The following is a 72089-nucleotide window of genomic DNA, read 5'->3' as shown; positions in this document are numbered from 1 at the left end:
TATTTTGGTTCAAATATATTTCCATTTTTTTTTAATTGTTTGGCAAGCCTAAAACATGATTTTGGTCACTTGCATGAAAATACAGACATGCTGTGATAAGAGATCTTCCCTAGGTGAGTAACATACCTGTTGAACAAAACATTTTCATGAAATATGTCATGACAAATATGTCCTTTTCAAAATATATTTTTCTGCTACCTACTATTAGCACTGAAAAAAGAAGGTAGCCAGTGGGTTTTATTTGCTGTGATCCATTAAGACAACTGGGTGTGGGGTGGGTGGCACTGTGTTTTTTATCTGTTGGTCCTTGCCATCCTCCGGGTCAGGTTAGGCCATGACAATTCAAGACAATTGAATATTTTACTTCTATCCTATTATGTGCTGCATATCACTGTGTAGATATAAGTTAATAATTAGTAACAATAATATATCTCCTCTAAATTCTTGAATGCTTCCATGATACATATATTCTATTTCACAGGAGTATTCTTTTTTATGAGATATACTGGAAGGAAATGAATCTTCTTCTAGAAGCTGATACTGAAGATCTTTTTCAAAGTCGCCATGGTACAAATATGCATAGAGACTTGCACGCAACTTGCACGCAAGTTGAAGATTTTCAGATTAGAAAGAAGCATGCCAGTAAAACAAGTCTCATCAAATATTACTTTGACTGTTTTTTGCATTTTTGCCCCTCTGCAAGTGACTGGCTTTCAGGAAGAAGACCAACACTTCAAGTGACAGGCTTTCAGAAAAAGACAACTATTTGATATTTAGAAAGAAACATCCATGGAGATTCCTACTATTCAGAGGAAGAATGTTCTAGGAAGTAATTATTATCCAATTGAGTGAGACAGTTCTGGCTCCTTTCATTGGATGGAGGTAACTAAATACTTTTATAAGACTAAACATAGGCATTCTGGTATGGTGTTGCATATGTCAGTCTCTATGAAAGTCACAATATTCTTGTAATTTCTCTATAGTAACACTTCTTCAATCTTATTGGACCTTGAATCTATATACGTAATTTTTGGAAGAATCACTAGATAATCTTTAATAAGAAAACATAAAGGCACCCTAAAAGTCAAAAAGAAATAAAGAACGTCTACCCTTATCAAGAAAGTATATTTGTAAAAAGAGATTATTTTCCCTACTGCTATAGTTTTCTACTGTTTTGATCTATTTCAGCAGCTAAGATGAACTTGAATACCTGGTATCCACAGGACAGACACTTGATCTTACTGTGATTGAGCTTGGAATGATTTTAACCTCCAAGTGCAAGAAATCATCATTTATTAATCTGCTTCTTGTGAGTCTGTTGGGGAGATGAACTTTAGCCAAGAATATTACAGTCATCTAGTACTATTGATATAAAAAGTCCCAGTATATTTGTGTGAATAGTAGCATCACATAGGGAAAATAGAATAATATTATTTAGAGTCTGACTGTCCAAACTTGAAGTCTAGCTGTGCTATCTTCTAATTGTATAACCTTGGGCAAACACTAAACCTCTCTAAATCTTGATTTATTCATCTATGAAATGGAGATAATAATAATGCTTGCTTCAAAAGTGGTGGTGCATCTGTATACCCACAGAATAGTTACGTACTTACTCTACACAAATATATTTAATAAATGGTGACTGTGTACCCCAAATTTAATAAACGTATAACTTTAGTGCTGTGACCCTGAGATTACTCAACCGATGTCATTAAAGATTTCACATTCTTATTCAGTCTTAAATGTCGCCCTCGTTTGGTATAATATTCTGCATGGATTGCAATGGCATGCAATTTGTCTTTTCTTAATTAACAGAGTCAACAGAATAATCACAAGTACAGTTATTTTTATTGTGTACTTACTAAGTGTCCAGCACAGAGTTAAACAGTATATGGAATATGAAAGAAATAGATGCTGCAGTCCCTGAACTTAATGAGTTCAGCATTTAATTAGGGAGGTAGAAAACAAATGATATATGTATAAAAAGTTAAATAGAAATACAAAAATGTCTGAAAAGATCCAGAAGAAAATGTTAACAGTAATTTCTTGAGTGAGAAGGCAGGGTTTACTGTTAGTAGTCGCTTTTCATTTTACACTTTTCTTTGGTAATATTACATTTCTGTACTATTTGTTGTAATTATTTTAATAAAAACTGAGGTAAACATCTAATTCAATATTAAAACATGAAACATAAAATATTCTTTGTGGTTTAAATTCTGTTTTTTATTACAGAATATAAGTGTGTTTCCAAAGAGGGAATTAGCTTCTTTCACTCAGTATGTACACAGAAAACATTTCTGGAGCCCTTCCTCAATGCCATGAATGTGTCTGAGTTTTGAGTTTTGCAGATAAAAAGCAGAAAAAGATTCTGTCTTTAGAAAATCCTTTAGTGGAATAAGAAGATAAACAAACAAATAATAAAATCTGACAGGCTATAATTAGGGTGTGTACATGCTGTGCAAGAAAACACACATGAGCAGAGAGAGAATTCGAGAGTCCTGTTTATTAAATCACTTAGGGTTCTGTGCTGGCTCTGTAATGATAAAAGGGTTGTCTCCAGGAGTCCGTGTAAGAAAAGCAGGGCAGGATGCGGTGATGTAACTTGGAAAGCCTGCATAAGCAAACGTGATGTATTTCATCCTGCCTTAGGTAGTCTACGGTATTATTTGTCTTAAAAAATAATGCTTCAATTTCTAGTGTGCCCAGAATGTTTTGTGTGGATCCGGTTGCTTCTCTCTCTCATTGACCAGCTCCTCTGACGACCAGAGCACCTTTCATCTAAGTCTCGCAGCTGAATCTCCCCAAAGTCCCCACTGTCAGCTCATTTGCCTGTGGGGAAAATGAAATACATAGATTGATACTACAAATTTTACAGCGAGAAGTCAGGCTTGTTGCATGTCCTAGATAATTCTGTTGACAGATGTCACTGTTAAAGGTTAACTCTTATTCCAGGACATCTTTTTCAACAACAACAAAAAATGTCTATATGATTTTAAAAACTTAAGTCTTAGCCAAGGACTCATTTATTTTAATCAATATTCAGTACAACAAAATTCTACTGCAGTCTGTTGAAACAAAATTTAAGTTAGATGAATTTCAAGAATTTTTCCATATATTTTCTCTAAATATCTAGACACAGATACTGAAAAAAGTCTGTTTTATCTTAGCTTTATTATTATATTCATAAACTAGCTTGGGTTAGCCTACTTATTCTAAAAATAAAGAATAACTGAATATTATGGAATAAATACCTGTGAATAAATAATATTCTGAGAATTTCATAACCTAAGCATAATTTCCCTCTGAAAGTATACATTGCACATAATTGCCAGAATATTAAAATTTGAAACAGTAGCAGATATACAAGATAATTCAATTACATGTTTCAATACTGAATATGAACGTTCTAGTGGTTATATGGTTAAAAAAAAACTATCACAGAGGATGAAAGTTAAAACTAGAAAGAAATGGATTCCGTTTAATCATCAGCTACAGTAAGGCTGTTGTTGGTGGTGGTTTTCAGCCCTCATTTCTACTTGAGTAAAACCAGCCTGTAAAGGTTTAGTTTGGTAAATAAAATAAATAAGAATGTATCCAAACTGATTTATGTGTACAATAAATTGCAAATAGAGCATAACATAAATCTGGCAATTTTCTCTGTACACATAAATTACAGGAACAAGATTTGTTATTCTGTACATTTTGTGCCCACATTTATAGTCTGTTAAACCTTCATGAGTGTTACTACCTATGAAAGATACTAAAAGTTCTAGAGGTAAATTCCAACCCTGGAAGCAAAAACTTTGTTGTAATATAGTAGATCCATGGTACCTACTCTTAAGGATGGGAGAATGCCACATATAAACAGATAGAGAAGAGCAAGTTTTATACGAAGTCCATTATAGCATTTTTCCATTTAATCAGATTAATCCTTTCAAACATTTTATTTAAAAATATATGTATTTTCTTTTATATCACAATATATTGGGCATTTCCCCCGTTGATGCATATTGCTAATATTCATTGTTTTAAAACTCTCTAACCAGCTTCTTTTTGACTTAAAAAGGACCTAATAATGGACCGGAAAGTTTATAACTCTTTCTGGCAAGAAAGAAAAAAATACTGTAACCCAACTATTATGTTCAGTTTATCTTAAAATTCTGAAACACAAATATATAGAAAAGAAGAATATGCATACAATAACATCTGTCATCACAGTTTCCAAGAGAGGAACACCTCTACAGCTCATACAACACACTAGTCTAAAATAATGCGGACAAACATACGTAATTGCTCCATATCTTTTTTTTTTTTTTTTTTTTTTTGAGACGGAGTCTTGCTCTGTTGCCCAGGCTGGAGTGCAGTGGCTGGATCTCAGCTCACTGCAAGCTCCGCCTCCCGGGTTTACGCCATTCTCCTGCCTCAGCCTCCCGAGTAGCTGGGACTACAGGTGCCCGCCACCTCGCCCGGCTAGTTTTTTGTATTTTTTAGTAGAGACGGGGTTTCACCGTGTTAGCCAGGATGGTCTTGATCTCCTGACCTCGTGATCCGCCCGTCTCGGCCTCCCAAAGTGCTGGGATTACAGGCTTGAGCCACCGCGCCCGGCCGCTCCATATCTTTTTATGTTGCCAGAATGTAAGTCTGCTGCACACTATATGACATTAATCTGTTAGCTTTCTTTTACATTTCCTATCAATAGGAAACTCTTAGCAATGAAATTTGGATTCGTTTACATATCTATTTTTTAAACATGCTAAATTCGAGTTGGTCAACTGAAAATGCATATATATATTCATACATGCATATATACATACATACATATGCATACATATATATACATACATACATATGCATTTTAGGTTGACCGAGTCGAATTTAACATGTTTAAAAAATAGACGTGTAGGCCAGGCGCGGTGACTCACGCCTGTAATCCCAGCACTTTGGGAGGCCGAGGCAGGCGGATCACGAGGTCAGGAGATCGAGGCCATCCTGGCTAACACTATGAAACCCCATCTCTACTAAAAAGTTCAAAACAAAAATTAGCCGTGCGTGGTGGCGGGCGCCTGTAGTCCCAGCTACTCGGGAGGCTGAGGCGGGAGAATGCCGTGAACCCGGGAGGCAGAGCTTGCAGTGAGCCGAGATCGCGCCACTGCACTCCAGCCTGGGCGACAGAGTGAGACTCTGTCTCAAAAAAAAAAAAAAAGAAAGAAAAAACGAGACTTGCAAATGGATCCAAATTTCATTGCTAAGAGTTTCCTATTAATAAAAATATTTATAATAAGAACTTATGTATTCATACTAGATGTGACATCAAATTTGTGAATTTGGGAAAGAAAAACCAATTTTGCAATTATAATGAAAAGTTGTCCATTGCTTTAAAACTGCCTTTAAAATATATAGAATTGTAATATTACACTGAAAATAATTTGATTATTTAATTTAAATAATATAATTTGAATTATATAATGGATATACTAAACAGCTCGTATGAACCATACATTTAGTTCAAGACGAAAGGTATTTTCTATACATCTAATACGCACTCACCTAACATTTATGGAGCACTTCTTATGTACCAAGCTCTGTGCTAAGTGCTGCTAAGTGCTTCACATACTGTGTTGTTAACTGAGGATAGACTGTGACATCAAGTGCAGGTAGAAGTGTAGAAGGCATGGATGGACTCAGGTGTGCTGGAAATATCACTTCATTTTCTATAATAATGTAATTTCTGCTTCTTAGTCTCCATTTTAGAGGAATGATCGAAATTTAAACTCTCATTTTCGGTGTTCTCTACCCTATAGAATTTATGCTACACTTTTAGGATCTCACACTACACTAATATTTTAGGGGAGAGATTTTGGTCTTCAGATATCTGACCATGCAGTTACCACAGAGATGACCATTATCTCAGCCTGAATGAGTCCGTCAGGTGTAGGGATACACAGTTGATTTTGTGCCAAACCTAGATACAGGAATCTTTGCTGAGACTTAACTTCTTGTGTCAAGTGTCTAATTCACACTCTACAGCTATTCCCCTCCAGGACTTGTTACCTCTTTGACGATGCTTACAGGAAGTAGAGCTCAGAGAATATCAGGTATTTTCCTCTCTCTTCCACCACACCTTGGAAGTTTTTGTTTGTATGTTCTTGTTTCTGCATTTGAATGTGTATGGTCATACTTCAGAGGAACCCAGGAATCTCATTTATTTAGTACAATATAGTGGCCAGGTGCTCAGGCCCTATTATCAGAGAGCTCTCAGTTCAACTTCCCAATTCCACCATTTACTGACCATATGACTTTAGGAACATTATCTCACGTATCTGAGTCTGTATCCCCATCTTTAAATTGTAAATGTTAAAGATGCCTATCATAGTAATATTGTGAGGATAAAATGAAATAGTGCACATATACAAAAAAGCCTATTACAGTTACTGTTAAATAAATGGTAGCTGTTTTAGGAAATATGAAGTAACTCACCTCAAAAGATTGGAAGCCTCAAAAAATACACTAGATATGATTTTACTAATGACTTTGAAGGGCTCTAACAAGTGGAAGCACTATTGAAAGTAAGTTGAAAGCCTGAGTCCCTTTTGCATTACTTTAAAATTAGTCTTATTAAAATGGTACAAATGAGTTGATGCTCTTCCCTAGGTGATATATTCTGCCTTCTGATTGGTCTAGATCTGCCTGGCTGATGAAAAAAATCTTTAATGAGATTGAAACCCCTCTGGTCTTTTAGAAGGGTTCCAATAGATAAATCAGGTTCCTGCAATTTTTTCCCCATAAACATGCTTGACACGCAAGACGTGCTTATTAATGGGATTATTTTGAATAGACTATGGAGACCTGTAACAAAAAAATAGAACAAAAGAAAATGTAAACAAAAGTGGAATGAATGTGAAAAACCTGTTTCTGTTATATTTTTTAAAAGGGGAGAAACAGACTCTGTGCCTTATAGAAAGATGCACTTATGTGATTGTGTGCAAGGGCTAAGGACAGCAGATGGAGCATGGGCAGGACAAGAAGTTGCTTTTCTTACTACTGAACAAAAACCAGACCACGGACTATTTTCTTTTCTGGGAGTTACACATAAAATTGTGTTTCATCCCTCTTTGAACACACATGTTTCTTAATGCATATTCAAAGAAGCTATATGCCTGGAGATGTGTCAATAAGGCTATTAGCCCACCTGTATGTTCTAAATCTAAAAAATTAAATCTCACTAATACAATATTTACATATGAATAGAACACCAGCGTGTTCTATTCTACTAGAATTAGAATAGAATTAGAATACCATACCCAAAGGAGAACAAAATATACAAATATTTTAATATAAATATGTGCAATATATTTACTCATTTTTTCCTATTTTCACTCCAACCCTCTTCTCTTTGCCATTCTCCTCTTCCAAATCATCTATTAGAGAAATGTTGGGATTCCGAAGGGTTAATGAAAGCCTCTGAAAACACATGAACGACAAAGAAACGATAAGACTCCTCATGCTCCAAAGATCCCTTAATTAACAACAGTTTGCCCTATTTTCTCCTCCTTCCCTCACTTTCAGCAGCCAAAACTCAAGACTCTATTAGAATGGGAAGTAAGAAATAAATATGGCTATATTTATGACCATATATTTTAAAATGAGTAAACATATTTTATGTATTTATATTTACATATTTGTATGTTTTGTTCTCCTTTGGGTATGGTATTCTACGCTGGTGTTCTATTCGTATGTAAATAGTGTATTAGCGAGATGTAATTGTTTTAGGTTTAGAATGCACAGGTGGGCTTATAACCTTATTGACATGTCTCCAGGCATATGGCTTCTTTGAATATGCATTAAGAAACATGTGCATTCAATGAAGGGTGAAACATAATTTTATGTGTCATTCTCAGACAAGAAAATAATCCCTGGCCTGGTTTTTTTGTTCAGTACTAGGAAAGGCAACTGACTCTTTTAGAATTATGAGACTTGAACATTGGGTCATACCGATAATGTGCTTTCCAAAGCCTCCTCTATGCTTTTTAATTAACCACCTCTCATTTATAAGCATTTGTAGGTATCTTTCCAATTAAGAATCCAGGAAGGCTGAGATGTGTCTTCCTTATTCACTGTGACATACCCAGGTCCTAGAATAGGGTCTAGGGTATAGTAGGTGGTCATAAATGAAACAGAACTTTGGATAAACTAATTAGGAAAGTTTATGGATTAATCACAAAGTCATCCCTCAGTTATTGTATATTAATTGTCCTGATTTTGGAGTTTATAAATAATCCCAGATCAAGCTAGTTCATAAACATGGCAGCACAGAAGTAGCTTTCCAGGAATTTTAAAAATAAAAATGAATAATTTAATAAAAACAAAAACAATGGTGAAGCACTTCATATGCATTATCTAATTTGATGCTCATAAAATCTCTGGGAGAGATGTACTTTCAACCCAACTTGACAGATGAGAAAACTAAGACTTGGAGAAGGTAAGCTCCTACAGTTGGATAACAGGGCTACAGAGACTGAGCACTGAATAAGCACATCACCCTGATTCACTTTGTTCCTGTGACAGCTCATCTTGTGTTTGAAAACCAATGTCCCGGTTTTCCTAACCCCCAAGTCTATATTTCTCTCTCACACATGTTTTCTAAGTCTGCTTGCATTTTCTCTTTCTAGACCATGAGCCTTACTTAGTAAGATGTTTTGAATACCACTAAAATACTTGCACAATTTTATGGCAGCTTTATTCTTGATAGCCAACATATGAAAACAGCCCAGGTTCAACAATAACACTATGGATAAATAGACTATCACGTGATATAGTCACACAATGAAATACTACTCAACAGTAAAACGGCATGAACTACTGATAGACACAACATGGACAAATCATAGAAATATTATTTTGCATTTAAAAAAATCTTACAGGAAAGTACTTACTGTATGAAGTCATAGAAAAGGCAAAAGTAATCTGTTGTCAAAACAAACCAGGACAATGGTTTCCTCTGTGGGTTGGAGGTGGGGATTTATTGGGAACAGACATGAGGAAACCTTCTAGGGTGATGGTAATGTTTTGTGTCTTTACAGGAGTTTGGGCTGCACAGGTGTGTGCTTTGACTTAGGGAGGAAGTTGTGGAATAGTACATTTAAGTTTTATGCATTTCATTGTATGTAAATTTTAACTGAATAGAAAAAAATCTATAAACAAATATTAAGCTCTAGTTAATGATATACATGCTGAAGTATTTGGGGAGTATGTACTAATATCTGCAACTTACTTTGAAATGCATAAAAATGAGAAGTGGCAGACAAATAGGATGGGTAAGTGGACAGATATGGGGTAAAATAAGTATTATAAAATGTTAATTGCAGAACCTAGGTGGTGGCTATATCGGTGTTCACTGTAAAATTCAACTTTTCAGAAAACGCATTCAAGATAAAACTTAAGAACAAAAGAAAACTCCCCAAAGTAATTTTACAACCTGAAACCCTAAGCAGTGGTTAAAAATAGGAGCTTGAAAGTCAGCCAGACCTACGTGAATTCAATTCATGCTTCAGTCATTTTTCAAGCTGTATAACCTTGAGAAAGTTACTTGATTTCCCCGAACTTAGGTTTCTTTACTTATAGTACAATGATAATGAGGTCAAGGATCCAATTCTCTTAAACAGTGTAAATAAATCACTTAACAGGGTGCCTGGTATAATCTTACTCTTTAAAGCATATATTTGACTATATGAAGTGAAAATATGTACTAATCATTTCTATTGGTAAATGTATAAATATTAAAGGGAGTATACAGGGAACTGGGTAAACCTGCAATAAATATATCTCTACCAATAATAGACATAGATGGTAACATAAATGAGAGTTCAGCTGTTATTTATTTATTTATTTATTTATTTATTTATTTTTGAGACAGAGTCCCACTCTGTCATCCAGGCTGGAGAGCAGTGGTGTGATCTCGGCTCACTGCAACCTCTGCCTCCCAGATTCCAGTGATTCTCCTGCCTCAGCCTCCCAAGTAGTTGAGATTACAGGTGCGTGCCACTACACCTGGTTAATTTTTGTATTTTTAGTAGAGATGGCGTTTTGCCATGTTGACCAGGCTGGTTTCAAACTCCCGACCTCGGGTGATCCATCCTGGCCTCCCAAAATGCTGGGATTACAGACGTGAGCCACCGTACCTGGCCCAGCTGTATGTCTTAATAAGATTTACTTCTCAAAAGTTAAAAAAGAAGAGCTGCCTGAACAGACCTGATCCAATAGGTCTTGGAGACCCTATTATTTCAAGAGATGATTATAAGGAAAAACGAAGTTAATATAAAACTGATGTGGGACCTTGGTGACCAGGACTTAATGAGCACAAGAATGAACGAGAAGATAAGAAGGTTTAAAAAAATAACTCTCTGATGTAGTTAAGCCAGACTCCCTGTTATTCCTCTGAGTGTTGGCAATTTGGCAGTTGGTTTGAATTGGGTTCTCTGAAAGGCAAAAAAGTAAAACATCAAAATAAAAAAGTAACTGGACAAAACAGAAGAGAAAAGCATTTATCCTTTCTTTGACATAACCACTGCTATTGTTTTGATACATTTCTTTATGAAAACTAACATTGGTTGGGTTTCTCCTGTGTATCAGGCCCCGTGTTAGGCATTTTCATATTTTATTTAATTCATCCTTGTAATTCTTGCTGAGCAAATCTCCGTGATGAGCAAACTAGTTCCATTCTAAAAATTAATTGTAAATTTCCAAGGAGAAAGAAGGAAACTTTTATTTGTTTTCTATGAAGGTAGGTTAAATAGCTGCTAAGTAACAAGTTCTTTCTAGAGAAGGCACAGCCACATTAAAAAAACAAAAACAAAAACAAAAAAACTCTCTACTATCCTCATCTTACTTCCCATTAACTCTTCAATTCACAACAGCCTGGCCTCTTCTACAGTCAGTCTATTAAAGCTGCTCTTGAAAATGTCACTGGTGACCCCAGAAGCACCAAATCTCATAGGCAATTTCCTGTATTTATTATAGTTGACTGCTGCTCTGTAGAGATTGATACCCTCAATCCTTCCCTTCTTGAAAGTCTTATTTTCCCTTAGTTTAGATGAAAGGAATCACTCCTATTTCTTTTACCACTCTGACAGCTTATTATCAGAATTTGTGTATGTGTGTGTGTGTGTGTGTGGTGGGCTTTCTCTTCATCTGGGTTCCTAAACATGAATATTCCTCAAGATTGTTATTAGTTCACTTTTCATCTAATTTACTCTCATATACTATCTCATCCACATACCCAACTTAATATGCAGCTTAAATGCTAATGACTCCTATGTCTAGATCCTTCTTCAAAAAGAATATATTTTCATGGATGTTATAAAAATATTTGTACATTGGAGAAAAAGTTGGAAAGCACACAAAAGGAGAAAGGAGAAAATGCTTATACTCCTGTAAGCCAGAGAAATAACTACGGTTACTATTTCTCACAAATGTTAACATAAGAAATCTCTATAATGTGTGAAATCTCAGCTTACTGGTGTAAAATCAAAGTCTGTGAAATTTAAAGCACACATTAACTCATTACATAATAGAAACTGATAACCTACATAGTCAAGTCACAAACATTTAACACAACAAATTTCTGCATTGAAATACATACAAAATAAATCTAATATGTGCTTCCATGTCTGACACATTAAAAAGTGATAAATAAATGAATAAGTGAATAAATCAGAGTGAATAAGTAAGACAGTGGGAAGTTAAATGAATGAAATAACTCATGCATTTGCATAAAAGCTTTACACAGGAGTCTGTTGGTCTAGTTCCAATCCTGTCACACAGTAAATTATTCTATGTCTCTGAACCCCTAATACCTTATTTGTGAAATGGAAATAATATGAATATCTTACATACCTTTCAGAATGGTTTTGAGGATAACTGATCATTTAAGTAGGAGTTCCTCCAAACCAGGGTAGACTTGCATCTGCATCTACCACCAGAGAAGCATGCTTAACCAACAGAAGAGTACACAACCAAATCAAGACTCACTGGAGAGATCTGCAAGTGAAACCCTTATTCCCCAGGCCTCATAGTATCATAGAAAGGAATAACTTTCCACTCTTCTTTTTCTAAATGGAAACACAGAAAGTACACTCTTTACCTTTTCATTTGCTCCTCCCTAGAGGAGGTGGAGTGATTTCCCTGATTGGTGAATTGACAAGAAGAAACAAATACTTGACTTAATGCTTTCTGGGACCCGATTTTCCATAGCGGTATTCTCTGGTGTGTGCATGTGTGGAGGCCTTTAGTTATCTAGCTGCGACTGTGGCTGGATCAGTTGATTTATCTTCCTCAGGAATAAAATATTAGAAAGTCCATTATGACCGCTTATGTAAGTCAAGTCCTGTCCTCCGCATTTATCATGAATAGACATGATTGTGATCTCTTTCTCTCACTTGTTCCTGAACTCAGGTGTCAAAGACAGGACTGTAAGTTATTTATTCCTTCCCTTCTAAAATCCCCAAAAGGTTCATTCTCAGCCATCCCTCACAAAGCAAGTTATTTGGGAAAATGTAGCAGTGTTTCCTTATTCAATAAATGATGCTAGGATAACTGGCTAGCCATATGCAGAAGATTAACACTGGACCTCTTCCTTACGCTATATACAAAAACAAACAAACAAAAAACTCAAGATGGATTAAAGACGTAAAACCTAGAACTATAAAAACCCTGGAAGACAACCTAGGCAATACCATTCTGGACATAGGAATGAGCAAAGATTTATTGATGAAGATACCAAAAATAATTGCAACAATAGCAAACATTGACAAATAGGATCTTGTTAAATGAAGGAGCATCTGTGCACCAAAAGAAACTATCAACAGGGTGAATGAGCAACCTACAGAATGGGAGAAAAAGTTTACAAACTATGCATATGACAAATGTCTAATATCCAGCATTCATAAGAAACTTCAACAAATTCACAAGAAAAAAATATAACAGATAACCCCATAAAAAAACTGGGCAAAGGACATGACCAGACACTTTCCAAAAGAAGATATACATGTGGCCAACATGCATATGAAAAGAAAAACCTCAACATCACTGATCATTAGAGAACTGCAAATCAAAACCACAATGAGATACCATTTCACACCATTTAGAATGGCTAATTATTTAAAAAAAGTCAAAAAATAATAGATGCTGGCAAGGTTGTGGAGACAAAGTAATACTTACATACTGTTGTTCAGAGTGTAAATTAGTTCAGCCACTGTGAAAGACAGTGTGGCAATTCCCAAAAAACCTAAAGACAGATCTACCATTTGACCCAGCAATCCCATTATTGGGCATATACCAAAGGAATATAAATTGTTGTATCATTAAGAGACATGTACCTATATGTCCATTGCAGCACTACTCACTATAGCAAAGACATGGCATCAACCTAAATGTCCATCAATGGTAAACTGAATAAATAAATGTGGTGCATATACACCATGGAATAGTATGCAGCCATAAAAAGGAACACAATTATGGTTTTTGCAGGAACATGGATGGAGCTGGAAATCACTACCCTTAGCAAACTAATTCAGGAACAGAAAACCAAATACCACATGTTCTCACTTATGAGTGGGAGTTAAATGATGAGAACACATGGACACATAAAGGGGAACAACACACACTGCAACCTGCTTGACGGTGGAAGGTGGGATGAGGGACAGGATCAGGAAAAGTAACTAATGGTTACTAAGCTTAAAACCTGGGTAATGAAATAATCTGTACAACAAACCCACGTGAAACAAATTTACCTGTATAACAAACCTGCACATATGCCCCAGATCTTAAATAACAGTTAAATAAAAACAATGAATGCTGCAGTGAACAACCTTGTAAATGTATCTTTGGACACAGTGCAAGCATTTCTTCATAAAATAGAATCTCAAGAGCAGAATTGCTGGGCTTAAGGGTATGCCCACTTTTAACTTTAAAGGATACTGACAAATTGCCCTTCAAAATCATACCCCAACAAGTACTGTGCCAAAATTCCCATTTCTGTACAACCTAGCCAACTGAAATATTGTTACAGTTTTTACAATTAGAAGGAAAAAAACAAACATATGCTATCTGATTGTAGTTTGCATTTCTTTTGATTGCTAGTAAGATTGAACATATTTTCCTATCTTTAATGGCCAAGTGTATTTTTCTTTAGAATGCTTATTTATGTTTTTTGTTCATTTGTTTTTCCTGATGGCTTGTTTTTTCTCATCAATTTGTAGGTACTTAGTTATTTTTGAGGATATTAAGCTTTGATGCTTAGCTGTAATATATATGTTGAAAATAGTTTTATTATTTTTCTTTTCTTTCAACATTTTCAATATTTCATTTCACTCTCTTTTTGCTTGCAGGGTTTTATATTAGAAGCCTATTGTAATTTTTATCTTTGTTCCTCTGTAGTAAAGATATCTTCCTCTTCTCTTTCCTCTGGTTTCTTCTTCTTTTTTTTTTTTTTTTTCTTTTTTAGGTTAAACGCATGCTATTTTTGTTTCTTTTTAAAACTATTATTCATTTTAGTATATTAGCAAATAAAAGAAACCATTCTTTTTCTATTGTGAGCTATATTTCAAATACTTCCATGTTGCACATTTTATGGATTAGTCTTGTCAAGAAAAGAAAATTAAATAGATATCTTAAATCACAGAGATATTTTAAATTATTATTTTAGGTTCACAGGTACATGCACATGATTGTTATATAGGTAAACTTGTATCATTGAGATTTGTTGTAGAGATTATTTCATTACTCAGGTGCTAAACTTAGTACTCAATAGTTATTTTTTCTGATTGTCTTCCTTCCCCCACTCTCCACCCTCAAGTAGGCCCCAGTGTCTGTTGTCCCCCTTTCTGTGTCTATGTGTTCTCATCATTTAACTCCCATATATAAGTGAGAACATGTGGTATTTGATTTTCTGTTCCTGCATTAGTTTGCTGAGGTTAATGGCCTCCAGCTCCATCCATGTTGCTACAAAGAACATGATCTTGTTCTTTTTTATGGTCAGGTAATATTCCATGGTGCGCATGTACATATTTTCTTTATCCAGTCTACCATTGATGGAAATTTATATTGTTTCCATGTCTTTGCTATAGGGAATAGTGCTGCAGTGAACATATGTGTACATGTATCTTTATGGTAGAATGATTTATATGCCTTTGGGTATATACCCAGTAATGGGATTGCTGGGTATAATGGTAGTTCTGTTTTTAGGTTTTGGAGAAATCACCACACTGCTTTCCAGAATGGTTGAACTAAGTTACACTCCCACCAACAGTGTATAATATCATAAATAATCTACCAGTTTTATATATTCAAGTCCTTTATCCCTTTCCTTTACAGTTTCTGGGATCTATTGTCTAGTTTAATAAAATCTTCCCTATCCCAGGATTATCCCAGGATTACAAAAAATTTTATCCTATATTTTCTTGTAATGCTTCCTTATATATGCTTTTTAAAAGTGTGTGTGTGTGTGCATGCTTGTGTGAGCGTGTGTGCATTGGGGTATCGCTGTATGAAATACAACTCTATAAGCTAAAGAATATATTGAAAAATGACTATGTACTTGACACCCAGGTTCAGAAATGGAGTATTACCAGTACTCTGGAAGGCCCTTGTGGGCCTATGTCTGATTATATCCTCCTGCTTTCCCCCAAGAGGTAACCACTGCTGTGAATTTGGTTTTAATTATTACCTTGTTTTTGTTTATAGTATTGCCATTTGTGTATATATCCCAAAATAACATACTGTTTATTTTTCTTATTTTGGGACTTCGTATAAATGGAATCCTACTATATTTTATTTGTCTGGGTTTTGCAGAGAAACAGGACTAATAGGATATGAATTTATATAGAAAGTAATTTATTATAAGGATTTGACTCACACAATTATGGAGGCTGGTAATCCCAAATTCTGCAGGGTGGGCCAGCAACTGGAAATCCCGGAGAGCCAATGCTTCAGTTTCAGTCTAAATAGCAGCAGACTGGAGACTCAGGAGAGCTGATGTTCCAGTTTGAGTCTGAATGCCATCTGCCATAGAACCAGAAAGAACTGATGATGCTGCAGATGAAGTCTGAAGACAGTCTGCTCTGCTGGAGCATTTTCTCTTACTTGGAAGAGGGCAACCTTTTTGTCCTATTTATACATTCAACTGATTGGATGAGGCCCATTCACATTACGGAAAGCAATCTGCTTTACTCAAAATCTACCAATTCAAATGTTGATCATGTCCAAAAGTACCCTCATAGAAACACCTGAATAATGTTTGACCAAATATTTGATCACCCTGTGGCCCAGCTAATTTGACATATAATATTAAATATCACATCTATTTATTCCTCTGTGGCTTACTTTTTTGACTAATATGTTATTTCAATTCATCCATATTAATACACATAGAGGTAATTTATTTTCACTATCATATTCAGCTTTTTGAATATACCACAATTTATGTGTTTCACTGTTGAAGGATATTTAGATTGCCTCAAGTATTTATTATCTGAGCAAAGCTATACACATTTTTCTATATCACTCTTGATGTACAGGTGAAGTACATTTCTTGTAGGCAACAGATCATTGGGTCTTGTTTTTTCATCCATTCAGTCACTCTATGTCCTTTGATTGTGGAGTTTAATCCATTTACATTCAATGTTATTATCGATAATTAGGGATTTACTCTTGCGATTTTATTAATTTGTTTTCTGTGTTTTATTATTTTCAGTCTTCTCTTCTTTCTTATTGTTTTAGTGAAGTGATTTTTTATGTTTTAATTTCTTTCTTTTTATTTTTTGTGTATCCAGTTTATGTTTTCTGATATGGGGTTACACTGAGGCCTGCAAATATTTCATAACCCATTATTTTAAACTGACAACAACTTAACACTGATTGCACAAATAAACAAGCAAACATACAAAAAGAAAACTAATAAAAACTACACTTTTACTTTGTCCATTGCTTTTCATCTTTTTTGTTATTTGTGTCTTATTGTACTATGTCTTGAAAAGTTGATGTAGTTATTATTTTTATTGGTTCTTCATTTAGTGTTTGTACTTAAGAGTAGTTTACACACCACAATTTCAGTGTTATTATATTTCATGTTTTTCTCTGTGCTTACTATCACCAGTGAGTTTTTTATTTTCAGATGATTTCTTCTTTCTCATTAATGTATTTTTCTTTTAGATTACAAAACTCTAACATTTCCTGTAAGACAGTTCTGGTGCTGACAAAATCTCTGTGACTTGTTTGTCTGTGAATGTCTTAATTGTTCCTTCATGCTTAAAGGATATTTTTGTCTGGATATACAATTCTAGAATAAAATTTTTTTCAGTACTTTAAATACGTCATGCCACTCTCTCCTGGCCTGTAGGGTTGCCACTGAAAAGTCTGCTGCCATATGTATTGGAGCTCCATTGTATGCTATTTATTTCTTTTCCCTTGCTGCTTTTAGGGTCTTTTCATTATCATCAGCTTTGCTTTTGGAAGTTTGATTATTAACTGCCCTGAGGTAATCTTCTTTGAGTTAAATCTGCTTGGTGTTGTACAACCTTCTTGCACTTGAATGTTGGTATCTTTCTCTAGGTTTGGAATGTTCTCTGAGATATTCCCATTGAATAAACATTCTGCCTATACCTGTTTCTCTACTTCCTTTTTAAGACCAATAACTTAGATTTGCTCTTTTGAAGCTATTTTCTAGATCTTGCAGGCTTGCTTCATTGTTCTTTATTCTTTTTTCTTATGTCTCCTCTGACTGTATTTTCAAATAGCTTGTCTTCAAACTCATTAATTCTTTCTTATGCTTGATCATTTCTGCTATTAAGAGACTCTGATGCATTCTTCAGTATGTCAGTTCAATTGTTCAGCTCCAGAATTTCTGCTTGATTCTTCTTAATTATTTTCATCTCTTTGTTAAATATATCTGGTAATATTTTGAATTCCTTCCCTGTGTTATCTTAGAGTTGAGTTTCCTCAATACAGCTATCTTGAATTTTCTGTCTGAAAGGTCACATATCTCTGTTTCTTCAAGATTGGCCACTTCTTCCTTGTTTAGTTCATTTGTTGGAGTTAGTTCACCCTGCATGGTGTTGATGCCTGTAGATGTTCCTTGGTGTCTGCGCATTAAAGGGTTAGGTATTTATTGTAGTCTTTATAGGCTGGGCTTGTTTGTGCCTGTCTTTCTAGGGACGACTTTTCCGGTATTCACAGGGACTTGGGCCCCAAGCCCAATTTTTGCAGACTCATAGAGGTACCTCCATCTTGATGGCCTTGGATAAGATCTCAAAGAATTCTCTGACTTACCAGGTCTTATTCTTTTCCCTTCCTTTCTCCACCGAAAAAATAGAGCCTGTCTTTCTGCTGAGCCACTAGACTTAATGGTATGGTGATGCAAGCATTTCTGTGGCCACCACAACTGGGACTGTGTTGGGTCAGACCTGAAGCCAACACAGCACTGGGCCTTAGCCAAGACCTTTCTCTTCAGATTGGTGAGCTCCCCCAGGTGCTGGATCTGTCCAAAACTATTTCTGAGAACCAGGGATTGGAGTCTAAAACCTTAGGAATTTACCAAAATTGAGTAAAACTCAATTTTACTGTGGCTAAACTGGCACTCAGACCACAATGCAAAGTTTTGCCCATTCTTCCCTGTAGTTCCTGCAGGCCTCTCCCTATGGCCACCACCACCACCTGTCCACAGGGTGTTCTACCAGGCCACCACTGACACTTGATTATAGACCAAGAGTTCTTCCATCAGCTTATGTTGAATGCTTGCAGGACTGGGACTCACCCTCTAGGGCAGTGAACTCCCCTCTGGTCCAAGGCAGGTCCAGAAATGCTGTCCAAAAGCCAAGGCCTGGACTCAGGGACTTTAAGAGCCTACTTGTTGTTCTACCCCACTGTGCCCAAGGTGGTGCCTAAGGTGCAAGACAGAGTCTCCTTTACTTTTCTCTTTGCTTTTCTCAAACAAAAGGAGCTTGCACCATAGCCGCCACAGCCTGGAATGTGCCAGGTACCCCCCGAAGCCAACATGTCTCAGAGCCCAAGGCCCATTGCATACTCCCTGTGGCTGCTGGTTGTTCAGGACTCAAGGGCTCTTTACTCAGCAGGTAACCTTTCCTGCCAGGAATGGGTTCTTCCCTTCAAGGCAGTGGGTTCCCTTTCTGCTCAGGGTGTGTCTAAAAATGTTTTTCAAGTATCTTAACCTGCTGAATAAGAATTTTAATTAGATAGATTCAATGTATGGGTTTATGGAGATGATCCCAAAGCAAATTTATATACCTGTTGTCAGTATTATGCTCCCTATTCCCTTTGCCTTTGAACACTACTGATTCTTATGCTACATGTATGTAAGTATTGGCCAATATAAGTTCAAATTTTTGAAAACAATGTGACTAAGAATAAAAAAAATTTAAAATAAAACAACATCCAAAACCATTGCCAAAGCAAGAATTGTTCAAATGTATGATAAACTTTTCAATAATCTGGTTTGTGGACGTGATGAATATGCTTATCTGTTCTCCTCTAACTGCCACATATGCTTACTCCATATTGACATGGGGTCTTCAGCTGTTAGGGAAATATTTTAATGAAATGTTATTTTTAAAATTAACAATAATTAAATGAACCTCCTCAAATACCACTAGTTATGAAATGTTGCTGTTGTATAATATGTGTGAACGTATAAATGTGTATATATGGAATTGCTGCTTTGTTTGGTATGTGAATTTTAAACTTACAAGGTAATATTGATCTTTTTCTACATGTATACTTATTTATACTCTCTTGAGCAATATATAAGAAATGCTTGAAGTTAAAAGACGAAGTCCTTTACTCTTATTTTCTGCTAAAAGTTTTAAAATTTTGCTTTTGACAATGACATATGAAATACATTTGAAATTTATTTTTATTTATAGAATGAGGACAGGATGCAATTTCATTTTTTCCACATGGATAAGTCTTTTTCAGGTCCATTTATTGAATGGTTTCTTCTTCCCCACTGGACTTCTATGCAACTGTTTAAAAAAAATTAATTGGGAGGTGATGAGGCTGAGGTGGCTCCAGTACTCTTGGTTTATATGTAAGGAAATCAGTGCTCATCTCAGTGTAGGTGGTCATAGCCTAAGACAAGAAAACGTAAGCTGAACCAATCATAAACTAACCTCTCACTTGGGATTTTAAGGCTACTGTCTCACTTTAAATAATGAAATATGTATACATATATATTTTTAAAATCTTATTTTGCAGACTACCTTAATAAGTTTTCCCCTTGTACCTCTTTCGCAGAGCCCCAACTGCTTGTGGTCTGGTGCTGCCCAATTCATGAATCTCTGTCTGCTCAAATAAACTCTTTAGCATTTAAACGTGCCCAAATTTATCTTCTCGTTTGTTTGTTTGTTTGTTTGTTTTGTTCTGAGATGGAGTCTCTCTCTGTCACCAGGCTGGAGAACAGTGGTGTGATCTTGACTCACTGCAACCTCTGCCTCCTGGGTTCAAGTGATTCTCCTGCCTCAGCATCCCGAGTCGCTGGGACTACAGGCGCACACCACCATGCCCAGCTAATTTTTGTATTTTTAGTAGAGATGAGGTTTCACCATGTTGGCCAGGATGGTCTTGATCTCTTGACTTTGTGATCTGCCTACCTCGGCCTCCCAAAGTGCTTGGATTACAGGCGTGAGCCACTGCACCTGGTCACCTAAATTTATCTTTAAACACTAACTGTGTCATAAATCACCATTCCATGTATGCATGGGTCTGTTTTTGGATCTCTATTATATTCCTTTGGAAAATTTTCTGTTCCAGTAACACCACAGTGTCCTGATTATTATAGCATCATAATTATACCTAACATCTGGTATGGTATTATCTCTATTCTTACTCTTTCTATGTGTGTTTAAATTTTAGTAAGCTTATTAAGTTCTACAGGAAAACCCTGCTGGGGTTTTGAATGGAGTTGCATTAAAATTCAATTATAGATAAATTTGGAGAGAACAGACATACCTACAAGGATGTCTTCTAATTAATGAACATGTGATATTTCTCTGTTTGTTTGTCTTATGTAATATATTTCAATGCCTTTTAACACTTTTTAAAATTTAGGACATGCACATATTTTGTGAGATTTACTGACAAGTACTTTATAGTTTATGTTGCTATTGTAAGTATTGTCTTTTAAGAAAATTGTACTTTCTAGTTGTTTATGCGTGTGTGCAAATGTAGAATTGACATTTGTAAATTCACCCTTTTTTCAGTCAGGGTTATGGAGGCATAAATGACATTGATTAAAATCCACCCTTATATGATTTTATGAGTTTTCAAAAACACTACCAAAATTAAGATATAAGAGAGTTCAATCACCCTCCAAAATTCCCTTATATGCCCCTTTACAATCAACTCTTGCTTCTGGAAACCAGAAGGCTTATCATTTTGCATTTTTTGAAACATGATTTAAATGAAATCATACAGTAGCCTTTTAAGTCAGGTTTCTTTCACTTAGCAACATGCATCTAAGGTCTGTTTGCATTGCTGTGTGCAACAGTAGTGCCTTCATTTTTCTTGCTGAGTAGTATTCCATTGTTTAGATGTACCACACATCATACTCATTCATTTACCAATTGTTTCTAGTGTTGGGCTAGAATAAAGCCATTAAAGTATTCACATGCAGGTTTTTTAACAAAAATATATTTTATATCTCTTTGGTAAATACTTAGGAGTAGGATTGCAGGGTTGTATGGTAAGTGTATATTTCACTTTTTAAAAGACAGGGTCTTATGCTGTTGCCCAGGTTGGAGTGCAGCAGCACAATCACAGCTCACTGCAGCCTAGATCTCTGAGGCTCAAGCTATCCTTCCACCTGGGCCTCTTGAGTAGCTGGGATTACAAGCATGCACCACCATGCCCAACGAATAGTGCATGTTTCAACTTTATAAAAGAAATTGTCAAACTGCTTTCCAAGGAGACTGTAGTTTTGCATTAACTCAGGGCACATGACTTCATCCAAACCTCTGCACTAAGTGATGACCAGCTTTCTAGCATGTCTTCTAGCAGTGCAAAGTTATGTCCTTAAGATGACCCCAGCCCCACATTAAAATTCCTGCCTGAGAAAGCTCAGAATTTTCTGATTTTTTAGCCAACAGTTGATGATATGCCCTTGACCTCCCTTCTTAGAGCATTTACTAAAAAGGACTTAAAATTGTGAATCCTTTCTCTCTCCCTTTGAGATGTATATGTATCTCTAGAATGTCTTTATCAAGGATCTGAAAGCTAATCATTTGAAATGTAATCATCAGGAAAGATGGAGCTTCTGTCTCTCAGTTTCTATGGGAGGATAGAATCCTGACTTCCATAATTGCCAGTTAGCAGACACAGCTGGCCAAATCACATTTACACAGAACAACCCCTGGTTGTTTTTCACTTCAACCCTGATCTCTCTCCCATCCCTACTGCCTTGTTGTTCCTTTAAAAGGCCAGTCACCTCTGGAAAAATTTAAAGACAGGTCGACTCTTTCTCCCAGTCTCTAGTAGTTGCTGAATAAAACCTAGTTTCAATGTTTTAACTTCATCTTTGACAGAATTTCATATGCTCTGAATACTTACTAGCACTTGCTATTTTATTTCTAAATTTTATTTTAATATGCATGTACTGGTTTCTCATTGAAGTTTTAATTTGCTTTTTCCTAATGACTAACAATATTGAACTTTTTTTTTTTTCATGTCTTTCTTAGTCCTATTTGTGTTATTATAAAGGAATATCTAAGGTTGGGTAATTTAAAAAGAAAAACATTTTACTTGGCTCATAGTTCTTTAGACTGTATAAAATCGTGGTACCAGCATATACATCTGCCGAGAGCCTCAGGCTGCTTTCACTCATGGCAGAAGAGGAAGAGGAGCCCACGTGTGCAGAGATCACATCCAAGAGAAAGCAAGAGAGAGGAAGGGAGATATCAGGCTCTTTCTTATCAACTAGCTCTTGAGGGAACTAGTAGAGTGAAAACTCACTTATTACCTAAAGGACTGAACAAAGCCATTAATGGGAGATTTGCCCCATGACCAAAACAGCTTCCATTAGTCTCCACCTCCAACATCAGAGATCAAATTATAGCATGAGATTTGGAGAGGTAAACCCAACCAAAGTAGAGCCATGTGCTTATCTGATGTTTATTTATCTTCTTTGCTGAAGTATCTGTCCAAATATTTGGCCCACTTTTCATTCCTCTTTATGTTTTATAATTTTTTTAATTTTAAAAATCCTTTATATATTTTAGGTACCAGTCATTTATCAGTTATGTGTTCTTCAAATTTGCTCTCCTAGTCTGTATTATCTTTTCATTCTGTTTCAAAGAGTGGAAGTTTTCAAATCTTTTACTTATTTGTTTTTCTGTTTGTTTGTTTATTTATTTATTTATTTTTACCCCAATACAGGAAAAAAGTTCAAATATTGATGAAATCCAGTGTATCCATTATTTTATACATTTTGCTTTTGGTGTCATATCTAAGAAATCTTTGCCTAACTCGAGATCATGAAGAGTTTCCCTTATATTTTCAGCTAGATGTTTTATAATTTAGGTTTTACATTTAGGTTTGTTATATATTTAGACTTACATTTTATATGTAGTGGGATGTATGAATCAAGGGTCATTGTTTGGGATATGGTTTTCCAATAATTCAAACACTGTTTGCTGCACCTTGGTCAAAAATTAATTGGATATTTACCGGTGAATCTATTTCTGGAATCTTTATTATGCTCCATCAATCTACGTATTTTTCCTTTCATCAACACCATGCTGTCTTGATTACTTTGGTTTATAGTAGTCTTGAAATAAGACAGTTAAAGTTTTCCAACTTTATGAACTTCAAAAATTTTTTGGCTATTCTAATTCCTTTGCTATTTGATATCAATTTTAGAATAAGCTTGTTGATTTCTATAAATATTTTTTCAAATAATTTTATCAGAATCACATTGCAATTACAGATCACTTTTAGGGAACTTACATCTTGAAAATATTGAGTGTTCCAACATATGAACAACTTTAAGGTATTTTTGGTTGTTTCATCAATGTTTTGTGTTTTTTAACATGTAGCTATTGCATGTATTTTGTTAGACTTTTACCTAACGCATATTTTTGTGCTATTGGAAACTACTGTTTATCCTCTAATTATTACATATAATATTATGTATTATCTTGTTTGATCATGGTGTGTTTTCTTTTTCATACATTTTAAGATTTAGCTATCTTTTTGTTTAGGATTATAGCATCTGTAGTCATAATTGAAATCACGTATAATTGTGTTTTATCTTCCTATCCTTCTTTGAATTTATTATCATGATTATTCCAGCCTACATGATAAGTTGTGTAATATTTTTTCTTATTCTATTTTTTTGGAAGAGTTTGCATAATATTGGAAAGTTCCTTGAAAGATTTGCTTGTAAATTTTATATGGGCCTGGTGCTTAATTTGCGTGAAGTTTTTAAGTAACTGCTTTAATTTCTGTCATACTAACTTAAATCTTCACACACTTTTATTTCTTCTTGAGTCAGTTTTGGTAATTTATATATTTCCAGGAAGTTTTTCATTTCATCTAACTTTTCAAGTTTACTGACATAAGGTTTTTAAAAAAACTTTCTAATATCTTCTTTAACTGTGCCCATATTTCGTTTTTTATTTATAATTATACCGCCTATCTTTTTAAGAAAAATCTTGCTATAGGCTTTTTCATTAATGTTTCTGTATCTGCATCCTGTTTTTATTATTCACAGATCTCAGTGACATGCTTGATACATCCAATATCCGCTAAGCTTTAGTAATAGCTAGAGGCTATCAGATTTCATCCAGAAAAAAAATGTGTTCATTTGTACTGGGGTTAGAACATTTAATATAAGTATTGGAGGTCATAATTTTAGGCATTTTCTTGAAATCTTATTGAAATTTCTCCTCCCTTGTCTCTTTGTCTTTTAGCTATCAAGTGTGAAAAATAATAGCGCATTTCACTTCAGCTACAGTAAAATAAAGAGAACTATTAGTAAAATTAAAAGTAGATGATTAAAACTGTGTACTCTAATCTTGTTGAGGCACTTAGATTTCAATGTGCAGTGTATACAGCAGCATTTTCACTTATGATATTAACACAAAATATATAAATCCCTTTTCTTCCTATTTCTTAAGCTTGCTATATGCCAACCAAGATACCTAAAATATACAATTTTGACAAGTCGAGAAGTTGGCAGCTATTAGCTGTTCTTGCAAAACAAACCAAAAACCAACCTGTAACTTGGAAACTCACACATGAGCAGAAACAGTGCATTACTATGAGGGCAAAGCAGGAATGAGATAGGTACTGTTTGTTCTTCAGAAAACTTGCATCTAATATGTTATTATTCTTTATGACACATTACGGAATCTTCTTTGAAATTCCACTGTAGTGGACTTCACAATACCACTTACTGACTCTTAAAAATTGTTTCCTTAGAAACAGGGTCTTGCTATTTTGCCCAGGCTAGCCTGGGACCCTTGGGCTCAAGGGATCCTCCTACCACAGGCTCCTGAGTAGCTGGGACTACAGGTACGCACCACCATGTTCAGTTACCACTTATTGTTTTATATTGCAGATCATACATCATTCATTTGCATACTGTTGTGCAGCTATCTTTTGCACTAAGGCAGAGTTGTTATGCATGTGGGCTCTGAATTCAAGCTATTTTGGTTTAAATTCTGGCTCCACAACTTCCTAGCCATCTGGCTGTTGGCAAGTTATTTAAACTCTGATTCCTCATCTGTTAAATGAGGATACTACTTACCTTACATGACTGTTGAAAAGATTAAATGAATTAATCCATGAAAAACTTTGGCATGGTACTTGCTACATAGTAAAATCTAATTAGCTGTTTTAATACATGACAGATACGTTTTTAATTTTTTTTACTGATATTAAAATTAGTTTAGGGTTCTGTCTATATTTGGGTATTGATTTATAAAACCTTAGCCATAGCCAAAGTGTTACAGTATAAAAGTAAAGGAGATGTGAACTATATAAAATACAGAAAGTAGAAATTACATCAGAAATTTAGGAGGAGAATATTTTGAAACATAGTCTTGAAAATAAGAAGCCGTATGTTCTCTAATTTATTTATTTAAAATTAATTTTTAATTGACAAATAATACTTTTATATATTTATGGTACATGAATACATTGTGGAAAGATCAAATCAGGCTAATTAACATATTCATCACATCACATACTCATTATTTCTTTGTGGTGAGAATATTTAAAATTCATTAAATTTTGAAATACAGGATACATAATTTTTTTTGTTTGTTTGTTTTGAGACAGAGTGTTGATTTGTTGCCCAGGATGGAGTGCAGTGGCACAATCTCGGTTCACTGCAACCTCTGCCTCCTGGATTCCAGCAATTCTCCTGCCTCAGCCTCCCGAGTACCTGTGATTACAGGCATAATCCTGGCTAATTTTTGTATTTTTACTAGAGATGGGGTTTCACCATGTCGGCCAGGCTTGTCTCGATCTCCTGACCTCAGGTGATCCGCCCGTCTTGGCCTCCCAAAGTATTAGGATTACAAGGGCAAGCCACTGCTCCTTGCCGATACATTATTTTTAACTGTAGTCACCATGTTGTGCAATAGATCACCAGAACTTATTCCCCTTGTTTAAAATGGAAACTTTGTTCCGTATGATCAGTGTCTTTCCTTGCCCCAACCACCTCTACATCCCTCAGTCTCTGGTAACAACCACATTCTATTCCCTACTTGTATGAGTTCAGCTTTTTAGTATTCCACATATCTTTTTAAGCAAAGGCTTATAGCTGGGCGTGGAGGCCTATGCTTGTAATCCCAGCTACTCGGGAGGCTGAGGCAGGAGAATCACTTGAACCCGGGAGGCGGAGGTTGCGGTGAGCCGTGATCGCGCCATTGCACTCCAGCCTGGGCAACAAGAGTGAAACTGTGTCTAAAAAAAAAAAAAAAAAAAAAAAAAATACCAGCACTTTGGGAGGCCGAGACAGGCGGATCAAGAGGTCAGGAGATCGAGAACATCCTGGCTAATACGGTGAAACTCCGTCTCTACTAAAAAAAATACAAAAAAAAAAAAAAACAAAAAACTAGCTGGGCGAGGTGGCGGGCGCTGTAGTCCCAAGCTACTCGGGAGGCTGAGGCAGAATGGTGTAAACCCAGGAGGCGGAGCTTGCAGTGAGCTGAGATCTGGTCACTGCACTCCAGCCTGGGCAACAGAGTGAGACTCCATCTCAAAAAAAAAAAAAAAAAAAAAAGTAAAGGGCTAAAGTGCTCATGTAGTTTTGTGAGTGCAGTCATGAAAATATGTCTCAAGTCTATTGTTAATTTGAAAAAAAAGTTAAAATATGTATATTTATGGAATAAGCACATTCGTTTAAACTCTGCAAATGTATTTTTACATGTAAATGTATCTTTAAAAAATATGGAAGGTAAATGACTAAGATGTTAACAGCATTTAACTTTGAGTGCTCTGAGTGGCATATTCTAAGTTATTTACTCTTATTTCTTAAAATTTATGCAATATTTTAAAATTCAGAGTATACAGATAAAACTCTGCATTCTTCTTAAATAAGAAAACCGTTGATACTTTGGGGAAAAAAGAAAGCCTAATTCAAGAATCAGAGAAGAAAGTAAATGTTCACCACTTGTCTAAAGTAAACTACAGTAATCCTTTATGAGAAATTATATCTGCCACTTTTGTTAGTCAAAACATCACATTCTTATGATATACTTCTTCATCCAGAATGTCTTTACCAGGGATCAACTTTATAAATAACATGGCAATGTATGCTGACCTAACAGATAAAGGGGTTTATATTTGGATACATTAAATAACAGGCAAATGGTTTGTAAAATATCCAGTGTGCATTTGGGAGTTTAGGGAGGAGGACTGGGAAGTGTTGGCTGTATTTTGCTTATAGTTGGTGTTGGTTACCCTGAATTGAAAATGGACAGACATAATCTATACAATCGTATTTTGGCTATACTTGGCTTCCGGAGCACAGAAATGTGTTTTGTGTTTGATAATTTGTATTGTTTCTTCAATACAGAGCTTATTTTAAAGATATTTTGTTCCTTGAGAATCAGAGTATAAATATAATCAAAATGTCTAGCATAGCCATATCTTATTTTCACCTATAAGTCACTCTTCTGTAATATACTTTATGAAGTCAGATTGCTATGCCTCTAAAATGGTCAAATTTTAGGAGCTATTTTAAGTTGAAAAAAAGCCACTGGCCTGTGATGCTTAAAGATGATCAAACCAACTGTTTTTAGGTCAGTTACACCAAAGGTGGAGTGTTTAAGGCAGAGGTGAAAGGTAGATTTAATTTAAAAAGAGGAAGGGCCATCTAGAATGTCCTGTTTCAAGGTGCTGTTTTTAAATTCCAACCTATACTAGTAGTTACAGCTTTTAGAGAACATACTAAGTGCCAGGCATTGTGCTAAAAGTTTTACATGTGTTTTCTCTTTTAGTTTTCACAGTAACTCTGAGAGGTAAGGAAACTTATTACCATTAGCCTGTTTAAAAATGGGGAAACTGAGGCATAACATGCCCATGATTAAATATTATTAAGGGTTTCAAAAGAAGTTTGCTCGACTCTAGAGCATCATTACATTATAAAATCCTGTCTTAGTATCTGTAGGGGATTACTTCTAGGACACCCCTTGGTTACCAAAATCCGCACATGCTCAAGTCCCTTATATACAATGGTGGAGTATTTGTATATAACCTATGTGCATCCTCCCATATACTTTAAATCATCTCTAGATTACGTATAATACCTAGTATAATTCCTACACGTCACTTCATTTGCATGAATTCAACACAGTACTTGGTGTGTAGCAAATCAAGTTTTGCTTTTTGGAACTCTGTGATTTTTTTTTTTTTTAACAGTACTTTCGATCCATGGTTTGTTGAATACAAAGATACTGAACCCATGGATAAGGAGGGTTATCCCTCCCTATAAGTACCGCCAAAGAACAACCTTTATTTTATTTTCTGGCTTACCCAACCAAAGTTTATTTCTTGCTCTCATTACATGTCTAGCACAGGTCAGAATAACTTCTAATACTTTAAAAACAGTACTTGAATCTAAAGAGGTGGAGAAGTTCAGTGACCTAAGGATAAAATATGTTTAATTGAACAAGAATATTTGCACTTGGAACTGTGAAGCATTCCTTGAAGACGGTCTGTGCCTAATCTAAATCCAGGAATGTTAAATGATATCCAAGAGAAAACTGCAGCTTAGGAACTGAGGCCAGTAAACAGCTGTGACCTCAGTCAAGCAGGCAGTGTTTTCATTCCGCAAGCTGTGCCTCATGCTTCTCCGGCTAGAGCTATGTATATTTAATTAGTGTCCTCTCACCTTCACAGTACATGTTTTTCCACTTGACAGTTTTTGAAACCAAAAGAATGTCCTTGAGAAAAACGTAGGGCCTATTGACTACTCAGCATATTCTTTTACTTGGTATTCAAGCATTCTAATGAAAGAATTGGGAATAATGAAAGACAGTGGGGCATAGAGCCACTTTAACTGACACCGTGAGGTCGGTCAAAGCTATTGAACAGTTTCTATTAAATTAGTTTGGCTTCATCTAGGCTAGTTAAAGCTGACATGCTGACAGATTAGTTTCTGTCTGTTTAGAAAAAGAGTAAAGAAGAGCATATTTACATTTGGAGGCTTAGTGGCAGTCACTTTACAAGGTCAACAAGAATATATCCATCACAGAATTGTTTGTCTCCTGTCGATACATTGGATGATCAGCTTCAAAGTATTTAGCCCCTCTCTAGGTGAGTGCATTTCTCCTAATGAATGTTATTTCGTTACTTATTTTAAATAATTTAACAGATGATTATAGTTTTGTAGTTTGTTGGAAATCCAAATGTAAATTTTAATACAGCAGTTCTACTTATAGAGATGTGGCATAAGATAGTGCCACCACCCCAGTAAAAAAGTAATAAATTAAGATGCTCATTTTCTTACCAATGTGAGTTTGTTCTTTGGCTTAGAATAAAGTTGAATATATGATTAAAAATGGAGACGAAATTGGTCCTATCTGATTTTTTTCATCCTATGAATCAAATTGCAAGCCATATGGAGTTTAGAATCTTTATGAACATAAGGGAAAATTAACTGTCATAGAGGGAATCTTAGCCCCTTCTAGGAATTCTTTGTATGTAGATCAAGAGCTCTTAACTCAAACTAGTTTCAAAAACTGACTCTTACACAAACCAATGTCTTGAATGCATAAAATAGCTCACTTCTTTATGTTGCTCAAAATCAAAGGAAAACTTATTCTGGAGACATTGGAAAATGGGGTATATCAAAACGACCTTCTCCAGTGCATACATACAGTGAACAAAGTGTCTCTCCCATCACTTGGTGCTCTCTCCCTTCATCCCCCGTCTACCTGATTCCCCTTTCGTTGCCCAAACTTTTCAATGATATCATTCATCCAGGCCAAATCTCTTCGTGCTTCCAAATTCTCTCTTCCTCTCTCCACTCTATCTTCATACTGAGTCACATTTTAGAGCCCATTTTACTATTTAATCAGATCACTCCTTCCAAGAGGTTAAATAGCTGATAGCTCCCCCAGAGGAACTTTATATTTTAAAAGAGAACGAATGCATTAATATCTACTTGTTAGAATTTTAAAACTGTCTCAAAATAAATTATTCTTTAAGAAGATTTCAAAGGCAAAGTCTTCTACCTGGCACTTCTAAATTGCCCTACCTACCTTTTTTTCCCGGACTACTCCACTCCGTTTGTTCTTATTTCCTCAGTCTCCTTCCCACAGATAAAATCAATAGGTCTTATTATCCAACTGAAGTTCCTCTATTCACCATTTCCCACAGATTGTGACAGATGGTCCTCGGGTTTCATATCTGCTCCATTAGTTATAACATTGCATAACAAGTTGCCTCAAAATTTAGTGGCTGAAAACAATAATAAACATTTTTATTTAACAATTTTGGTAAGTCAAGAATTTGGGAGAAGCTTAGCTGAGTGGTTCCGGCACAGAGTCCTTTGCAAGGCTTCAATCAAGGTGTGAACTGGGGCTGCAGTTACCTAAAGGCTTGACTGGGAGATGATCCACTTTCAAGCTCACACATGTGGCTGTTGGCTGAAGATATCAGCTCCATTGGGATGCTCACAAATGGCTCTTTAATTCAGAGAGAGAGAGAGAAAAGAAAAGGAAGAGAGAAGAGAGATTGGAAGAATCCAAGTTAGAATTTTTATTTTATTTTTATATAATCTACTCTTGGAAGTGAAATCCCATTATTTCTTTTCCTTAGAAGCATGTCTGTGTAGGCCCACCCCACAGTCAAGGGGACATAATGACACAAGGCCAGAATACTAGGAAGTGGAGAATATTGGGGTTCATCATAGAGACTTTTTACCACATTTGTGTACACACAAATGAAGGGATGAGAAGGTTAAAATATCATTCTTAGAATGTTTGTTATTTGAAGTTGTGTATACATTATAAACTTGGTTATATCTATAGATGTCCATGTAACCTAAACCAGTTACTCTTAGATGACATGCTTTTTGAGAATGCATGCTTATATGATGACCATGTGTCACACATCATACAATATACTGTTGACGTAAATGTGAGTAAAACAAATCTCTGCCTGCAGGTCCTTCTAGTCTAGTGGAGGCGACTAAAAGGTAAATGAAACCTACTACAAAAAGCACATCCTAGCATAGGAGATTGACTAAATATTGTGGATAATGAAGTGCATAACTTTGCCTGGATATCTGGGAAAGGAATTGTAACTTGACCTAAGTAAGAGTGGTATGTGTGGAGGGGACAGAATAGGAGAGTGAATTACATGCAACAGCAAGGACAGCATGAACAAAGGTGTGGAGTCAAGAAGGCATAGTCACATTAAGGAACCCAATGTGTTCAACAAGAAGAGCTCTGTGTGTGTGATATAGGGAGAGAAATCAGAGGAGGCTTGAAATGTAGGCAGGGAATGGGTAATATCAGGCCTTGGGTGCTATATTAAGGGTTTTGGACTTTACATTGAGGTTAATGATGCACTTCTGGAAACATCTGGATTTTACATTGAGGTTAATGATGCACTTCTGGAAAAATCTAAACAAAAAGTTAAGAAGGCTGGTAGTTTAGAAACATCGCTCCAGCTACAGTGTGGCTTGCAAGGCAAGGCGGAGGGGTAGTTGGGATTATGGGGCTGTAATATAAGGTTAAGGAGCATGTGCTTTGGCTTTAGACAATTGCTCTCCACAATTTACACAGAGTGGCTAAATCTCTTTGAAATCTTCAGATTCCTCACTGGTCAAATGCAGATGGGTATAGCATCATCCTCATAGGGTTGTGATGGAGATTATAGGAGCTGATAAATACAAAGCACTTAGTAGAGTTTCTGACTCATAGTAATTGCTCCATAAATGATAGCTCTCCTTATTCAGCCTATTTCAAAAGAGACCAATTAAGAAGTTTTTACAATAACTCTGGTAAGAGAGGAGGGTGACCTAGATTATAGTGTTGGCATTACTGAAGGACAGAAGTGGATGCCGTAGAGAGATTTCCAGGAGGTAGAATCAATAGGTCTTAATATCCAATTGGAGTTCTTTTATTTACCATTTCCAAGTAATCTATTAGTAACCACATAAGACTGTAGCTTTTGTTTGACTGGAGAAAAGAACTAGTGATAGGCTGAACTATATGACATCAATACAGACCCGTAATTGCTTGATGCTGATATAAAACTTGCACTTTAATCCTGCTTTGAGAATTAAGGTTGACTGAAACTGTTCCTTTCTCTCACTCTCTTCCTTTATATTAATGTTACAAATCATATAAAGAATACTTGCTTAATTAAGGAAGAAAAGTATTTAAAAACCTAGGAAATAAAAATCACTTATATTATTCTTGATAGGTCTTGATAGACGACTGGGCCTTTTGTTTAATTGTTGTCAAAATCGAATGGCTAAATAAACAGTTCTCCAAAACAAACAAATAAAAGCATGTTCTTTCCTTTTGAAGATGGCCTCTAATAATTAAATGGCTTATATATAAAGTGAAAAATTTAATTATTAAGGGTATATTTAGAAGATATGGTAGGCAGAATAGTTTCCACCTTTTTTGGTGGGGTGGGTAGAGGGCGCTATTCTGTGAATCCCAGAAGTCTGTGAATTTGTGATCCTACGTGGTAAAAGGAACTTTGGATATGGAATTAGGTTAATGATGTTGAGATGGGAGATGATCCAGGATTATCTGAAGGTGGGAGGGTGGCTAATGTATTAATTAATTCACAAGATGCCTTTAAAAATGTAAGAGAGAGGCAAGAGTCACAGAAGGATATGTGATTATAGAAATAGAGGTCAAGGTGATGAGATTGCTGGCTTTAAAGATGGAGGAAGGCACCATGAGCCAAGGAATACAGATAGTTTCTGGAAGCTGGAAACGGCAAGGATATTGATTTTCTCCTGAAGAATCCAAAAGGAACAGAACCTTGTCGTTAACTTGATTTTAGCCCAGGGATACACATATCTGACTTCTAACATCCAGAAATGCAGGATAATAAATTTGTGATGTATTATGGCACTAAATTTTTGGTATAATTTTGTGGCAGTAGCAAAAGGAAACTAATACAGATGTCTTCCAATCAGGATTTAGTTTTTTTTTCTTTTAATTTAAATTTAATTTGTAGCAAATTTATTGAGATACAATTTACATACCATGCCATTTACTTACTTAAAGTGTACATTTCAAATTGGGTTTGGAATATCCACAGATATGTACAGCTATTACCAAAGTGAATTTTAGAACATTTTTATCACCTCACAAAGAAACCACATACCCTTTTTCTAACACCCTCCATCTTACTTTTCCTTCACCAGCCCTAAGCAATTACTAATCTTTCCTGTCTCTATTCATTTCCCTTTCACAGATTTTTATGTGTAAGGAATTACTATAGTTTGCATATTTGGCTCTCCAAGCCTTATGTTAAAATTTGATCCCCAGTGTTGGAAAGAGAGCTTAGTGAGAAGTGTTTAGGTCATGGGGGTGGATCCCTCATGAATGGCTTGATGCTATCGTCCTTGTACTTGTGATAATAAGCAAGTTCTCATTCTATTAACTCCCATGAGATCATACTCGCACCCTCCCCTACTCTGCACCCATTCTCCCCCACCCAGAGCGGCTTGAGAAAAAGAGCCTTGCACCTTTCCCTTCTTTTGCTTCTTCTATCACCACGCGATCTCTGTATGTTAGAAGTCAGATATGTACCTCCCTGCCAGGAGTAGAAGCAACCTGAGGTACTCACCAGAAGCCAAGGAAATCAGGCTGATGTGGATAATCCTTGCACATCAGTCTGAAGGATTATCTCTAGTATTTCCTGTAAGTCTGATATGCTAACAACATCTTAATTTCATCTTCATTTTTGAATGAGATTTTATAAAGGAGATTTTCTAGAAGGAAATTTTCTATAATTCTTGACTGATAGTCATTTTCTTTCAATTCTTTGATGATATCACCCCACAATAGTCATATGTTGTTCAAGATTTATAATGAGGAGTCAGCTGCCAATCTTATTGAAAAAACTCATTTCTGTTAAATTATTGTCCTTTGCTGCATTCAAGATTTTTCTCCCTGTTTGACATTTTCAGTTTGACTGTAGTATGTCTTGGTGTGGTTCTCTTTCAGTTTATACTATTTTGAATTTGTTGGGTTATTTGGACCAGTAGATTAGTGTTTTTCATCAAACTTAGCAAAATTTCAGCCATGATTTCTTCAAATACTTAATCTGCCCCTTTTCTTTATTTTCTCCTTCTGTGTGTCCATTATGCATATGTTGGCATTCTTGATGGTGTCCCACTGGTTTCTGATGTGCTGTTTTTTTCTTTACTCTTTTTGTCCATCAGGTAGGTTTGCTGATTCTTTCTTTTGTCACTCAAATATGTTTTTGAGCCCCTCTAGTCCATTTTTAACTTCAATTATTGTATTTTCCAACTCCGGAAACTTTATTTGATTCTATTACAATAATTTATCTCTATTGATATTCTCTGAGGAGACATTTTGTCATACTTTTCTTTAATTCTTTAAACATGATTTCCTGAAGTCTTTGAAGATAGTTATATTAGCTGATCGAAAGCCTTTGTCTACTGAGTCCAAAATCTAGCTATCCCTTACTGCCATTTTCTAGTGGCTTTTTATACCCATTAGTCTGTGGTGTATATTTTTTTCTTTCCCTGTCTTGTAATTTTTTATTCAGAAATGAAAATTTTAAGTATATATTATGTCAACTCTGGTATCTTATTCCTATGTCCCCAAGATTAGTGATTGTTGGCTTTGCTCTTATGGTTGTGCTATTGTTTTTTGTTCATGCTTATTTGTTTAGCACTCTCCTGCACCATTTCTCTAAATTATATATTCTCTCTAGTGTATGGCCTCTGGGATTACTGCCAGATTTTTTTATAAGTACTAATTTTTATTTTAAGCCTGGATTCCTAGTGATCACACCTGGGTCATTGTAAATTTAGTGGTCAGCCAGTGATTGGCCAGATTTCCTTAAATGCCCTTCCCAAATGACTTCTACCCTTTGTCAAGAGAATCTGTGTGAGAAAGTGTGTCTTCACACTTTAGGGAGCTTTCAAAAAGGCTTTAGCTTTCACTTCCCGCTTTTACAGGGTGGGAAGGTCAGTCAGAGTTGAGTGACTTGTGTTTTGCCCTCTTCTGGGCATGTACATATCGTCATACATATATGCATCATTTTAAATCCCTTGGAATCTTTTGGAGCTTTTCCTATGGTCATTTAATTCTCCAGGATTTGCTTTTCAATTCTCATTCAGGTACTTACTTGCCTCAATCGATATCACAGCCTTAGATAGCTGAGATGTTGCCAGCAGTTTATGATTTTTTTTTGTGTGTGTGTGATGTACTAGGTTAGGCATAGCATTTTTTTCTCACTAAGCTGAGCTGTGTGTCAAGCACCCACCCTACTCTGAGAACGGAGATTTCTAAGGGAGCTGTGAGTTCCGATAAATTATTGACTGTTCTCTGGGGATTGTGCACTAACAGAACTCCAAAAGTAGTTAGAGCTCTCCATTGTTGGAAATGCCATTCAGTTATGACTCCTGCACCACTGAACTGGAGAGGGAGGGTGGAAATAACCTCAGGTAAAAATGTTACAGCCGCTCTTGTCTTATTGAGGTTCAATAGTTTCTCTTTTATAGACAATTTTTTAGGTTGTTCTGTGGGTTTGTTTAATTGTTAGAGTACTGAAATGGTTTATTTTCATTGGTTTTGCAATAAAAATAGTTGTTTATCAGGTTGTTTTAGTTGTACAGTCTTGTACTGCATAATGATGTTTTGGTCAACAACAGATCACATATACAACAGTGGTCACATAACATTATAATGAAGCTCAAAAATCCCTATTGCTCAGTGACATTGCAGCCATCCTAATATCATAGTGCAATGCTTTACTCAGGTGTTTGTGGTGATGCTAGTGTAAACAAACCTACTGGGCAGTCAGTCATATAAAATGATAACACATACTTTTATGTGCAGTACCTAATACTTGATAATAAAAACAATTAGTTACTGGTTTACATATTTAATATACTTTTACTGTTATTTTAGAGTGTACTTCTTTTACTTATTAAAAAAGTGTACTGTAAAGCAGTATGCTGTGTTATGCAGGCAGCAACCTCTTACATCTTATGTTTACTGAATCTCTTAATTTCATCATTTTCTATTGTGCTTGATTTAAATCTCTTGATATTTTGTTCATCATGGCCCTTCAGAGTCGAAAATCCACTGCTAATGTTGCCAGTAAGAGCCACGGTTGAGAGCTCGACCTGGAATCAAAATTAAAAGTGATCAAGGGCCGGGCGCAGTGGCTCATGCCTGTAATCCAGGCCGAGGTGGGCTGATCAACTAAGGTCAAGAGTTCGAGACCAGCCTGGTCAACATGGTGAAACCCCATCTCTACTAAAAATACAAAATTAGCCAGGCATAGTGGCACACACCCGTAATCCTAGCTACTCAGGAGGCTGAGGCAGGAGAATTGCTTGAACTCAGGAGGCGGAGTTTGCAGTGAGACAAGATCATTCCATTGAACTCCAGCCTGGGCAACAAGAGCGAAATTCCATCTCAAAATAAATAAATAAATAAATAAATAAATAAATAAATAAAAAGGTGATTAAGAGCTCCAAAGATGAAAACTCAGTAATAGTTATTGCTCTCCAGTCACACATACTCCATTCCACCATGATGTATGATCTTGAAGAACAAGAAGAAAGTGATGGAAGCTGTTGAAGGATCTGCTTCATTGAAAGCAATACTACAAAAATGATGAAGATCCCCCAAGAAAACTGGCAGTGAAGGGCTTAGCAGAAGCCTTTGAAGACCTCAACAAGATTTTTAAAAATGTTATAGGGACCCCCAACAACAAAAGGTCCCATTAATAGAGAGGAATGTTTATGGTGCATTAAGCAAATCTGTGATGGAACAATGAAATAAACCAAACAACTAACCATGGACATATTTCTGACAAGAGTGATACATCCTGAAGAAGAACACTCAGGCATGTCCTTCACAAGGTATTTCAGAAGAAGGCATTGTTATCATAGGAGATGACAGCTCTATGCATGTTATTACCGCCTGAAGACCTTCCAGTGGGATAAGATGTAGAGGTGGAAGACAATGACACCAATGATTCTGACCTTGTGTAGGCCTAGCCTCATGTGTGTGTTTGTGTCTTAGTTTTTACACAATAAGTCTTAAAAGTAAGTAAATAAATAAATTTAAAATAGAAAGCTAAATATGGTGGCATGCACCTGTAGTCCCAGCTACTTGGGAAGCTGAGGCTGGAAGGTATCTTGAGCCCAGGAGTTTGAGGCCAGCCTAGGCAATACAGTGAAACCCTGTCTCTTAAAATAAATAAACAAATAAATAAAAATAGATAAAAGCTTACAGAATAAGGATATAAAATAGAAAATATTTTTGTGCAGCCATGCAATGTGTTTATGTTTTAAGTGCTATTTAAAAACAAGGGTTAAAAAATTTAAAAAGTTTATAAAGTAAAAATGTCACAGAAAATTAAATTTAATTATCATTGAAGAAAGAAAAATATTTTAAAAATAAATTTAATGTTGCCTAAGTGTACAGTGCTTTTAAAGTCCACAGTAGTATACAGTAATATCCTGGGCCTTCACATTAATTGATGAGCAATTCACTGACTCACCCTGTGATGGTTAATAATGAGTGCCAACTTGATTGGATTGAGGGATACAGAGTATTAATCCTGGGTGTGTCTGTGAGGGTGTTGCCAAAAGAGATTAACATTTGAGTCAGTGGACTGGGGAAGGCAGATCTACCCTTAATCTGGTGGGCAGAAACTAATCAGCTGCCAACAAATATAAAGCAGGCAGAAAAATGTGAAAAGGGGAGACTGGCCTAGCCTCCCAGCCTACATCTTTCTCCCGTGCTGGATGCTTTCTGCCCTCAAACATTGTACTACAAGTTCTTCAGTTTTGGGACTCGGACTGGCTCTCCTTGCTCTTCAGCTTGCAGACAGCCTATTACAGGATCTTGTGACCCTGTAAGTTAATACTTAATAAATTCCCATGTATATGAAATATCATATATTACAGATGTATCTATCATATCATATTGTATATGTATCATATCTATATATCTATATCAGGTATAGATATATTGATATTTCTATATATCTATATAACATATATGATATAGCTATATATCATATCATATATATCATATATATCTATATATAATATCACATATATCATATATGTCTATATATCTGTATCATATTATATATAGATATAAATGATATAACTATAGATAGACATGATATATTGATATATCATATCATATATATCATATATATCTATATATCATATATATATCATAAATATCTATATATCATATATATCATATATCTATATATAGATATAGACTGGCTGCACAGAAGGTTTACACTACCATCTATCTATATCTAGATATACATATCATATCTATATATATCATATAATCATATATCTATGTATCATATCATATATATCATATATCTATATATCATATATCATATATCTATATTGTATATATCTATATAATCTGCATATTTATATATCATCTTATATGGTATGATATAAATATATAGATATATGATATAGAGATCTATGTATCTCTATATATAGATATATAGATCTGTCTGATATATAGATATACATATATGATATATATGATATATATAGATTTATGTATATATAAGATAGGTAAATATCTATATATGATATCTCTATATCTTATATATCTATATATGATATGATATAGATATATAGATATGATATATGCTATATAGAGATATATCTATATGATATATGATATATACTGTATATAGATATATTGATATATCATATCATATATCATATAGATATATCTATATATAGTATATATCACATATATCTATATATCATATAGATATATATTACATAAATATATCTATATATGGTATATGATATATCAGATATATATGATATAAATGATATGTAGATATATATGATATGTATATCATATCTATCTATTTATCTATCCTATTATTTCTGTCCCTCTAAGAGAGCCCTGACTAATACACACCCCAAGCAACTTTCAGTCCTGCAAGCTCCATTAATGGTACATGCACCACACAGGTGTTACATTTTTTAATTTTTCATGCCACATTTTTACTGCACCTTTTCTGGGTATAGATATATTTAGATACACAAATACTTACTCTTGTTTTACAATTGCCCGCAGTATTCAGGACAGTAACATGCATACAGGTTTTGTAGCCTGGGAGCAATTGGCTATACAATATACCCTAGGTGTGTAGTAGGCTATACCACCTACGTTTGTGTAAGTACACTCTATGATGTATCCCTGTCACTGAGTGATGCATGACCGTGTTTACAGTGTTTTACAGGGAGAGCAAGTTAACCAAGTTTCTCATTCTACCGGGCCTGAGATTCTACCCCTTACCATTTTATTGTGTTTTATAATATTTCTTGTAATTTGATTTAAGGCCTACCTAGATAATCTAGAATAATATCTCCACATCAAGACCCTTAACCTAATCACATATGCAAAGACTCTTGCCAACTAAGGTAACAAGTCACAAATAATTTCTTCTGTTCCTCCTTCTGATATTTCTCTTTTCTTAATTGAATACTTTTAAAATTCTATCTTGATTTACTTACAGTACCCTTCTATACATTACTTTGTTTATCTTAGTAGTTGTTCTAAGTATGACAATATACCTCTATAACTTAGTATGATCTACTGGTATTGTCTCTATCTCTTCTGGAACTTTGATGTTAGGTCTTTTGCTATTGCAGGACTCTAAGGCTAGTTTCATTTTTTTCCAGTCTATTTTTTTATCTCTTGTTCATAATGGATAAATTCTGTTATTCTTTTTTCAAGTTTCTTGATTCTTTTCTCTTTTCTTTTTAATCTACTGTTGAGCTAATGTAGTGAATTTTTGTCTCAGGTAATGTACTTTTTAGTTCTGTAAATTATACTTGGCTCTATTTTATTTCTTTCACTCCTTTGCCAAGATTATATATTTTTTCCATTAGTTCCAACAATATTTATAATAGATCACTGGAGCATTTTTATAAATTCTGCTTCATAATATTTGCCATATCATTGCAATATCTAAGTCATTTGCATTTTGACCTCTGTTGTTTTTTCAGGTTGTAATTTTCCATTTTATGGGATATGATGAGTAATTTTCTATTGTGTCCTAGGCATATGAGACTTCAGATTCTATTTAAATCCTCTGTTTTACTAGCGATTCATCTTATTTTAGTGTGCAAGTCTGGTCTCCTCTTTTGAGCTGTGTTTCCAATAACAATTTACTATCCACAGCCCTTGCAGTGCTATTTTGGTTTACTTTGTGTAGCACTTGTGAGGCATTCTGAAAGAGTGATTTTCTACACTGTAGTTTAGTTCTCAAACCTTTCTGTGTGTTGATACTAGTCACATTAAGGTGTGAGTCATTCCAGGGTCTTTTCAGTACTTCCTATGCAGATATAAAGGATCCCTGTCTCCAATTCACTTATCTTTGATATCCTTCCTTTACTCTCTATTTGGGAGGGAGATGGGCCCCTTTTGATAGAACTTGGAAGTGGGTGCAAGTCTAGACTCACTACTTGGTCTTTTGTTATAATGTACCAACATGGAAGTGGAATTTTAGGTCATTCGACATGGCTTGTTGGGGAGTATTAGTAAAGACTTTCACTTGGCCCTCACTGATGTTGCCAATGGGAGAGAAAATTACCTTCCAACGGTACTCAGTGCCATGTTATTTGGTTGTCTTATTTATTCTACTGGGTTTTACTCATAAATTATTTTATTCTATGTAATTTTGCAATTTTTTCATATGGTCTTCATATTTATTGGTGCTTTAAATGTAAGAACTACTTGATAATTATAATTAAGGATTTTAGAATTTGACTTAAATATTTCTTAATTCCTTCATGCTCCTTTAATAAATAAAATATATTTTTTAAAGAAATTATCTATCACTTTATCTTGTTCTCACTGGGAAGGTTGGTTAATGTACTGCGAATGCCATATAACTGATAATTGAGTCTTGTTTTTATTGAAAATCAGACTAAGTTAGAGTCTGCTCAGGAAATTTACTGGAATTTAACTTGCGTTTTTTTCAGAGAACAAAATCTAGAGTGGGTAAATATCTTGCTTTGCTTCTTAAAATCATTAGTCTCTTAAGATTAATTGAATCCAATAATTCTCCTCTTGATTCATATTTTTTTGTGTAGTTGTTAATTGTCAGATTATGTAGAAGACGGAATAGTAGTCCTCCAATGATATCAACATCCTAATCCTAAGAATTTGTGACTTGTTACTTGTCAAAAGCGATTTTGCATGTGTAATTAGGTTAAGGATCTTGATGTGGGGAGATTATTCTGTATTATATAGGTGGGCCTTATATCCAATTACAAGGGGTCTTGAAAGATAAAAGAGGGAGGCAGAAGAGTCAAAGAAGGAGATACTATGATGGAAATATAAATCAGAATGCAATTGCTAGCTTTGGAGATGGTGGAAGAGAGCATGAGCCAAGGACTACAGGTGGACCCTAGAAGTAGGAAAAGACAAGAAAGCAGATTATTTCTTTGAGATTGCAGAAAGTGATGCAGTCCTGTTAACGCCTTGACTTTAACCCAGGCCTGATGTCTGATGTCTGGAACTGTGTGATAAGAAATTTGTGCTATTTTGAGGTACTAAGTTTATGTTCATTTTTTACTGCAGTCATAGGAAACTAGCATTGAGGAGTGATTACTGCTTGAAATTGTGTTCAATGCGTGATGACTTAGATCGCTTTCTATAACTCTCTTAAATGACTAAAAATACCTGTTTTGATAAAATGTACAAGTCAAAAGTATTGCATTCTCACTATGGTATAAACCTCTTGGGTCTTAATTGCCCTTTTATCTTGGTAATATTTATACCTTGAACAACAAAAGTAAAAGTAAAACAAACAAAAAACTCAAAACTCTACTCCAGTTCACAAGTACCTTTTTCTCAACCCAGTTGCGGAGGTAGGTTAAATCATTCACTCAAACATAGATTTTGGTTAGGGGCCTTAACATTAAGAGACTATCAATTCTAACTTCTAATTATTAAGCAGTAGTTAAGAGCATGGGTTCTGTAGTCAGAGTATCTGATGTTTTCTCAAATATACCTTTGGAATTAAGTGGGAATGTTACAGTAGGTAGTTAGTCAGGCATGAGCAGGGCAGGAGAAGGCCCTCCCTACACCCCTACCAGGAAAGTCAGGTGACCATCTGGTGATGGCCAGGTGGTTGCTAACTGATTCTTTAAAATAATAATTGGTTGCAACCAGCACCAGGGGAAGGCAGTCTCCCTATAGATAGGAAACATCTGTAACTGGTAATTGGCACCTTTCAGGAGTCGGGCGAATAAGCTCAAGCATGCATGCTAAAAGACAAAATGGCGGAGTATGACCTTCCGGGGTCTTTCTACCAGAAAAGAAAAGAAAGTCTCAGGTGGGCATGCATAAAACTTTTTAAACACACACCCCACGTGAGCAACTTGAAGGGTAAGTGTAGTGTTTGACTTTTTGACTTGAGGTTTTATATGTTGGCATACTTTCAGGGTCTTCTGTCCAGGCTACCACACATGCAGGTTGCCCACCCTGAGGGAAGAATCATGGAAAAAGAGACACAAGACCCCGTAAGTATGCCAACATATAAAATCCCAAGTCGAAAGGTCAAACACCACGATTGTCCTCCAAGTCAACCACTTGGGTCTCCTCCAAATGTACTTTCCTTTCTTGCTTGCGCTAAACTTTTTAATAAGCTTCTGCTATTGTTCTGAAACTTTCCTCCGTCTCTTTTTCTGCCTTATGCCCCCTCAGTTGAATTCTTTCTTCTGAGGAGGCAAGAATTGAGATTGCTGCAGATACATAAAAATGTGCCACTGGTAATGCAGATATTCTCCACCACTAACGTATTGGTACCATGTGACTTGGATACCTTGCACCCTTAACATATTTGATGCTGTTTGGCTTGGATTGTTCCCTAGTGGTAAGAGATCTCTATGCCTCACCTTCATCAGCTGGAGGCATTTGACCCCCGTGTGTTGTTTTCTTCTCCCCTTTCTCTCTCTCCTGCTCACTAACCATCCCCCAGAACAATTCCTCTTGGCCGTAAGTAACTCTGTTTCCCACAGCTAATTTCTCAGCTCACCATGATGGGTTGCTCCTGGAGGTAGGAAGGACCTTAGGGTCCACACCAAGTAGATCTGAGGCACTGATGACCCTTGTGGAAAGGAGGCTCAAAAGAGTGGTGAGGCTAAGATCTAAAAGCATGCAATGTCTTGGGGTTTCCTCTGTTTTTTGACTAAAATTAGCTCTTTTCCAAAACCCTGCATGGCCCAATGACCCATTCTCCCGTTTTCTCTATGTGTGTTCTGAAATGGCCTTGTGCACCTGACAGACCATCTGCCTCAGGTGCAAGTCCACCTCTTTGCTTTCACTTTGCATGCCACATGACTTCTTAAACACACACTCGCCATTACTCTCTGCATTTCTGTGGCAGGAAAGACATGGACTCCCTTAAAGATATCCCCTGAGATTTTAACTTGTTTTTACCAGCTCAGATGACCTCCAACTCTTCTGTCTGCTGGTGTATGGCCTAGACAGACCCTAAGTGGAATTCTAGCTCTACCAGCATCTTATAACTTGCCATATGCTTTTTATTTCTGTTATGCCCTGGGGTCAAGTTTTTGGTGACTTTTAAAAGCAGTTTGTTCACCTGCATAGGGCTTCACTCTGAATCTTTAAGGATCCCACCTACTTTCTTTTTGTTTTTTTCTTTTGAGTAAGCACCACTTTGAGAGGAGGGGGAATTTGTCCTTTATTTGCAAGTTCTTATGCCAGCCCCGTGCCTTCCAGAGGTTACTATTTTCTGCCCAGAGGGTGAATAAACTTTGCCCTTTTGCATCCAAGGGCCGCTATTTTCATGAGCATATGAAGGCTTTCCATGAGTATTCCTCTTGTTTCCTTCCATTCCTCCTATAGCCTCCATTTCTCTAATTACCTCCGCACCCTTCTCAAGATACATCAAGAGCTTCAAAGTAATATTCTAAGGGAGGGGGAGGGAAGTCCACCCCCTTGCAGTAATTAGCTGAAAAGCAGACTTATAAGAAAAAAGATAATCATTTTATTACTAAAATGCTTTGAGTGAGAGTCACTATAAGGTCATGGAAACAAGGATATAGGCTGGACCAAGGCGGAAGACACAAGAGATCCATAGGACAGAGATTAAGGGTTGTCCCAGGCTAACAGATTACCATTGAAACAGAGATGAAAGGTTATGGGGTACAAGGTAAAGTTATGGGGTTTTGGGGTGTTACTTTTCTGGCCAGAAATCTCTGTGACTGGTGGCGCCTTTGCCCAAGTTTTGCTTGGGCCCACTGGGCCCATTCCGCCCACTTGATCTGCCCTCATCTCATGCTACCAGCCTGGATCCCACACTTTCAAGGGAGACTGCAAGTGAGGTGTGGAGCAGCGAGGGGTGTGTGAGCAAGTATGGGGTCCAGCCACTGCCCAGTGAGACACTCCGGCTACTGCTGTGGGATAGGCAGCTCCAGGTGCTGACACGAGTGTTGGCTGTCTGAGAGACTGTGGCTGGACCAGGTGCACCACACGCAGCTTCCTAGGCTGGCGCCATGGAATGCAGTGGTGTCCAGAAGCATGGAGACACCAGGAACTGTAGGGACCCAAAGAGGGAGTCACAGCCCTGGCTTGGGGAGCTCCCAGATCTGGGGTCCCCAAAGGGCCCCAACTTTTATCTTCTCTCGCAATGTGGTGAGCAAGGGCATGTATCAGCCCTGTTTGTGTTACTGCTCTTTTAGCCTCATCATTCAGTGGTCCTGAGTTCTTGTCCTGTGACCAGGAAGAATGAGGTATGCAGACAAGTGGAAGGTGAGCAAGACGAAAAGGGGGCATTATTGAGCGATAGAACACCTCAGAGGAGACCTGCAGTAGATAACTCCTTTCTACAGTCAGGGCGTCCCGGCGTGTGTTCAGCTCCTAGCAGAGAGGAGACCCTAGAGTAGGAAGCTCCCCTCTGCAGAGAGGTCATCTCATTGAGTGTTCAACTCCCTGGAGTGGAAAGCTCCTCTCTACAAGCAGGTCATCCCATCATCTCTGCAGCTCTTAGCAGAGAGGAGGCCCTAAAGTGGGTGGCTCCTGTCTGCAGTGAGGTCATCCCATTATCTCCCATTGCCTCTCCATCCTGTCTTCAAGTGTGGCTGAGTCTGACGCCTCCCACTGGGCAGCCATGGGAGGGCCCAGGGAAAAGCACTACAAGTTCCCCCTATGGTCCATGGGACTGGTGGCCCGGCACCCAGGCTTTAGGTCCTCTTTGGCTTGAAGGTGGGGCTTCAGCAGGGACCCACCCCTTTCTGCCTAAAAGCTTGTCTGCCTCATGCCGTTATTCAATGTGCCTAGGCTGTTCATGCCAAGGGGCACCTGCAGGCCAGCCCGGGGCAGTCCTCAGCACCTTCCCGGCCTCCCTCCTGTGCTTGTCGACATTCAGTGTCTGGAGGGGACCAAGGTGGCAGGGGCTTGTCATGTCAGTGTTAAACTGAGCATGTGCAGACCCAGCCAGGCTGCAACAGTACTCTGGCTCAGGCCTAACCTTGTTCCAAGAATGGAGCAGATGCTGACAGCAGGGAGAAGCCAGGCAGTGGAAGCAGGCATCCTCAATCACGTAGGGGGCAGAGGGGCCTTCCCAGGTTTCTGAGAGTGCAGAGATACTTGGGGCCACAGCCATGGCAGGGTGGCTGTAGCTGCACCCGGGGAGCTCCTGATTCACCAACTTGGAATGGTGGGGCTCTCACTTGTCCCTAGCTCCTGCTGGTTCTTTGGTGCATGCAGCCCTGGTCATGCCCCTTCACAGCCTGGGACAGGGGCTCCAGGTCCTCAGTGGACCCAGGTTGGCATCCAGGGCAGGGGCAATGTCACCGTGAGCTCCTACCAGTCTCCAACATTCAGGAGTGGCTTGGGGCTTCCCCTCATCTGGCTCATGGTTCTCCCCAGGGAGTGCCTCTAGAAGCGAATCATGGGCCCTGGTCCCGGCGGTCAGGAGTGCCAGGATTGGTAGTCACCCTGATACAGGGCAGACCCTGGGGATGCAGCCCCTGGCAGCCCCATGCAGAGCCTCCTTCCGAGGCACAGGAACCCAGCGCCCTCAGTGGGGTGAATGTTGTGGCTGTGCCACTGACCAGGTCCCCGAAGTGGACACTGCTCCCAGTTCCCATCCTGGGCCCCTGAAGCATGGCCCCAGCTCCAAACCCCAGGCCTGGCCCCCATGCTCCATGTGCAAGTGTGTCACTGCCCCTGGACCAGCTTCATTTTGGGGTCTCTCTCTTCCCGACTGCACTGCTCCCCCACTAGCAAGTGATTTGGCCTGGCCCCATTGTGGTGGCCCCCGGAAGGGGGGTCTCCGGAAGGTTCCTAGGGGTGGGCTCCAGAGACTGTCTGCCTCCTCTCCATGCCCTCTCCGCAGCAGCAGCGGGTGAGAGTAGCAACAGGGGATCAGGGTCTGGAGCGGTGGAGGCTCTGGGCCTGGGAGTGGGTCCCACCCAGCAACACAAGAATGCGGGTCATGCAGTTGGGTTCCTCAGGGCACAGGAGACATGTGGCACAGGAGTTTCACCACCGCCTTTGCTGCTCCCGCAGCCACTCCTGCCACCACTGCTCAAGCCTCTCCACTGCACCCAGCATGATGTCAGTGGCCACTCTAGATGGTCCCCCACTGCCATCAGTAAGACGGGTAATTTTGAAACCTCAAGGATGGACAGGGGCCCAGTGTTCACTTCAATATCTTCTCTGTTCTCAAGTGGGTAATGGTGATTATATGGGACCAAGGGTACACAGTAAGACTGGTTCATTCTGGAACCCAGGACAATGTGGGACTCCCCATTCAGGATAATAGGAAAAAAAGGGGGACACCTTCTATTTTCTTTTGCCTTTTTTTCTCTTCTGTTTTCTCTTTGCAGATAGGTCATTGCATCTCCATACCACAGGACATGCCCCTTGGGTGGATTCCCCCAAACGGGGAAAAGTTTGATTTCCCTGAACCTTAAAAAAACGAGCTTTCTCTCCTGTAATACTGTCTGACTTAAAATGAACTGGGAGAAGATGACAAATGTCAGTCTTGGGACCCTGTGCTGCTATGCAGGAGGTCCTCAGAGTAGCCTCTTCAGTCTTTTATAACGGAAGGTAGAATAAGGAGGACAGGGCTAAGAAAAAGGAGAAATGCAAGGACAAGAGGCAGGCTCAACTATTGGCTGCTTTAAAAGCTGGCTAGCCCCTTCCAGGTTGCCCTAAAGACACTCCTACAGTACAAAGCTGAAGGTAACTCTGGAGGACGAAAGTAAAATGATAAATTTCCCTTTTAGGTTCAAGAGCAGCCTACTCTGTGCTAACCCCCTTCTCTGAGCAACTCTCCTCCAAATTCTGTTCGGTGGGGCAAATGGCATCCCCTCCCTTCAAAAGAAAAGATTCATACCCCTTTATGTTACTTGAGGGCCCAATTACCATTCTCCCACTGGTCCCTGGTCATTATTTCCCCACACCTACTTGGGGTAAAAATGTAATTTCCAAGATCGGTGCTCACTTATTATTTACCCAACCTCAGAATTCATCTTTCTCTCTAATAGCCCTAATTCCCCCTGGGAAAGCTACCAAAATTGTTAACCAGTAACTTTAACCTAGGCAGTCCTCCCCCAGGGGTCTAGAAATAGCCCACACTTCATTGGAAAAGCCCTAGCAAAAATCTAACTGAGCAATCTCTTGAGGAGGGATAACTTCTAAAGTATTCAGATAAAGCACTTTATCTGCTCCCCTTTTACAGGAATTACACAGCCTTCTGTGAAATGGAAAATGATTTTTCCATTGTGTTGCGGCTTGGCCACGAAGGCTATGGAGTGGCAAGCGGGATCACTAGAACTGCTCAGGGAAAGGGAACCCAGAAGCCTGGCATGCTGGCAAAAGGATAAAAATTTCATACCATACTTCTGGCTTCTCTCTCTGTACAAAGCAGTTGTAAGAATGTTATAAACCACTGTATCCTCTGCCCCTCCATGACAACTTCTGACTGCCCTTCTTGAATTTTTCTCTTAGCCACCTTTGTAGACTCAAAATCTTATAAAAACTGTTTACCACCTCTACCCTGTACATTCATGGTTAAGTCATAACCTTAGTCAAGGCTTATTGGTTTCATATGTGAGGCAACTTTTGGTAAAGTTCAAAGGTCAGAAATATTGGCCATTTTTGGCCTGGCTAAAGTTGGGTAACAAGAGATTTAAAACGACTTCTTTTTTAAGAGCGCTATGGTTAAAAGTCAGCTTGATTGGCCGGGTGCGGGGGCTGGCGCCTGTAATCCCAGCACTTTGCGAGGCGGAGGTGGGCGGATCACGAGGTCAGGAGATAGAAACCATCCTGGCTAATGTGGTGAAACCCCGTCTCTACTAAGAATACAAAAAATTAGCCGGGCGTGGTGGGGAGCCCCTGTAGTCCCAGCTACTCGGGAGGCTGAGGCAGGAGAATGGTGTGTACCCGGGAGGCGGAGCTTGCAGTGAGCAGAGGTTGTGCCACCGCACTCCAGCCTGGGCGACAGAGCGAGACTCCATCTCAAAAGGAAAAAAAAAAAAAAAAAAAGTCAGCTTCATTAAAAGCAGATATACCAGCTATACATATACTTAAAAGGCCTTTGTTTTTTCTCTTCTTGAATCTTACTTTTCTGAATAAAGGAGTTTTTTTTCTTCTCAGTTGACTTAATTTTTTTTTCCATTTCATCTTATTGCCACTCTTGATGCACACACGAGAGGACCCAAAATAATTTCTAACAGCTTGGGACTCCTTGGGAAAGACAGAGGAGGTACCACAGACCCAGTTCAGGGAAAAACCTCTGTTTTCCTCATGGAACTCCAGAAATTAAAAGTGGATAGATTCTTCTCAAAACCTATGGCTCTGTTATATTTTGCATTGTGCTGACTGATGTTTTTGGCTTTCGGGAGTATCAGAAATTACTTAGCATTATGACAGAATTGTGGTAATAACTAAGTAGGAAATATGCTTCTATGGATGACTAACGGCAGTTATGGGGGATACTCGGTTCTTTGGCATTTAGATTAGAAAAGCATGCTCTTGGCCACCTGGAGGATGTAGAGATACCCCACCTCCCATTGAGAGATAAGACTCTGGTACAAAATGTGCTGATTCTCCTTTTGGGGATCTAGGATCTGGTATAAAAAGGACCCTCAATGTTTGGAGATCTGTTTTGTCTTCCAGCTGTGCTTATCAGGTTCTGGAAACTGCATGTTTTCCCAGCCCTGTTTCTCAAAGGGCTCCAGCCTAAAGCCAGTAATACAATTAGGAAACTTAAAAACTGGCAAATGAAAAATCTTACAACTATTGAATCTTCTGTCCGTCTATGTATTTATATGTGTTGTGTCCGTTGTTTATATAAAGGAGTTCTAATTAATTGGTTTACAAAATAATAAGCACATAAATCAAATATCATTAGAAAAATAAGAACTGTAATGCCTTTAGTTCACATAACTTTAGCTCATGTAAAATTCATAGCTTTTCACAGTTGAGGTTTAGCCAATAAAGACAGTTTTAAAAATTATTGGTAAAAAGAAATGTCTTCAACATTTAGACATTTGGTCTAAATCAGGTCAAATATTAGGTTTGCCAAATGCTGTAATGTTATAAACTGCTTCTTTAACTTGACAATTGTTCAACTTACCTGCTTTAGAGCCATTAGATTCTAGGTAAAGCCTAGGACATATGGAGTTAGCCATAGCCTCTGGCTATGCGGGAAAGAGTCAGACCTTATTGACACTTCTGTCTGGTGTCCTAGGCTCCATGGGTGGTACATAACTAAAATCGTTTACTTACCATGTTTTTCACTGAAAATAAAAGTTGCTGAGTTGATATTCTAACATGTAATTGAGACTACTGAAGAAACAGTTTTACACACAAGGTATGTGAGAAAAGTAAAGTTTTTGATAAAGATTATGAGAAGTCATGGGACTGTGGATTGTTTTGCCTAGATTAAAAGGGTTAAGGATTGTTTCAAGTTCGATAGGATAAACCTGAAGGGGTGGACATGTTATGGAAGGTTTATAAGAAACAAATTAGTCATGTAAAAGAAATTCTGTTTGTGAACATATTGGCTAAAGTTAAAGGGGCATTATTCAGTTTATTCGTATAGTAAATATCAGAATAAACACACAACACAGTTTTCTTAAAACTCTGTCCTACTCTTTAACAAAATATTGTAAAGGGGTATAAAAGGTTTATAAGAATCTTACCTTATAATCAAACTGCTTTAAACTGAATAGATTTGCTTACAAGGTTTTATTAAAAATTGGATTTAACATCAAGAGTATACTAATGCAAATGTAAAATTTGATTTTCTCTCTTGAACAAGATTTTCGTGTAATATTAAGAAATAATGGAAGATTTTTGTTTGCCTTTTGAGTAAACTATAGGAAAAAGAAGAGGAAAAAAGAGACAGGTTGTTTGGAAAGCTGGCTTCCCTCTTAATGAGTATAGGATTTTGCCTTAAAAAAATTTCTAAGTTATTGTTTTGGCTAAGTAAATGACTTATGGTAACCTGGGATTTGATTTTATAATATTAAGGTTTTTAAACCTTTGATATTTGATACATTTTCCAAAACAGAATTATAAATTATATATTTTTTATAACTTAATTAATCTTTTCGATATTGTGTCCTCTAAAGTCCAAAAATTACATATTTGGTTTATTTTGTATAAAAATCATATAGGAAGCATTGTCAAATATGAAATGGTGTTTGGCTTTCTTTGGGCTGTATTTGTATAAATGTTATTGGTATGTGTTCCAAAAGTATGAAATTCTGATATCACTTAATTTTATGTTATTCATAATTATAATTGTTATATAAAATTGTTGTGTGCCACAGAGGTAACAAATTTTCATGTCAATTGTGTCTTTAATTGTGGCTGCCCTAAGATTTTTTATCATTCACTGACAATTGTTGCCTTGTTTTAATCCTCTTCAAAAGATGGTTTATAATCAGCTATAGGAGTTTGACAGGTGCTTTTGGATGCAAGTTGCTGATAACTTTGGATATTATGACATTAAAATAAATGAAACTTTCAGGATTCACTTATTTTACATGGAGAGCTAAAATGTTAGTGAATATCAAGAAGAACTGGGGTTAACTGAATGGACTAAACTAATAGGAGACTAAAGTAATCTTTTTTTGGCTTTTTGCTTAAAATGATGTTGATTCTTTTTTTTTTTTTTTTTTTCCAGAGCCAAGAAAACTTTTCCTTTGAGTTATTTATAGCTTTTAACAATTGAGTATAGTATACTCCTGTGGACAAACTTTGGAGCACATACGTTCTTCTCTACCTGATTTCTCCAGAATGTGGAAAATATTTGTGAGTATTCTTAACTTATGGGAATCTAGTTGTTTTCCTAAGTGCAATAAGAATGTTTTCTTTTGAAACAGGACACAATTGGAGAAACTGGTTATCTTTCAAAGGCTTTGACTGGAATGGCATGCTTTCCTTTAAGGAATTAAACTTGACTTACAAAGCCAATAAAAGCCCCTTGGGAAAACCGGCCTCATATTGTCTCCACAGTCTCTGTACAGGGTAACCTGACCTATGGTAAGTAAAGAATGTCACGTTCTAACAGGCCCAGAAGCCCCAACTTACCTTGAAACCTCAAGAAGAGAAGAATTTACCCAACTCATACATACTTGAGGGTACACATTCATGGCTGGGCTTGACTTTAAAGAAATCTTATTTGAGACTTCTCATGGAACAAGTTTCCATCAAAGCAAATTTTAAAAGCCTACATGAAAAATAATTATTCTTGCTGCATTTTATATAAATAATCAGGCCAAGTATAATGAGACTAAAGTTTATTTTACAAACAAATCCGTCCTATAATTTGTTTTCAATAATAAATAAGGACTAGAGAGAGACAAATTATATTTCAAAAATTATGGCACACCTGTTATTAGACTCTAGTCTCAGCAGGTTTTAAGTTTTTGTCTGCATTTTAGACTAACCCTGATTATTCCTGTGAACCAGCCAGTGATCTCTGGCTGCAACTCAGAATGAACAAAAGGGATGTGTAATGTAAAAATCTGGATCAATATTCTAATTCTGGGCACACAGGAAGTGGCTAGCAACCCCATGCACCCAGTGTCTTATTAGGCATGACTGTAGCCATCAGCTACCTTGATGTGTTGGCAGCCTTGGGATTTTTAGAACTGCCCTCATCCCCCTTTTGCATTTTAACATTCTTCTAAATCTAATAACCTGATTTATCTCCTCTCATCTTCAGGGCATCAAGCTCCAGATGATACTCAGTGAGGAATACTGTCCTCTCAATATTCAAGAGACATCCTTCTATAGGGAATCCTTGGACTGCCTATTGGTGAGATAGGACAGAGGTGAAATCCTACCCCTTTCTTCCTTGGACCTGGCTGGATACCATTTTCACCAACCCAAAGAGCCATCCTCCTGCCTTGACAGCTAGCAAGAGGCCAAGACCCACAGAACCACCACTATTGCTTCTCTGTCAGCAGGGAGTAGTTACAGAACACTGGCCTTCATTCATTCACACCAAAAATTTGGGGTCTTGGACTCTTGGAGAAAAAATATTACAGTCGGTAGTTAGCCATGAGTGGGGCAGCAGATGGGCCCCCTACTCCCCCACCAGGAAAGTCAGGTGAATGTCAGGTGATGGTCAGGCTGTTGTTAACTGTCTCTCTAAAATAATAACTGGTTACAGTCAGCACCAGGGAAAGGAAGTCTCCCTATATAGACTAGAAACAACTGTAACTAGTAATTGGCAGCTTTCAGGAGTTGGACAAGTGAGCTCGAGCATGAATACTAGGAGACAAAATGGCAGAGTATGACTGGGGGCATTCCACCAGAAAGAGAAGAATGTCTTTGGTGGGCACGTGTATAATTTTTTAAACACACTGCGCATGTTCACCTTCCAAGTGTTAGGCCACCACACAGTGGGTGGCCCACCCTAAGGGAATAAAAATGGGAAAAGGGATGCAAGACCCCAGAGATATGCTAACATATAAAACTCCAATTCAAAAGGTCAAACCCAGCACTTGTCCTTCTAGTCACCTGCTCAGGTCTCTTCCAAGTGTACTTTCTTTTCTTTCCTGCTCTAAAGCAAGGAAAGAAGTTTTTAATAAAATTCTGTTCCTGCTCTGAAGCTTGCCTTGGTCTGATTTTTTCCCTTATGCCCTTCAACTGAATTCTTTCTTCTGAGGAGGCAAGAATTGAGGTTGTTGCAGACCCATAAGGATTTGCTGCCAGTAACCCAGATATGTACCACTGATAACAGAAATATGTGCATTTATATATTTATATATGGATTGCATTAAAGTGCACAGATGCACATAGACAAACATTTGAGTTCACTTAAGGGTCTTGTGAAACATTCTCAAAACCCAGTTTCAACCTGTTATGCCTCTTTGAGTTGAGAGAAGGACTTGCAGATACCATAACTCATGACTGACTAGTAGTAATGTATGTAGTGATGAGCTGTAGGGGAAATAATAGTAGTAACTTAATGGTATGAGTTTTAAACAAAGGGCAAACCCACTTTTTAAGTGTAGGGAGGCAGTATACATAGAAATTAAGAGGGGAGGTTCAAAAGCTAGACTGCTCAGAATCAAAGTTTATTAGCTGTCACTATTTACAAACTGTGTAATTGGGCAAGTTCCTCAACCCCTAAAAGGCTCAGTTTCATTAAATATGAACTGTGTGTAGTAATAGTGTTTAATGTATAGGATTGTGAAGACTAAGCAAAATGATCTATGCAATGTGTTTGTTTCAATGCCTGGCAAATAGTAAGTCCTTGATCAAGAGATAAAAGTTAACAGCACCAGTGATGAGACATAGGGACACCATGTACCCACTTACTGGTAAGGTTCATGAAAAGGGGCACAGACTCTTTACTTTTGCATTCTTGTACAAAATATATAATTGGAATTGAATCATATGGAAAAATCAGGAAAATATAAAATGAGAAGCATTCTTTAAAATAACTGGTTAGTACTTTTCAAAAGATTCCAGCTCATAAAGAGAAAGAAAGACTGAGGAGCTGTGCCAGACTAGAGGAGACCAAGGAGACTTAATAACTAATTGCAATGTGGGATCCTGGATTATATTCTGGAACAGGAAAATAACTTTAATGGAAGAATTGGTGAAATCTGAATAAAGTCTGTACAAACATACCTCAAATATATTGCAGGTTCAGTTCCAGACCCCCCACTGCAATAAAGTGGATATTACAGTAAAGTTTGTTACACAATTTTTTTTTGTTTCCAAGTGCATATAATAGTTATTCTTACACTATAATATTGTATTAGTTTGTTCTCATGCTGCTGATAAAGGAATACCCAAGACTGGGTAATTTATAAAGAAGAAGAGGTTTCATTGACACACAGTTTCACATGGCTGGGGAGGCCTCACAACAATGGCAGAAGGCAAAAGGCACGATTTACATGGAAGCAGGCAAGAGAGAATGAGAGCCAAGTGAAAGAGGAAACCCCTTTTAAACCATCAGATCTTGTGAGACTTATTCCCTACCACAAGAACACTATGGGGGAACTGTACCCAAGATTCAATTATGTCCCACCAGATCCCTCCCACAACATGTGGGAATTATGGGTGCTCCAATTCAAGATGAGATTTAGATGAGTACATGGACAAATCATATCATTCCAGGCCTGGCCCCTCCCAAATCTCATGTCCTTACATTTCAAAACCAATTATGCCTTCCCAAAAGTTCCCCAAAGTCTTAACTCATTTCAGCATTGACTCAAAAGTCCATAGTCCAAAGTCTTATATAAGACAAGGCAAGTCCCTTCAGCCTATGAGACTGTAAATCAAAAACAAGTTAGTTACTTCATAGATACAATAGAGGTACAGGCATCAGATAGATACACCAATTCCAAATAAAAGAAATTGGCCAAAATGAAAGGGTTAAAGGCCCCATGCTAGTCCAAAATCAAGTGAGGCAGTCAAATCTTAAAGCTCCAAAATGATCTCCTTTGACTCCATGTCTCATATCCAGGTCATGCTGATGCAAGAGGTGGGTTCCCATGGCCGTGGGCAGCTCTTCCTCTGCAGCTTTGTAGAGTACAGCCTCTCTCCAAGCTGCTTTCACAGACTGGTATTAAGCGTCTGCAGCTTTTCCAGGTTCACAGTGCAAGCTGTTGATGGATCTACTATTCTGGTGTCTGAAAGATGGTGGCCCTCTTCTCACAGCTCCACTAGGCAGCGTCCCAGTAGGGACTCTGTGTGGGAGCTTCAACCCCAAATTTTCCTTCTGCACTGCCCTAACAGAGGTTCTCCATGAGGGCCCTGCCCCTGCATCAAAATTCTGCTGGGACATCTAGGCATTTCCATACATCCTCTGAAACTTAGGCAGAGGTTCATTCCCAAACCTCAATTCTTAACTTCTGTGTACCTGCTGGCTCAACACCACGTGAAAGCTGCCAAGGCTTGGGGGTTGCACCCTCTAAAACTATGGCTCAAGTTGTACCTTGGCCCCTTTTAGCCATGGCTCGAGCAGCGGCGACACAGGGCACCAAGTCCCTAGGCTGCACACCACAGGGGGGCACTGGGCCTCACCTATGAAACCATTTTTTTCTCCGAGACCTCTGGGCATGTAATGGGAGGCACTGCCACAAAAGTCTCTGACATGACCTGGAGACATTTTCCCCATTGTCTTGGCAATTAACATTTGGCTCCTCATTACCTATGCAAATTTTTGCATCCAGCTTAAATTTCTCTACTGAAAATGGATTTTCCTTTTGCTATCACATCATCAGGCTGCAAATTTTCCACATTTTTATGTTCTGTTTCCCTTTTAAAGCTGAATTCTTTTCACAACATCAAAGTCATTTCTTGAATGCTTTGCTGCTTAGAAATTTCTTCTGCCAGATAGCCTAAATCATCTCCCTCAAGTTGAATGTTCCACAAATTTCTAGGGCAGGGACAAAATGCCACCAGAAAAACAAAGCAAGAACAACATAGCAAGAGTAACTTTTACTCCAGTTCCCAACAAGTTCTCCATCTACATTTGAGACAACCTCAGCCTGGATTTCACCGTTTATATCATTATCAGCATTTGGTCACACTCATTCAACAAGTCTCTTGGAAGTTCCAATCTTTCCTACATTTTTCTGTCTTCTTCTAAGCCCTCCAAACTGTTCCAACCTCTGCATGTTACCCAGTTCCAAACTCACTTTCAAATTTTTTCATGTTTTTACAGTAGCACCCCACCCTACTGGTACTAATTTGCGGTATTAGTCTGTTCTCACTCTGCTGATAAATGCATACCTGAGACTGGGTAATTTATTTAAAAAAAAAAGGTTTAATGGGCTAACAGTTCCATGTGGCTGGGAAGGCCTCACAATCATGGCGGAAGGCAAAAGGTACATCTTACATGGCATCAGGCAAGAAACTATGCATGCCAAGCAAAAGGGGAAACCCCTTATAAAACCATCATACCTTGTGAGACTTATTCACTACCATGAGAACAGTATGGGAGAATTCACCCTCATGATTCCATTATTTTCCACCAGGTGCCTTCCACAACATGTGGGAATTATGAAAGTCAGAATTCAAGATGAGATTTGGGTGGGGACACAGTCAAACCATATTAACTAGAGTCTATTAAATGTGCAATAGCACTGTATAAAACAACAATGTACATAACATAACTTAAAAATACTTGATTGCTAAAAATGCTAATAATCATCTGAGACTTTAATGAGTTGTAATATTTTTGCTAGTAGATGGTCTTACCTCAGTGTTGATGGCTGCTGGCTGATCAGAGTGGTAGTTGCTCTAGGTTGGGGTGGCTGAGGCAATTTCTTTCTTTTTTTTTTTTTTTTTTTTTTGAGGCGGAGTCTCGCTCTGTCGCCCAGGCTGGAGTGCAGTGGCGGGATCTCGGCTCACTGCAAGCTCCGCCTCCCGGGTTCCCGCCATTCTCCTGCCTCAGCCTCCCGAGTAGCTGGGACTACAGGCGCCGCCACCACGCCCGGCTAATTTTTTTGTATTTTTAGTGGAGACGGGGTTTCATTGTGTTAGCCAGGATGGTCTCGATCTCCTGACCTCGTGATCCGCCCGTCTCGGCCTCCCAAAGTGCTGGGATTACAGGCTTGAGCCACTGCGCCCGGCCAGCAATTTCTTAAAATAAGACAACAATAACATTTTCAACATCAATGGACTCTTCTTCTAACGAAAAATTCATCTGTATCATGAGATGCTATTTGACAGCATTTTACCCACAGTGGAATGTCTGTCAAAATTGGAGCCAATCATCTCAAACCCTGTGGTTGCTGTAGCAGCTAAGTTTATGTAATATTTTAAATATTTTGTCATCACTTTAACAATATTTACAGCATCTTCACCAGGAGTAGATCTCATCTCACTTTCTTTGGTCATCCATAAGAAGCAACTCCTCATCTATTCAAGTTTTATCATGAGATTGCAGCAATGCAGTCACATCTTCAGGCTCCATTCTAGTCCTCTTGTTATTTTTGCCACATCTGCAATGACTTCCTCTGCTTAAGTCTTCAACCCCTCAAAGTCACCTAGAAGGGTTGGAAACACCTTCTTCCAAACTCCTCATAATGTTGATATTTTGACTTGCTCCCATAAATCACAAATGTTTTTAATGACATCCAGAATAATGAATCCTTACCAGGTTTGCAATTTACTTTTCCATTTGAAAATTTACAATCTATGGCAGCTATAGTCTTATGAAATGTATTTCTTAAATACATTTTTTTTGCCTTGAAATTACTCCTTGATCCATGGGCTGCAGAATGAATATTGTGTTATCAGGCATGTAAACAAATAAATTTTCTTTAATCTCCTTGTATATCTTCATCAGAGCTGTTAGATAAATGGATTCATTGTCAATGAGCAGTAATACCTTGAAAGGACTCTTTTTTCTGAACAGTAGGTCTCAAAAGTGGGCTTAAAATGTTCAGTAAATCATGCTGTAAATAGATGTGCTGTCATTCAGTCTATGTTGTCCCACTTAGAGAACACAGGAAGAGTATATTTAATATTACTGTTAAGGACCCTACAATTTTCATAATGATAATTGAGCATTGACTTCCACTTAAAGTTACAAGCTGCATTAGCCCCTAACAATAGAGTCAGACTGCTTTTTAACGCTTTGAAACCAGGCATTGACTTCTCTTCAGCTAAAAAAGTCCTAGATGACATCTTACAATATAAGGCTGCTTTATCTACATTAAAAATGTGTTGTTTAGTGTAGTCACCTTCATCAACTATCTTAGCTAGATTTCCTGGATAACCTGTAGCTTCTCATTTAGCACTTGTGCTTTCACCTTGCATTTTTATGTTATGAGGAGGGCTACTTACATTAAACCTCATGAATCAACCTCTGCTAGCTTCAAATTTTTCTTCTGAGTCATTCTAACCATTCTCAGCCTTTATATAATTGAAGAGTGTTAGGCCCTTTCTCTGGATTAGGCTTTGGTTTAAGATAATGTTGTGTCTGGTTTGATCTATTCAGACTACTAAGACTTTCTCCATACAGCAATAAGAATGTTTTGCTTTCTTATCATTTGTGTGTTCATTAGAGTAGCACTTTTAATTTCCTTCAAGAACTTTTCCTTTGCATTCACAACTTGGCTGTTTGGTGCCAGAGACCTTACTTTCGGCATATGTGGCCTTTGACATGCCCACATGTCAAGTGAGGAAGGCATGTCAAAACCTACATAGGCCGAAATCATGCCTTAGTCATTTCTGATTTTTATTTAAAGTGAGCGATGTGCAACTCTTCCTTTCACTTGAACATTTTCAGACCATTGTATGGTTATTAACTGGCCTAATTTTAGTACTGTTGTGTCTCAGGAAATAGGAGACCCAAAGACAGGGAAAGAGATGGGGGAACAGCCCGTGAGTGGAGCACTCAGAATCCACACAGCATTTACCAATTAAATTCACTATCTTATATGAGCACGGTTTGTAGTAGCTCAAGACAATTACAATAGTAACATCAAAAAAACTGATCATAGATCGTGATAATAGATAGAATAATAATGAAGAAGTTTGATACATGTCAGAATTATCAAAATGTGACACAGAGACATGAAGTGAACACACGTTGCTGGCAAAATGGTCCAGATAGACTTGCTAGATGCAGGGTTGCCAAACACCTTCAAATTGTAATAGACACAATATCTGTGAATCACAATAAAATGAGGTATATCTGTAATTTAGTTGTGTTAAGTAGATGTTAATTTTTTGGTTTCTATTATTGTACTATTATTATGTGAGATGTGAACAATGGAGGAAGCTAAATGAAGGGTACCTGGGAATGTGGTAGACTATTGGAAAATTTTTATAAATCTGAATTTATTTCATATTAAGAGGTTAAATAGGGATAACATAAATGGAGGTACAATATTATTTGATATAGAAATTTAAAAAAATTATAATTAGCACTGCTAATTTACAACTGTAAGGCAAATACCTCAGACCTCAGTTCATAATGAACCAAGCATATTCAAATTCATTTGAAACTTATTACTTAATTTTGTCTAAAAGTTTGGAAGCTGTTATGGGTTGTGCCTCTCTACAAAATCATATGTTGAAATCCTTGTCCCCAGCACTTTTGAATGTGACTGTATTTGGACATAGCATCTTTAAAGAAATTAGTAGTCATTCCCAACTGTCTGCCATTAAGATTTTGATAAATTTGGGATACTATGTGAAAAGTATTATAGTAAAATTTCAATGTAACAAAATGCTGGAAAATGAGCATTCTGGTTTACATAGCTTTTGCCTACGTGAGTATTTAAAATGAAACAGTTACGTTTCATTCCTCTGCTGAAAACATTTTAAACATGTTTTAGTTGTGTTAGTCCACTTTGCTGCCTCGGTAATGGTAGTCTGGTGAAGGTAATTCATTCTTTGGTGATTGAGAATCTTTCAGGACCTTCAGGCATTATTCTTAAAATAAATCATTTATAAAAATGACTTTATTTTACTTGTAAATAAAACTGTTTTAAGAGACTTGGTCTGAAGATGTAACTTTTAGATCTCAGCATCTACTAGAGAATATTTTATTGTGGTTTATATCTTTATTTTCTAGTTATCAGTATTCCTCTTCCTCCTATAGGAACTGGAGAACAGAATTAAAATGCGATTACTAAGAATTACAATTCCTCGGGTCTGGCTAATCAGTGTTTTATTATCTTAAGGCAGTCGTTTTCATAGTGATAAAAACAGAACTGTTTTAGGATTCAGAAGACCTGAGTTATAGTCCCAATTTTGTATCGTAATAACCATATGACCTGGACACATAACTTAAATTTTATTAGTCTTACATTACCCATAAAAAGTAGATAGGTATATGTGAAAAATAGACTAAAATAAATGTATTTTGTCTTCACTGCTTACCTAAAAGTTTGTTGTGAGGATCAAATAAGATATGTGTCTCAGTCGATTTTTGCTACTATGATAGAAGAGCTGAGAGTGGATAATTTATAAAGAACACAATTTTATTTTCTCACAGTTCTGGAAGCAAGGAAGTCCAAGATCAGGGTGCCAGCATCTTCTGAGGGCCTTCTTGCTGTGTCCTTCAGGGGAGAGGATCTCTGTGTACTCACATAGAGTAAGGTAGACAAGCATAGAGAAAAAAAAGGGGGGCCAAGATCACACTTTTCTAAAAGCATTAATCCTACACATACGAGGATGGGATTTGACCTCATGGTCTAATAATCTCTTAAAGATCCCAACTCTTAATACCGTTATAATGGCAATTACATTTCAGCATAAATTTTGGACAGGACAAATATTCAAGCCATAAGAACATGTAAAATGTCTGTAAAATTTAGAAAATACTATGTAATTATGAAGTGGTAATGATTAAAGTAACAAGATTTAAGTATTTTTAGTATATATAAATATATTAACAATATAGTATTTATAATATATAATTAAAATATTTATAATGCAGAATATAATTTAAAGTAATATATATTTTATAAGAGACAGGATCTCACTCTGGAGTGAGTTGAGTTGTGAAATCACGGCTCACTGCAAACTCGAACTCCTGGGTTCCAGCAATCCTCCTGCCTCAGACTGCTGAGTAGGTGGGATTACAGGTGCCTGTCACCATATCTGGCTAGTTTGTATTTTTTGTAGAGACAGGGTCTCACAATGTTGCCCAGGTTTGTCTTGAACTGGTCTCAAACAACCCTCTTAACTCAGTTTCCCAAGCACCAGGATTACAGGTGTAAGCCACTGCTCCCAGCCAGATTTAAGTATTTTAAACACAACAGATTCAAATAAATTTTGGAGGAATTTGCTAATTTTTTATATAAACTCATGAGAGTCAGCCAACAATATTTATATTCAATGAAATATTTTTTATTTAATTAAAAGATGACCTATTGAACTATTTTTAAATGAAAAAACTTAATCTTTACCTGCATTATTTTCTGGGAGCAAATGTGATGTTTATACATATACAATTCCAAGTACAGGTTTCTAGTAGGAAAAAAGTTGACATTTTGACTTAATGTGCTTCACATACCTATAGGCAAAAGAAAAAAAAAAACTGCTCTCTTGTTACTAATTAGTAGATATACAGTAATACAATATGAAAATCGGAAAGCACTGGGAGTAGGTAAAAATTGAAATCTCTTTCTGGCAATTTCTTAAAAAGTTTTTCCTCTTGGCAATGTATTTTCTTTGCACTTTAAAGCAGTACCTACTTGTTAAACAATATGAGTATCACAGGGGTCCTGAGAGTAAGTAAAATATCACATGGACCCTAGCTTTTCTATGTAGCCAAGTTGTTTACCACTTAATATATTATGCCTTTAGCTACCATAAGAAGGAGTATAGCATAGTAATTAGGCACATAGGCTCTGGAGACAGAAAGCCTGGTTGAGAAACCAGCTTCATCATTTGCTCACTGTGTGAATTTGGGAAGAGGCCCTTGTATTAATTTCCTATGGCTGCTGTAATGAATTTCATGGCTTAAAGCAAAAAAAAAAAAAAAAAAAAAAAGAAATTTATTATCTCACAATTCTGGAGTTTGGAGGTTTGAAATTAATATCACTGGGCTATAATTCATATTTTGGCAGAGCTGTTTTTCTTTAGGGGAGAACCTGCTTTGTTGACTTCCAGCTTCTGGTGACTACCAGTATTCCTCAGCTTGCGGCTGAACCACTTAAATCTGTGCCTCTGTGGTCACCTTGTCTTCTCTTCTATTTGTGATTGAATTTAGAGCCCACCTGGATAATACAAGATTATCTCTCCTTCTCAAGATCTTCAAAATATTTTTCTTTTTCAGTTTGAAAGCAATTACTGTTTATTAACTGACCAGGTTACAAAAATAATCATGGTAAACACTTTAGTTTATCTTTCTAATAAACCTGCTGTTCTGGTGTGCCCTGTTGCCAGCATCTCCACCATCTACAAAATGTGTCTTTTTTTTCACCTCTGGAGAGGATAATTTGAAGGGCCACAGGAAGTTATTTGCTTCTTTGAAGCATTTTCCAAAATTATAGATGCCATGAGTCAAATCCTTCCTGCAGATGGCGCCCTATTTACTGAGACATTGAGCAATCAAAGTGTTATCTGTCACGACAGTTTGCTTCTTATTGATTTTGCCATAGCTATGCTTGTAGATTAGTTTACTTACTGATTTCAGGTTTAGGTAACCCTATGGTTCTACAATCCTCAGCATGTTAACTGAAGACTTGTTGAGCTAAACAAAAGTTCCATTGAATATGTGACATAAGCAGAGAAGCTGCAACACCTTTTGGACCTTTGGGCTCACACCATTAATAATTCTAACCCTGACGACAAATGCCAGTTTGGATTCAGCAGGTACATGGAAGTTTCCAGCTTTTCTTGACATCCTAGCCATTCATATTTCAGTTCTGTACATCTGCCTATAGTCATTGTGATAGTAATTCACTTTTTCACAGACAAAGCATGCTTGCTTTTGTTCTCCTTGCCTTTCAAAGCATCTTTTGGGCCAATATTTTTCTCTGGAGCTTGATCTTCAACTACAAAAAATTCCTTTTACTTATTGTTAAGGGTTTCTGGCACAGAAGGAACCTTTTCTTCCTCTTTTCAACACCCTCCGTATTTCAACACCCTCCATGGTTCCAGCTGGAAAAGAGCAAGATTTTAAGAATCCTAATCCTATCTACAAGTACTCAGTAAAGTAACATTGACCAATTCCAGGGATTAAGACCAGATATATGTGGTGGGGGTGGTGGGGGAAGTGTGGGACTATTTATCAGACTACCACAGCACCGAAACCTTTCTGAGGCTTCATTCTCTTTATCTCCACAGTGATGATGGTAACACCCACCTCCATGGAGGTCCATGGAGAACTTTAAAATAATGCAACAATTTATGTAAGCTTTCTGGCCACATGGGCCAGATATATATTAAATGCTCTTATGATAGCACAGAACTCTCCTTCCAGATTATTTTTAAAATAGAACATACTCATCATCACGTGCATATTTTTATTATGGATAAACACAAACATAGAAACTAGAAAATCAGAGACAAACCAGTAAAATTGTATTTTTTCAGTATTCCTTAAAACCCTGAACAAAGTTAGCATTTTCTTCTAAATCATACTGAATTCACTAGCTAATATTGAAAAATGATCAGGATTAAATATGAAGAAGTGTTTGTCTCCTGGCTACAATTACCACTGACAAATGTATAACTCATGACATGGGGAGCGTTGAATCTGCACTGCCTCCTTTTTAAACGAATACATGTTTTTAATTTTAGATTCACGGAAAAATTGCAATGGTAAAACAAAGGGACTCCACATGTTTTCTACTCAGTTTTCTCTACTGTTAACATCTTACATTGCTATTGTGGAAGAAAAATAAATATCAGGGCCCCCAAATCAGTAAGCTAAAGGGAAATGTCAAGCTAGGATCTGCTTAGGGCAAACCTGCCTCTCATTATATGAAAAGTCGCCCCTCTGCTTACTGAGATAAATGCATATCTATTTGCCTCTTTTTGGAGCGGTTAATCGGGAACTCAGAAGAGTACAACCGTTTGACTTTGAGTCATCCCGACTTTGCTTTGAGTTATCCAACCTTTCCAGACCAAACCAATGTTCATCTTATATATGTTGATTGATGTCTCATGTCTCCCTAAAATGTGTAAAACCAAACGGTGCTCTAACCACCTTGGGTCCACGTCATCAGGACCTCCAGAGGCTGTGTCACAGGCACGCATCCTCAACTTTGGTGAAATAAACTTCTAAATTAACTGAGACCTGTCTCAGATATTCAGGGTTATCAGATTTTGGTAACCATGAAGGGCTTCTGAGTAAAGGTGTCCCTGACCTTTGACAAATCTCCTATTGGTTCTTGGTACCAGCATGAGCTCACTTTATGGCTAAAACCAACAGGACAATTTGCTGAGGTCTGGGAGCACCCCCCGCCATATTTCCCAAAATTGGGTTGAGATATAAAGTTTATTTTGCTGTACAACTCCCTTTTTGGAGTTTTACTTACTTCCCAGAAGGCAGACAAGATTTTCTCCTTCCATGATGATGAAAGGCAGAAAATTCCTTCATGGAGTTTGAGCTCACTCCCAACAGAGAAGCCAAGTTTGACATTTTTTGTTTGTTTGTTTGTTTGTTTCTAGGATGGTAGAGAAAGACTTCATCCTGAGACCCATTTTCAAGTAAGTAGCTGAATTGGGATTTTGTCTTGGCTAAAGTTAACAACCAGCTGGTCTTAATTTCTCCTTACCAATAGAGCGCCCAGTGATCATACTGTTGGGGTTTCCTGTTGTTATTTGTTCCGGTCTTTCTCACATTAGATTTGACCAACTCTACCTGACTTGATCAAATCTGAATGAGAATTCCAAATTATGGGTAACAAATCCTCTCTAATTTGGCAAAATTCCTCGCAGCTGCAAAAGAGGGAACAAAACAAAACAAAATAAAACACGTGTACTTTGATTTCTGTGTTTTTTTCCTCTCTTAAAAAAAAAGTTCTTGGCCGGGCGCGGTGGCTCATGCCTGTAATCCCAGCACTTTGGGAGGCCAAGAGGCGGGCAGATCACGAGGTCAGGAGATTGAGACCATCCTGGCTAACAAGGTGAAATCCCTCTACTAAAAACACAAAAATTAGCCGGGCGTAGTGGCGGGCGCCTGTAGTCCCAGCTACTCAGGAGGCTGAGGCAGGAGAATGGTGTGAACGCGGAAAGGGAGCTTGACAGTGAGCCGAGATTCCCCCACTGCACTCCAGCCTAGGCGAAAGAGCGACACTCCGTCTCAAAAAAAAAACAAAAAGTTATTTTGTTTACTTTTCTTCCAACCTATACCTCCTTCTCCCTTTGCCATCTGCAGTACCAAAAAAATCTAGAGAAGACTTTCAATGACTTGAACCCCTTTAAAGAATTTAAAGCAAACGTGCCTCTCACCCCTTTTGGCCTGTTCTGTTTTCTTTGTGGAGTTTCAAGAGCCATGGGCAGGTTCTTCTTAGGTCTAAAGCTAGTTTTATTTTATTGCATGACCCGACCTCTATGATTTGGGGGGTACCAGAGGTGACCTTGTATTATAAGAGGATTTGACCCCGGCCTGTGTAATGGCATACAAGAGCTACAAGGTTAGGGGTGGCTGTGAGCATTTTACAGGAAGTGGTCTCGGCTGTTTTTATTTTTATTTTTTCCTCCTCGGAAGTTGTTGTTTAAGGATCCTAATTCTAGTGTGGAGATGCATTCTAATGGGTCTCCTCTATTGCTTTTTCTCCCAAAATTAATCTTGATTGGGCTTGTCTGTGCACACTTGCATGAGGAACTGAACTGTTGTTTTCATAGGTAAATGAGAGACTCGGTTTTCTCAGCTCTGAAGAGAAAGGATATATTGCTTCTCCCAGCTGAAAGGTGCTGCTGGGTGACCAGGAGCCTTGTGGGAGCATCTGGGGACTTGAACCCCTGTGACATGCAGCAGTCCTACAGGGACATCCCCACAAATTTGATTTTAAAAAGGCTCCTCCAAGAAACACATGTAAGGGCTGATCGCCCAGTGTTTTGAGCCATCTCAGAGGACATAGACTTCTGGAGGGAAACTGAGACATGTAAGAGGGTGGAAATGACTCAGTGGTGACACACTGTGGAGTCCTGTCCACAAGCAGGACACATCAATCCACCACACAAAAACCCTAGCCACAACTCAGTTCTTCCTTTTAAGAAAAAAGGTGGGAAACAAATAATCTGAGAATGAAGAGAAGATAAGGATGATACCCCCTTTCAAGCACTCTGTACATTTTATTGCACCTCTACTTGCCAGAGTTTATGTAAAATTGAAATAACATGATCTTTATGCACATTGACATTAAGGAAAAAGAGCCCTAAGTTTGACCTGCAAACTATACAGTTCCTAAGTTCTCTTTTTCTCTTTGTTCTTTTCTGCCTGATTTACATGTGCTGTTATTTTTCTGCTAAGATAAAAACCACTATTTGGAACCAACAGGGTTTTTTTTCAAGCTGGGGAATTTGTATTTATCTCACCGCTAAAGTTCTGAAGTAAAAACTATAGGATCTTTGTGTGTGTGTGTGTGTGTGTGTGTGTGTGTATTTAAAATGCCTTTACAATTTCTATAATTTTATGTTTAATAGGCAACTACATCAGTTTTAATATTCCTCTAGCACCCCAGGCTTTTTCTCTCCATACTTTATGTTGCAAATTTTGCAATTGGATTTTTACCTGAGTTTTTTTCTTTATATGCAAATTTAAAGCTATTTAGCTGACAACTGCTTAGGGTAGTGAAACAGGTTATTAAGAATTTGAAATTCCAGGGCCAGGCACCATGGCTCACACCTGTAATCCCAGCACTTTGGGAGGCTGAGTCAGGTGGATCACGAGGTGAGGAGATCAAGACCATCCTGGCTAACACGGTGAAACCCCATCTCTACTAAAAATACAAAAACTTAGCCTGGCGGGGTGGCGGGCGCCTGTAGTCCCAGCTACTCTAGAGGCTGAGGCAGGAGAATGGCACGAATGGAGGAGGAGTTGCAGTGAGTGGAGATCGCGCCACTGCACTCCAGCTTGGGGGACAGAGCGATACTCCATCTCAAAAAAATAAGTAAATAAATAAATAAATAAATAAATAAACGAATTTCAAAGTGCAAGATAGACAGAAAAAGATCTTTATGAATCTATGAGATGTACTTCTATTGGCATGCCTAATAGATCTATGTATTTATGTGTTGTGTACACAATGTTCCACTACTGAAAATATATACATGAATTCTAATTAATTGGCTTAAGAAAAGAAAATGGCTTGAATCAAATATTTTATTAGAAAAAAGAAAGTAATAGTTAAATGCTTTTTCAAGTTTACATAACTTTAGTAAAATGCTTAATAAATAAGCTAGGTTTAAAATATTTGTAAAGTAATAATAGAAATGTCTTAAGAATTACCAGCATATATTTTTGTTTGCATTTATTAATCAAGCAATTTTATACTTATCCCTGCCAAATATTATAAGGTGTCAAAATTTGGCATAGAGGTTACAGAACTATAAACCCAGCGCAAAACAGCATAACATGTGCTTTAGTAATGTTTAAAAAGAAGACACTGATATTGGTTTAATGACAATAGCTGTATTTTCAATTTAGTAAGATTACCATAACTTTTAATCCTGTGGCTTTAGGCAGTTTAGTCCACATGTAGTAAGGAGCTTTGTTTTAGGAAAGGACTGTTATCATCTTTATTTCAAACCTAAACTATAAACTAAATTCCTCCCAAGTTAGTTCGGCCTACACCTGGGAATGAACAAGGACAGCTTTGAGGTTAGAAGCAACATGGAGTCAGTTAGGTCAGATCTTTTCTACTATCTCAGCTATAATTTTGGCAACGGCGGTTCTATAATTGTAAATGATGACTATCACAGTTTTAATAAATAATCTAGGTAAATAATTAAAATAAATAGGCAAATATAATGGAATAAATACTTGTATACAAACTTGTTATAATTTGGAATCTAAAGTTATATCAAATTAAATAATGGATATTTGATTATTTGGGTATTTTTCAATAAAAATATTGTAGGAAAACATTCTTTCTAAGAAAAAAGTGTGTTCTTTTTAAAGATGAACAATTTTTCTCTAACATAAATCTTGCTTAAAGGTCACATATAAAACAAGGTAAAAGGAAACAGGAAATAAGAGAGATTTAAGAAAGTTATAAAAATAAAGAAGGGTTTTGTTGATAAGAAAGTTTAAAGAGAAATAATGAAAAAACAATTTTGTATGGTAAATTTAGTCCTAGAATAAAGTGACTGGTTGTTTAAGAAAGAGGGATGTTCAGGGCAAACCAGAAAGTTCAAGCATGTCATGAATGATTTGTATAAATAGCAGTAAGAGCATTTACAAAAAAGAAAAAAGAACAAAAAATCTTTTATATGATCAAGTTGTCTATAAAGGAAAATTATAGTGGTCTTTCAAGAGATTGGGCTTGATGTATAAAAGAAAAGCAATTATACATTAAATAATTGGTTAAAGCAATGAAATTTCTTAAGAAATTGATTTACTCTTAATAAATTATGAGATTTCAATTTTTTAACCAAAAGTTCAACTTTTATTGCATGTTGCCATTTTTGCTTTTTCTCCTCTTTTAAAGAATGCAAAATAGTAATGCTCTCTTTAAACTCATTTTTAGTGCATATAAGTCTTTTCCTCGAGTTCTGTTTGCTGTGGCCTGATGTTAACAATATTTTATTAAAGGTATAAAAGAAATATTTTCTTACAACATAATATTCTGTGTAGTGTAGAAGGTCGTTTCCTTTTAATTGGACTAACAGATTTTACACTTTATCAAAATAATTTCTATGCCATTACTATTAAATTTTGATACGCTTAGGAATAAAACAGTGACTTTTTTTAAGTTAAGGTTACTACATCCATTTATTTTTTCTGTATGTGCTTTTAAAGTCCCTGTGGCATTAAGTTACAGGTCTATGATTCCTGGGTCTAAAAAGGACGCCAAGTACTCCTAAATCTTAAACGCTGACAGCAATTAAAGCCTCATCTTCAGGCTCAGTAGAAGATGCCAATGAAACTGCATTCCTGAGACACACGACCAGAAATTAAAGCTATTCTTCTCCTCAAGGCCCAGGGACTACTATGGAACAGTTAGGCATGTGAGATTGTAAGGGCTGAATTTGAGAGATAAAATAAGTTCAGTTTCTCCATAAATTAATCATTAAGGTCAAAGGCATACTGATGTAACACCAGCATATGGGCATCTTGTGTCAGATTAACAAGGTTTTCTTGAAGGATTAGCCAACTCCTTAATAAAGGTTATAAAAGTTATAACCACCTTTTGGAAGTTATATCTTATGGTCAAGATTAAAATTTTATAGATTGTATATAAAATTTAGAAAAACAAATCTAGCTGGCTTTTATCCTGTTTTTATTTGAGCTTACTGTTATGAATATTGTTTCTCCTCTCTCAAATAATAAAGGATTTTGCCTTGTTTTGAAATCCTTGAGTTATCACCTTGGTCAAATGAATGACTTATTTTACAATGACCTGTGATATCAAATGTTTTAAAACTTTGATATTTGACAAACTTTCCAAAATCAGATTATTCATTATGTCTTTTTCTGACCTAATTAATCCTTTAAGATATTAGGTTTCCTGAAGTCAAAAAACCGATGTAATTTGGCTTATGTGGCATATAAATTATACAGGAAGCATTGTCAAATATGAAATGGTGTTTGGGTTTTTTGGGGTTGTATTTGTATAAATATGTTATTGGTGATACCACCATCATTCTTCACAAAATTAGAGAAAACAATTCTAAAATTTATATGGAACCAAAAAACAGCCTGCACAGCCAAAGCAATACCAAGCAAAAATAAAAAATCTGGAGGCATCACACTACCTGATTTCAAACTATAGTATAAGGCCATAGAGCATGGCACTGGTACATGGCACTGGTACAAAAGAGTGGCACTGGTACATGGCACTGGTACAAAAGAGCATGGCACTGGTACAAAAATAGGCACATAGACTAATGGAAGAGAATAGAGAACCCAGAAATAAACCCAAATACTTACAGCTAAGTGATCTTTGACAATGCAAACAAAACCATAAAGTGGGGTAAGGACACCCTTTCCAAAAAATGGTGCTGGGATATTTGGCTAGCCACATGTAGGAGAATGAAACTGGATTTTCATCTCTCACCTTATATAAAAATCAACTCAAGATAAATTAAGGACTTAAACCTAAGACCTGAAACTGTAACAATTCTAAAAGGTAACATTAGAAAAGCTGTTCCAGATGTTGGCCTAGGCAAGGATTTTATGATCAAGAACCCAAAAGCATATGCAATAAAAACAAACATAAATATGGCCGGGTGCGGTGGCTCACGCCTGTAATCCCAGCGCTTTGGGAGGCCGAGGCGGGCGGATCACAAGGTCAGGAGATCGAGACCACGGTGAAACCCCGTCTCTACTAAAAAAATACAAAAAATTAGCCGGGCGCGGTTGTGGGCGCCTGTAGTCCCAGCTACTCGGGAGGCTGAGGCAGGAGAATGGCGTGAACCCGGGAGGCGGAGCTTGCAGTGAGCCGAGATCGCGCACTGCACTCCAGCCTGGGCGACAGAGCGAGACTCCGTCTCAAAAAAAAAAAAAAAAAAAAAAAAAAACCGGGACATAATTAAACTAAACAGCCTTTGCATGGTAAAAGGAACAGTCAGCAGAGTAAACAGACAACCCACAGGGTGGGAGAAAAATCTTCACAATCTATACATCTGAAAAAGGACGATATCCAGCATCTACGACAAGCTCAAACAAATCAGTAAGAATAAACAATCTTTCCCATCAAAAAGTGCTCTAAGGACATGGATAGACAATCCTCAAAAGAAGATATACAAATGGCCAACAAATATATGAAAAAATGCTCATCATCACTAATGATTAGGAAAATGCAAATGAAAACCACAATGTGATACCACCTCACTCACTCCTGCAAGAATGGCCAAGGTAAAAAATTAAAAAACAGTAGATGCTGATGTGGATGTGGTGAACAGGGAACACTTCTACAATGTTGGTGGAAATGTAAACTAGTACAGCCACTATGAAATACAGTGTGGAGTTTCCTTCGAAAACTAAAAGCAGAACTACCATTTGACCCAGCTATCCTACTACTGGGTATCATTACTTGAAAGATACTTGCACACACATGTTTGTAGCAGCACAATTCACAGTTGCAAAATCATGGGAGTTTCCTTAAAGAACTAAAAGTAGAACTTTTAGTTTATATATTGATGTATATTTATATATAAATTTATAAATATATAAATATATAAATTTTTATATTGATATATTTTATATAAATTTATATA

General features: G+C 37.1%; 1 long non-coding RNA gene across 1 annotated transcript; it reads left to right on the top strand.

Moving 5' to 3' along the window:
- Nucleotides 1–29512: 29512 nt before the first annotated feature.
- LOC144338468 (uncharacterized) lies at nt 29513–53880 on the top strand. The gene is made up of 3 exons (XR_013412663.1): nt 29513–29829; nt 51946–52304; nt 52990–53880. It is a non-coding gene; the product is annotated as an uncharacterized LOC144338468 (long non-coding RNA).
- Nucleotides 53881–72089: the final 18209 nt, after the last annotated feature.

This window comes from Macaca mulatta, chromosome X (genome assembly GCF_049350105.2).
Source record: "Macaca mulatta isolate MMU2019108-1 chromosome X, T2T-MMU8v2.0, whole genome shotgun sequence".
Taxonomy (NCBI): domain Eukaryota; kingdom Metazoa; phylum Chordata; class Mammalia; order Primates; family Cercopithecidae; genus Macaca; species Macaca mulatta.
Note: the sequence above shows the minus strand (reverse complement) of the source record. Positions and strands in the feature narration are given on the sequence as shown.